This window comes from Agelaius phoeniceus, chromosome 4 (assembly GCF_051311805.1).
Source record: "Agelaius phoeniceus isolate bAgePho1 chromosome 4, bAgePho1.hap1, whole genome shotgun sequence".
Lineage (NCBI taxonomy): Eukaryota > Metazoa > Chordata > Aves > Passeriformes > Icteridae > Agelaius > Agelaius phoeniceus.
In genome coordinates this window covers 50304099-50365046 of record NC_135268.1, presented here as the reverse complement: position 1 = coordinate 50365046, position 60948 = coordinate 50304099, and the positions used below count along the sequence as shown (strand labels likewise).

The window sequence follows — 60948 nt, the reverse complement described above, 5'->3', positions numbered from 1 at the left end:
TGCATTCAGCAGTACACTACTACTTTTATGTAGAAGTTACAGTGGTCTTTAGCTGGGCATTGGTTTTCTGGGAATGTGGGCAGATCAGAGTCCTGAATTCACATGGCCTGTGTGCCAAAAGTAGATGGGGCTTGCAAACAGACCAGGAGCAAGTTCCTACCAAATTGCATATCAACATTCAGCATGTTAGCTACAGCTAAATTGTTTTGTCTTAGTTACTCTGCTTGCTCTTGATTGTATGGGAAAACTGAGAAGAAAGTATTTTTATTACTTTTTCCACAAATGTTTTCTTAGACAATGTTATTGCTTCTGCATTTCTGATTAGTTTGACTATTTCTGTTTGAGGCTTTAGAGGACTGAAAGCATTTCCTTAAGAAAGTGTTTATTGTTGCCACAGTCCAGTACTCTCCAACCAGTTTTTTTAGGTATTCCATATGTAGACAGTGTAATGTATAATATCAAATTTACTTATTTGAAAATAGGTGAATTACATGAGATTTCTGAATTAGCGAAGTGATACAAAATAGACTGAAAACACAATACAAATCTAAGTCACACCTAGCAAAATATACATGTACTGGGCATCCCCAGTTACCAGAAAGGAATATATGGATGGAAGCCAGCTCGAGCCTATTTCTCTCTTCAGAATACTTTTGCTATTTGTCTGGATTTATACTCTGTCTTGAATAAGTGTTGTTCCCCTATTCACTCCCCAGTCTGCATGGTGGTCTGGCTGAGAAAGGGAGAAATTTGCACTCTTTTAATAACTCAGGGAGAAACCCTTACACCAGCTGACCAACTCAGCTCTTGGTAGCTGTTTCTCTAAAACAAAGGCTGCCTTCCAGTCCCCTTTGTGTTGTGATAAAGTCAGCTTCTTTGCAGCAGCTGTGGGCAGTCACAGGGTTACTCCCTGACCTTCACAGGCACAGCCCTGTTGCCCATCTCCTCTGAGTTATCTTTTATTAAAAGGTTTTATTGGCCAGTATACAAAGCAATATTTTTTCTTTTTCTTCCAGATACTAAAATTACATGATTCATTAATGTAATAGGTGCAAAGATGAATGAAACTTAGTTGTGCAATTCTCCTGATTTTCAAAGAACCCTTAGCTTTCCTATACCCACCTCTTTTTAAAAGATGAACATGCGTACTGCTCTAACTGAATGTCTGAACAAATTCCTGCTCATAGTGATACAGAGTTCCCAGTAGCATAACTCTGGTTGTGTCCTCAAAGAAACACCTATTTAACAAAGGCATGTAGCAGCTCACTACTGTAATGATCCCTGAAGAGGAATTTAATTTTTAATTAAGTGAAGCAGTGTGTTTATTCTTGCTATAGAGCTGATTTATCAGGGCTTTCTTAGCTGTGTAGGGGAAAGAGGCTAAATTAAACTCACCTTTAATGAGATGATAGGGAGTTGACCTTTGCTGTCATCTGGAGGACAATTTATAAACACAAATATTGAGGGAATTGTTCCAGAGAGGTTATATAATAGCCATTAAGAGGCATCTTATGTAGTGGCAGATTAGTGGGAAGAAACCTAACCCATGTGACTAAATGAGTTTAGTGGAAATTGTTGAAGTTACATCTCAATTATTAATAATTACCTCTGATAAAGAATCTAGTGTAGCACAGTCTACCTCTTCAGAAAAGTTAAATGATCTTCAGGTCCCCTGATGCCAAAGTCCTTAGTAAATTACCTGGTTTGTCACAAGATCACTATTATTTTTCTGAATATCTTAATTAGGCAAAGAGTAGAAATAGCATGAAGATGCTTTTAGTAAAATTATGTTGCAGTGCAGTCAGTAGCAAACGTATCAATTATTTCTGCAGGACAGAAATTTCATACAAGATCTTCCTAGTCCATCCCTAGTGCAGTACAGTATAATCCTTGTGCTAGGGCTTCATTCAGACAGGAAGCAGCCATAATTTTGTCAGTGAAGTCCTTTTACTGGGATTAAAGGGATCTGAGCATGAATTTCTTGGCAAATGTAAGGCTGGGGAATGAATTGACTCCACTGATGTGCTGGTGACTCAAGGCAGAATGTATCATAGCAAATCATTCTTATAACAGCAACAAAATAATAACCTGACATGAAGTTTTTTATCCCCTTTGTCTCTGAAAAAATGTACTTTGTGGGAAAATTGTTACATATTATACTTTGGTGAGGGCATCATATTTTGTGCTGAGGTTATATTGCTAAAAATATTTAAAAATATTCAGGGGCTTAGAGATAAAAAAAATATGAAATTTACTTATGGGGTTATTTCGTGGTTTTCTTTCTTAAAAATTTTTTGCATAAAACGTATATTGATAAATTACTCCTCTACCATTCAATCACCAGAAAGAATAACAATTCAATCTTTGTATTCTCTTTTTTCTCCTCTAGCCATCTGAATTAAGCTGGTATGTGGTCTCTGTTCTCAGGACACCAAGGGGAATTAACCTCAGTGATTTTTTCTGTTGTCTCTGTCCTCATTTATGCCTTAGGCACCACTCCAGGGATACAGCTAGAAGGTAATTATCTAGACACTAGGGAAAGGAAGTTAGTGAATTGGAAAGCAGTATTGAAAGGTAGCCTTTGCTAACTAACATGCACATTTTCTGGCTCTGTGAAATTATGTCCTTGGAAAGGCAGCTGCAAAAAGGGAAGCCCTTTAGATATCTCCTTAGGGCTTTTGTATATGCAGCTGCATATTGACTTACAGATATGGACTCATGAAACCATACAAAGTGATATTTCAGAGCAACCTTCCAGTACTGCTTGTAGGGCTGAAAGTCAAATTTGTTTTAGGGTGGATCATATTTAGTTTATGAAAGAGTTATGTATTTGATAACTAGTGATTGGACTGGATCTGTTTTGTTTTGCTTGGACTCTCTACAATTTCTTGGGTGTGATCACCAAGCCTTTCAGGTTTTTTTTAGCAAATTGCTCATGACTATTTAATGATCATTTTTTTCTGCTTGGGGAAACTGAATCAAGGACCTTTTAAAACTGCAACAGATACTTGGAAGGAACAGAGGGGAATATGATATAGCTTTCTGCTTGATGCCTGCAGCAAAGTTCCTCTGCTCTTTTATCTGCTGAGAAATGCATCTGGCATGTTGGAGAGATGTGGAGATGAGTGACTCACACTTTGCATATATGGTGTATGAAGTAGTTGTAATTCTCCTTAGAGTATCAAAACATGCACATCATACAAGCATGCAGCTTCAGGAGCTGAGCCTGAGTAGAGGTACCTCTGTAGCCTTGTATCACCATTGCCTACATAAAAAGAAGAGGAGGAAGCTTCTCTGTTTCTTCCTCTTCCTGACAATACATGCCCAGAGGCTGAGAATGCCCTGAGCTAATGAAGCCTCTCTGGTCTGTGCCTACTCTCAGAAATGAGCAGCTTATTCTTTCTTGCTAGAAGAAAAGGAAGACCTAATTCCTAAGTAAGATGTCTCCCTTTCCTCTTGTTGGAGGAAGCTGCACTTTGCTCTCCCTTGGTATCAACACATATGTCTGCCATGTGTGCTGTTACCAGTGTGCTCTTGTAGCTCCCGATTTGTGAGCTGGTAGCTTGAGATGTCAGGGTCAGGCTGTTTGCCAAGTTCCATTTGAGGTCTCTTTCCCACATGGCTTCTTACAGCAGGTGTTTTCATCATCCCTTGGGCAGGAGATTTGACTCACACTGTTGTGGCTTCAGGAGGTTCCAGCATAGGTGGTGAGATAAAAGGTTTTGCCATGAGGGCTCAGAGCTGCTTTTCTTTTCTGGACCCATTCACGTGAAGGTGTTAACACACCTGGAGTATCTTTGCTTAACTCTTTATGTTATGTTTTTACATGTCTTTTTATGTCCCTGACCACTTTGATGCATGAGTTTTACTCCAGTAGTAAAAGCACTCCATGAGACCTTGTGACTTGTTCTGCATTGGTCTGGGATCATAAGGTCAGTATGCTATGGAAGCAGACATCATCTTTCTTTCTATTCAATAAAAAAAGTTGGCTAATGTTGTTGATTTTTCTTTTATGGTAACTCTGGGAATGTAAGCCTCTGGGCAAAGAGGGGATTTTCTTTGTGCTTTATTTCTGCATCTTTCATCCTCAACAAGCACAAGCATAATTTGATCTAAAGAAAAGTCACATAGTGAACTAATGCACATTTTTGAGTCATTGTTGCTCTATTGTAATAGGTGCACTTCATAGATAAGCAGAATTTCCGAGTATTACTTTAGTGACTGCATTCTGCCAGAAGATTTGTTCATATTCTGGGAGACGTTTTTCCACCTCAGTTCCTTATATTCATAAAGTTTCAAAAATTACAACTTACAGTGTGATTTATTGCTCCTAAGTATTTCGTCTACCACATAAATTAAACCACAGAATGGAAGGGACCATAATGGGTCATCTGCTCCAACTTCCCTGCTCAAGAAGGGTCATCCCAGACCACAAGGCATAGGATTGTGTCCAGATGGTTCTTGAATATCTCCAGTGAGGGAGACTCCACAGCCTGTGGGCAATCTGTTCCAGTGTGTGATCACCCATACAGTAAATTCCATTCAGGTGGAATTTCTTGTGCATCAGTTTCTGCTCATTGCCTCTTGTGCTATTGCTTGGCACTACTGACAAGAGCCTAGCTCCATCTTCTTGACACTGAACCTTCAAATACTTACAGATATTGTTGAGATGCCCTCTCACTTGGTTATTTTTTTGAGTCTGAACAGCCCCAGCTCCCTCAGTCTTCCCTTGTAATAGAGATTCTCCAGTACCTTAATCACTGTTGCCCTTCTTCTGGACCTGCTCCAGATGTGTCCTCACCATGGCTGAGTAGGAGGACAGGATCACCTCCCTCCACCTGCTGGCAATGCTCTTCCTAATGAGCTCCAGGACACCATTGGCCTTCTTGGCCACAAGGTTAATGGACAGCTGATTGTCCACCAGGACCCCCAGGTCCTTCTCCACAGAGCTGCTCCCCAGCAGGTTGGCCCCCAGCCTGTGCTGGAGCCTGGAGTTATTCCTGCCCAGGTAGAGGAATAAGGACCCTGCACTTGCCCTTGTTACATTTCAGAAGGTTTTTCTCTGCCCATCTCTCCAGCCCTTCTGAAGGGCTGCACAGCACTCTGGGGTATTGGCTGCTCCTCCCAGCTTTGGGCCCTCAGTGAACCCACTGAGGAGGCCTCTGCCCCTTCACCCAAGTCATTGATGCAGAAGTTAAACAATGCCCAGTAAGGAACCTCAGGGGGCTCCAATAGTGACAGGCTTCCAACAAGACCCTGTGCCACTGAGTACAATCCTCTGGGATCTGCCATCCAGCCAGTTCTCAAATCACCTCATTCTCCACTCAGTGAAAAATATGAATAAATACATTAAGCATAATGATAATGGTCTGACGTTTCTCAAGCTTCACACCCCGGCCTTCTGTTCTATGCAGTTCACAGAATTCATATGTGTAGATTATGATGGTGAATGATCAGGGTTGTAGAAGAAATATATTTTACTTACTATCAAAAATTTTCAGCCTCTATTACTGAAAGTGTTTTGCTGCACTGACAATCAGAATGTTCATAAACCACGTGTACTGTAGTGGGGATTGGATTTAGCATTTGAAATAGTGAGCTGAGTAACTACTGTCAAGAACTTAAAGTATTCTGCCTTTAATGGACATATTTTCCAGTAAATAACAATAAAGACACTATGTTATTCCCAACCAGGAGGTATTTATTTCACCTCTTTTTTTTTTTTTCATAAGACAAAGAATACAAAAAAATGAAATAAGAATTTCACATGCTTGTCAAAGAATCTCTGTGCAGAGTGATGCACAAAATGCATGACATGCATTTTTTCACATGTCTCATTATCAGGGAAAAATAGCAGGAATTTCTATTAGTCTTATGAAATAATCTATGTTTTAAAAATTTCTAATTAAAGTACTATAATATTTTGAGAAATTACTCCTAACAAGGCTGGGAGGGGACAATTAAAATTATTGTTTTCATTTTATTTCCTGGTCTCTCAATGAATTCTGTATAAATCATATCAAGAAAATGAATTCTTAAAATATCCACCTATGTAAATTTAATCATCAATGGAAGTCAACAGGGGAATATTTTACAATTTTCAACACATCATCCTTAGTATTTTTAAATGATATTTTGTGAATAAATACATTAATGCTGCGTGAGCCAGAAAACATGTTTTGCATGTATTGTACTACTTTTATTTTATGTGCTGTGATTCAAAAGGCAAAAACTATCTTTTTTTTAATAGGAATTCATAGAGGCTAAAAGTACAGCTCACAAATGCACTAACATGTGCTTTACAGCAAGCAAATTTGGTGTTTGACAGGCTGTACCTTTGTGGGCCTGTTCAGGTATAGATGCTTGTCTTTTTGCAATGAGTGACAATGTTGACTCACGCTTCCCTTGCAATCCATTATAAAGTGCATATCTTTTCTGTAGAACTGCTGTCTAGGCAATCATTCCTGATCCTGGGTCATGCAATTTATTATTCTTGTCTCTATGTGTGTACCCTTCCTGCTTGACTGTATTACTTTTTTCAACCTGTTTCCCTATATATCAGGATGCTATTGAATTTTAATGCTGCTCTCTATCATAGTAGTGGTGTGTTCTGGAGTGATATCATGTACTGAATTGGTGAGAATAATCTCTCTTTTACCCTTCAGGTCTTCAATATATGTAAGAATTAACACAAATATATTAATTAAGGCCAAAGAAGGAACCCTGCAAAACTACAAAATATTTTTCCGTTTTGATCACAAACTGATGACATTCAATCTCTGGCTAACTATTTTCAGAGTTTTGCAATCTATAATAGTTTTTCTGTAATGTTTTTGTCCAGCCCAGGCTTCCCTGGCCTGTTTGTAGGAATGTCAAGGGAGAAAGTGCCAAAATATTACTAATCTTGGGAAAGAGAGGAGACTGGCTACTTAAATACATTCCTGGGAAATCTTACCAGGTTATTGGGAAAACTGATTTGACATGTTTTATCTCTGACAAACCCATCTGCATTCCTCTTTGTCATTGTCCTCTTCATGAATCTTTCAGCTGGTTTGGCTGCCATTCCTGGACTGAGGTTATGCTGCTTGATGGTTCCTCAGCTCCCACCCCACAACTCTGTAGAGATAAGTCCGTGCCATCTGGTACCTCACTGATCCTTTTCTGAAAAATAACTGTTAATGTAGTCATTGCCTGACTCCATTTCTGGAATTTATGTGGTGAAATTCTTTAGGTTTAGTCATTCAAAACCAACTTAGCTGTATAAATATGCTGTAGCCTAGAGTGGCCTACTTTTATTTTTCTCCCTGCTTCCTGCTTCCTTAAGGAAAAGAAAGTACCTCACAACAACAGTAAAACCCCAAAACATGGAAATGCATATGTATTTTTAAGAAAGAGAAGACTAGACACTCCATATGTTCAATTTCTACTGCTCTTTGAAAGCCAGAGCCTTTATTATTGCTAGGCTATATTAGACATTTAAGGTACTTTTCAGATATAGAACATGAGGCAAAATACCTGTGAAACAATGAGTTCTCCCGTGAAATTGTTCCATTTCACACTCCAGAATGAATTCATTTTTCTTGTAGATAGAAGGTATTGCACAGAAGCCTCAAAGGTGGACAAAAAGCGAAATTATTGCCCCTTACTTGCCAAGGAAAGAGCTGCAAAATGGTTTGAATGTGTAAGGGACAGTAGAAATTTTAAAGGTTATCACTGTAACATAAGGATAGGCTCTGTGTAAACTGACAGAGATCAAGGAGCTAATAGGATACAGTCTTTCATGATTCCTGAGAGTTTAGTATGTAACTTTCATCTTGTTTGAAAGACAGTTTCAGGTTCAGGACTTGTACTGGGACCTTCAAGATCAGCATCATTTCTGGAAAACCTTGGGTATTCTTCTAGCACCACATTCCCATCCCAGAAACTTTTTACACAGTGTCAGAGACGACATTATCAAGGCTGATATAGAGTAACTACTACAAGAATTATGTGAAGATATCATCAAGATTTTTATTAAAAGCATTATTATTTTATTATTTATTTTTATTTATTAAAAGCATTATTAAAAGCATATTATTTACCTATTTAGCATTGCCATTGCCATGGTCAGTGTACCTGTGTGTGTCCTTACCACCTGTGGTTTATGCTGGGTGATGCTGCAGGAGACGGGGAGGCGGCTGGCAGGGCCCCTACACTCCTGGGCTATGTGGGCTTTTTGCCCAGCCAGGCGTGAGACAGACATGAGATGTGGGGAGATCTGAGAATGGCAGTGGTGTAAAGCTGATGACACTGAGGTTCATCCACCAATGGATCACAGAGGTGTAGGTTTTGCTAGCTTTCCTATTCACAGGGCTATTATCCTTTATTAGGGATACAGAATTATATTAGAGGATTAAACTGTTGGGGTTTGCCTTATCGGAAGTCTAATTTGCTAGTTATTGCATATATTCATTAAAACAGAGATGTTTGGGATGTTGCAAGTTTCTCTTAAGAGATAAAGCACTTTTTTTGTTTTGTTTTGTTTTAAGGAAAGAGTTTTAATATTGCTTTTTTTACCCTTTAACCCTCTTTTGGTCCCAGCTGTTTGTTAATCGAAAAGAATATAAGATTATCTTCTCCATAATACTGATGTGCCAATTCTGATGTGTCTAGAGGCAACATTTGAGTGACATAATTGAACTTGGTGCTGAGACTGTTTTAATTACATTAATTTTAATTATATACAGTACATTATAATTACAGAGACTGAGACAGAGGGGCTCACATCTATTAAGATTCTCTGCAATATATTTGCATAATGAGACCTATTTCCGTGTGCAGTGTTACACTTTTTGATGGCTTCATTATTGGTGGAAGGTAGATTTTCTTAAAAATTTCATTTACATTTGTGTTTCTAGTAACCACATTTAAAACCCACCTGACAGCCTTCATTCCCCTTCACAAAAAAAGATGCATTCTAAACAAAATATTTGAATTGGATAAAAAAGTAAAGAAGTAAAGAAGCTTCTTTGCTTGTTCCTCAGTTCCTGTGCAAGACAGAGCTTCCAAGGATTCAACTAGGAAACCAATGTAAGAGTTTTTATAATAGTTGGAGAGTGCTCATTTGTAATAAATGAATAATGCCCTACATTTCGGTTCACCACAAAATCTGCCTGGTTATGGTCAAATACATGTTGAGAAGGGGCATATATTTGCCAGTAAATATAGATTTCCCAAAGGGAGGGTTCATCTCTGCTACCTTTCTTGGATCCTACTTTTATGTCCCTGCTGTGGGACATGTGCCTTCTTGTGTTCAGTGTGGGAGCTTCCCTGGAGTCCAAGGAAAGGTCTCCATGGTCCATGGCCATGTCCTGTGCCATCCCTTGCCCTGGCACACAAACTGTGCAGGGAATAAATTTCCTTTTTTAGGAGCATGATGATAGAAGGCTGGCACAGGGCTGGCTCAGTTCCCCTTTCAACACTGAAGTTACTGGTGTTACCAAATCCTGGGTGGGCTCAAAGTCACGGGTCTCATTCCCAGGAGAGGAGCTGTGTAATCAGACATATTGTGACAATACTAGGCTATGGTGACCCTCCCCCTTGGCACTTTCTGGTGTGCTTTGGAGATAAATTGCACCTTTAATTCTGGAAAATGTGAACAGGCTCAGAGTCTGCTCTCTGCTACATTCACAGCTGTCATTTACTTCTGCTGTCTTTAAGTATTTCCTAAACACCTGTCACTCTGATACTACATTAATTCACTGAGCCTAACCTCAATACATTTTTCTCTCACAGAGAAATATTTCTTTGCTTGAAATTCCTTTCTTGTGGGATTTGGATGATTTTTTTTTCCCTACTGAAAACTTTCTCACTAAAGTGAGACACTTACAATAGCAAATACAGCAAGGAACAAATTATAATTTGTTTTGGAATAGCAATCTCGAAACTGAGTGAATGTACAGCTCTGGGGGTTTATTTTTGAGTGCCTCTAATTAGCAGTCTGGAATCTGGACCATAACATCTAAATATACCTGCCTGATTCAATACTTTATGTCTGATCTTTGAAAAAACATACAGCACTTCTTGAGGTTTGGAGCACAGTCAGATGAATTAACACATCTAATTTGATGAACTACTCCATAGATGCTGGTCTTTTCTATTTTCTCCTTCCAAGTGAATATTTCCCTCTCCCAGTTTGGATGACTGCTTTCTCCATCTATCCTTTACCTAAATAATTTTGTGTGGAACTGGTAAGGTGGTAGTAACACAAGTAGACAGGGATGTAGGGTGGGAAAGGAGGCACAATTCTCAGTATAGAGGTAGATGTACACAGCTGGAGATAATAATGGTTTACCTTGAAAAAGACAGGGTCATTTAGTCTGTAAATTCTCAGAATAATAAACTGCCTTCATTAGCTCACCAAATTATGAGAAACAGTCAGAAGTTTTCTAGTGATACTTTATTGACAGTAAACAATTAATGGAAAAATGAATTCTCTATCTGAAAAATCTTTCTAATATTTAATAATGAGTTGAAAATGTAATAAATGCAATACTTATTTAAATTAATTCAGTATTTTAATAAGAAAGTGTATGCTGGGTGTAGCCAAATCTGAAGCAAAATGAAGTTTTTCACAGAAACAAAATAAAAAATTTAAATTCAAATTAGGTTAAGAAAATATTCATAGGCAATTTTCTTTAGTTCATTGCTGATTTAGTTATAGTTTGTGTCCTTTTCTCCCTTATCAGCCACACTCCCTGAAGCACTATATTCTGCATTATGCGCTGTGTTTTTACTCTGCCCAAGCTTTGCATTGTGAATCATAAAAACCACATCACTGCTGATGCATTTCAGGAGACACAATTTCACCACATAGTCTGGCTCAGATAGAAAACAGGCCTTGTAGGACACTAGTAAAAGGGCATAGTTGTATCAGAAATATGGCTAATGCTGTCCTTGTTTAGGACTAACTTGCCTGTAGAAATCCTGAATTGAATTTAATTTTGGAACTTCCACCCTTTAAATGTATTTGTATTCTAAAATGTGGTCACACTTTGGGAGAGTCAAGTTGTTGATAGGGCTCAACTTTCTTTGCAATAGAGTCAGTTGTAACTAACCAGAATATACCATGAAAATTTTGTGTTTGTTAGTTATTCCTTCAGATTTAATACTGAGCAGCAGGAGTGAACAAGTCCAACATTAGGGCCTTTTTTTTTGGTCTCTTTTCTGTGATCATTAATTAATACTGCTAACACTAAATTTCATCTTTCATTTTTATCACTCAGCCATTCAACAACATGCTTTAATTTTGCATGACCTGAATACACTGCTGTGCTGGGTTGGCCCTGGGTAGAAACCAAACCCCCACGCAGTCACTCATTTACTCTGCCCCACTTACTGGGGAGGAGATGGTAAAGAGGGGAGAAAACAGTAAAAAAAACCAAGAAGCAAGACAAAGACCAATTAGCATAACAGGTTAAAGACCTGATTTGGGGAAAGTTAATTGCCAGTTAATATAAGTATTTGATTACTAATTTGAGCAGTGAGATAATAAAAAAGACCGACATGAAATCAATATCGTTTCACCTTTCCCAAGGTCGATTCCACTCCTTCGCTCCAAACCCCTCTCCTTTCCCCCCTCTGTCCCTGCAGGTCCCATTCAGCCCTTTCAGTGAGGTGAGGAGCAGCACTGGTTGGTGGTCTATCATGACATGGCTGTTCCTCTCTGATGCTACTCCCTTCTGCTGATGAACTTTCCTTCTGCTCCAGAGTGGGCTCTCCAAGGGCTGCAGAGCGTGCCTGCTCCACCACGCGAGGCACAACCCCATGCTCCCACTTCACATACTGTAAGGGTAACTCACACTTGGGTGTAGCTGGAAGTGAGCTCTTTTGTAGCCTTTACAGTACTGTCTCTCATGCATTCTGCATCAGAAAATTGTGTTGACTCAACTGACAAAATGTAGTACAATTTTTAAAAATACTATCAGTTTTTGTAAAATGAAACCATTGGACTGTCTTTTGAATTTGAAGCTAGAAGTATCACAGATATATAAGTACACGTAATATATTTGTTACAAGAAAATGTCCTTTAGGATCCTCGGGGGGTATTGAGACTGGTGCTGTTGAGTGTCTTGGTGGTGTCATGGACAGTGGGGCTGAGTGCCCCTTCAGCAAGACTGACTACAACAGCAAGCTGTGTGGTGTGGTTGTCATGCTGGAGGGAAGGACAGCAGCCAGAGGGACCTTGAAAGGAGGGTCTGTGAGAACCTCAGGACGTTCAACAGGGCCAGGTGCAAGGTCCTGTACCTGGTTTGGGGCAATCCCAAGCACAAATGTGTGGAGAATGGATGTAGCTCTGCCTAGAAGGACTTGGGGGTGTTGAATTGACATTTCAGCAATGCACACTCACAGCATAGAAAGCCAGCTGGGAGGCATCAAAAGAAGTGTGGGCAAGGAGGCAATTCTGTCCATCTTCTCTGCTCTTGTGAGACCTCATGTGGAGCACAGCATCCAGCTCTGGGGCCTACAACATAGGGAAGATGCAGACCTGTTGGAACGAGTCCAGACAGGGGCCACAAAGATGTTCAAAGGATTGAAACACCTCTCCAATATGGACAGGCAGAGGGAGTTGGGGCTGTTCAGCCTGGAGAAGAGAAGGCTTCAGGGAGACCTTAGAGCAGCCTTCCATTACCTGAAAGGGACCTTCAAGAAGTCTGGAAAGGGACTTTTTGCAAGGACATATAGTCATAGGACAAGGAGAAATGGTCTTAAGCTTAAGGAGGGTAGGATTAGATTAGATATTAGGAAGAAATTCTTACCTGTGGGGGTGGTGAGACATTGGTTGCCCAGAGAAGGTGTGGATGCCCCATCTGTGGGAGTGTTCAAGGCTAGGCTGGATGGGGCTTTGAGCAATGGTGGTCTAGTGGAAGATGTCCCACCACTGAGAGTCCTTAAAGACCAGATCATTAAGGTGTTGCAGTGTGATGCCATTTCCTGTTTCACCTATCCCAACCCCTCAGGTGTGCCAACCTCTCCTTTCCCCTTTGCCCTCCTGCTAAGAGCTGTCCATCAATCTTAACATTCCAGCAGGGTCATCGTGTGGTTGGCAGAAGTTCAAAAGATGCCCCTCAGGTCTGGGCTCATTGGCCTGTCCAAGTGTCTTTATCCCTTGAGCCTTCCCCTCCTCCCACCTGGTTGGCCCTCACCTGTCCCTTCCCCTCCCCGTCCCCGGGGCTTAAAAGGAGACGAGACCATGCGGTCTGGATTCTGCTGGGAGCTGTTACAACATCCAGAGGTCTGTCATCCTGGAATAAAACTCTGGATTACAACTCCACGATAGAATCCTCTCCTTTTCTCTTCACCGTTGCCTGAAACTTTTCCACCAGAGGTAAATTGAGTTCCTACTTTGCCTGGACTTGTTCCGAGTGCCCAGCTGCAGCATCCAGCCAGCCACAGGTATCTCTGAGGTGAAACACCACAGCTGCTGCCTTTGGTCCAGCAGCGAGGGTCAGATGAGACCAGGCACGTCCCACCAGGAAATATTTGGATTAATATTCCATATTAAGGTCTCTTTCAACCCAAACCATTCTATGATTCTGAGACCCTTCATGCATGCTACCTTTGAATACAGTGCTGCAGCTCTGTCTAAAATTCTACAGGGTGATTCTTGTCTCTGTACTTTTGAATGTGCTTCACAAATGATACGAAGCCAGAAGGAAGATCTCTTTCACCATCAACAGGTCCTCGTTAGCGGCCCACGGCTGAGTCTTGTTCATGCTGTGGAAAGTAGTTAACAGGAAAAATATGTGCAAAAAGTCTCACAGAGAAGAAAGGATACATAGGGACAGAGGAAAAAATAGCATTGAAGACTGGGAGGCCTGGATGGTCTGAGTCATGGAGCACAGAAAAAAATTAGAACTAGAATGAGTCATGGAAAAGAAGAACGAAACAATTTCATTAAAAAGGAGAAATTCTTTGTCCTTATCTGAGGAGATTCAAACCTGGAACAGAGCACGAAAAGAAATTTTTGTTTTTCAGTCGACATTATTTTAGAAAACTGAGCCTTCATTCCTTCAAGTCTTAATACAGGCCCTGACATGACAAAAATGGTGTGCCAGAGCAGGTGGTGTTACATATTGCCTTAAAAAATGGATGGTAAATTTTATTTTTACCTTATTTTCTTAATATTTGAATTGCTTCTACAATTATACAATTGGCTTGAATGGAGACAAAACTGTACATTTAGTTACTTTTGTCCCCAAGGGGGAGAGGGACTTTGAAACAACTCTTTATACCAGAACAAGGGCCATGGAATGCTAATGCTCCATGCTCTTTGCTTCTTGCAGAATACATATTTCCATAACATTTCCACCAAATTATATCCTCATATTTCTGTAAATGGAATCTGGAAATCAATTCTAATTTGATTTAAGCAAATTAGTAATGGGTTGTCCTGTGGCTGTATTTAATCTGCTGCACTCTTGGGGCTGATTTGCCACCTCAAAAATAAAATTGGAAAGGTTTTATTTTCAGCTTGACTTTGTTTTATTCTTCCAGAAATATTTTGCACTTGCCTGCGTTACAGCCCAAATAAGAAGTAAGCACATGAGTTGGCTCATTTTGCAGAACTGTGAATTTGAATTTTTCTTTGTTATTTTGCATTTGTTTATACAATTTGTAAGACTCAGCTCTGATCAAGGAAGTGTTCTGAACTCTGAGCAGACAATCAAATCTGTAACTTTAATTTTACAGTCTCAATTAGAACTCAGTATTGCAAATCAATTAAAGAATAAATAGAGATGTGCTGACTCATTTGGAAAATTAATGGTGTTGGCAGTGAAGGAGAGTGGACAGAGCAGGTGTTTGATGTCTGCCCTTGAGTAACTAAAATACTAAAGCTGGGACTGAATTCAAGACCAGGTATAATGTTTGAAACAAAAACATTTTCTGGTACACTGGCTCACATCAGTCATATTCCATCACTCACTTGGTTTTAAGCCACAGTACCATAACAATATTTTTCCGGATGGGGAATGCCTGAGCTGATTATTTTGGAAAACAACTTGCCTGGGGATATTTTCTCATTGCTTGCATGCAAGGAAGAACATTACATATGATTTATGTAATAAAAAAAAAAATTGCCCAGACATAAATAGATATTAAAAAAGGGAACAGTTCTCCTCAGCAATATTTTTCTCTTTTTCAAATATCAAAATAGTGATTTATTTCTGACAAAAGGCTAAATTCTCAGGCCAGGCTTTGATTAATCCTTCTGGAAGTCATCTCAGTAAGATTTGACAGGACCCAAGCAGGAAATTACTGTTCCATAAAACATAAGAAACCGAAATAACAAAATTCCCCAACAAAACAAACAACAAACATGCACCCTCCCCCCCAACAGTCCTGAATTGGGATGAGGTTATTTCTCCAAAAGAAGTAGTAACCAGAAATATTTCACAATGCTCCCGAAGAGCCTGAAGGTGAAGACAGTCTAGGAGAGCTGAAATAAAGGTCCGGATCCAGTGGTTATTTTAATTGTTTATACAAAGTAAAATGCCTGTAAGATTATATAATTGTTGCAGACCAGAGATAAGGATATTTGCCTCTCATGTCCTCAGAAATGTCCACAGCACCTCCCTCTCTGTGGCCCAGCAGCTCAGATGTGGGGGATTTGAAAGATCCCCTCTGTGCAGCCAAAGTGCTGCTGGATACTGGGCCATGAGAGAGGGATGCTCAAGTCCAGTCTCTAAATCAGGCAAACAGGCAGTGACCACATGCTCCCCACATTTTGGAGGTGCCTGGCCCCTAGGTTTCAAGGTGGTGCTTAGGTGCATGGTTTAGTGGTGGTCCTGGTAGTATCAGGTTAATGGCTGGACTCTGATTTAAGGGTTTTTTTGGCTGGACTCTGATTTTAAGGGGCTTTTCCAATCAAGATGATTCTATTATTCTGTTTTGGGGTGCCCCCTGTCAATGTATTGTGGAGGAGAACAAGCTGTCCTAAAAGAAGGGTTGTGAAAACTGATGCCACAAAAAGATAATTTTTTGAGATCACATTCTCTGATGAAATTCCACATGGTCAGAAAATTCACAAATGGGCATAGTTGCTGTCCTTGGAGTACAGAACTCAAAACCCAGTAGAATTAATGTAATTTAAATGTTTTTATAGCTTAAATCCATTCCTAGTCCAATACAAAATTTTGGAATTGGAAACATTTGTCAAAGTTTTTGGTGGGGATATTTGCTGAGACACCTCTTCAGGTACCTATTATATTGGTAAGTAGCAAGGACTCATTACACAGATACACTGGGTAGCAGCATCCTATAGAAGCACTGAGTGGGTGATAGTCTCCCAAAAAAATACTGGTGCTCCTGAGCAGTGACACTAAATTCCTGCATACTGAGTGATTCCCTTTAGGAAATGAGAAAGAAATCCTCATCTCTGCTGTGCTGAAACATCACTGCTGTTCTGCTAAACTTGGATTTTCTGCATGTGCTGAAGTGAGACAAGATTTGCCTTTTAGCAGCACATCCTGGTGGTTTGCACACAGGGCAATTAGAGAGACACAAGTGGCAAGAGGAGCAGAGAAGGTTCAAGGATGCACTTTAAAGAACTTGGGATTTGTTCACCACACTGTGAAATAATGATGGTTACTGTGGAAGGAAAACACATCTGCAAGGTGATAACAAAGAACCTAAGAAACTAAAAGATACAGTACAGGTGTACATGCTCAGTGCAACACATATTCCAAGTGCTCTTCAAATAACTCTTATAACCCCACCCAGTCATGCTTTTTAATAAAAGGATGTCTGTATCTTTTAGCAGCTAATAATAGAGATGTTGAGGAACACTAGTAGCTTGATTTTATTTTTATTTGTTAGGTTTGTGAAGCAAATGGTACTGGCACCTATCAGCAAATCTCTCAAGAGGGACTGCACACTTAATCCCATGCATCCTCACTACAAGATGGTTTTTAATGCCCCTAGATCTGATATGTGTGGCACAGGCATCCACACAGAGAGAATCCATTTCCCAGAGGAAATAGACATATTTTTTTCAAAAAATTGCCATTTAAAACTAGAACTATACTTTAAGATATAGCACTTCATGGCTCTTTCTCACTGCTTTTCCTCAGTTATACAGTGGGCTCCATCCTTGGTGAGCGATCAAAATACCTCATCAGAGCTCCACTTACAATGTTTCATGAGAAAAGTACTCTGATTGAGAGGTCTGATGAACACAAAGGAAGAGGAAATTTGAGTGTCTAAGCAGCATTTGTGATGAAATACTACATCAACATTTTCCAAATGTTGATGGTATGGATAATTTTTCTAGCCACTGGGAAACATATTTTCTTCAGTAATTACACATTTTCCTGTCAAATTCTAGTTACAAACAAATAAATTTTGCCAGCTCAAACTGCAGAACAGTTTGGCAGAACACCTTGCTTGTTGCCTGACACTTTGCATATCTGTATTACTTTCATTCCATAGAACTAAATGTTTCACTTGGGCAGAGACTTCCAACTAAAAAGGTTAATCAAATATGGGGAACAGATTGCAGGAAAACAGAATGGATGCATCAGCCATACACAACTAAATTCTGTGTTAAAATCTGCTAGGACTACTGACAGCAGTGTCCCCATCCTTATTCAGTGTAATTTAGCACACATTGGCTATGGTGACTCCAGTGATACAGATGCTTGTACAAAGACCTCATTAAATTTAGGATGTTTAAGGTAACTTTTTGCTGTATGGAAACACCTCCCATAATGGGTTCCAAAGGGATACTGAGTTTATTGTATTTTGAAAAAAGATACCTCAGAAGTGGAGGTTATGAACACATCATCTGAAAATTATGGGACTTTCTTGCTCTTAAAATAAAAAACCCCTCATTTTTACATACTGAGTTTAGAACAAGACATCCTTCTACAGTGCCTTGAGTCTAGTTTGCAAATAAAAGGAAATGATTTCCCTTGGTGTATATATTTAATAAACCAAAGTGTATAAACAGAATTGCTAATGGAGATCCCCAGGCCTGAAGAATTCACAAACAATGAGCTGAATAGAGAATAGTGTTTGAAAGTGACTTTATTTTCCCTTGAAAAAGGTTAGCTGAAGAACACTAACATCACTCTCCATTAATCAGTAGTTTTAAACACCACGGGGAAATGACAGTTGCCTTCCAAGCTCCTGACTTTACAGCTTTCCTGGCATCCTGGGGACTCCTGCTGCAACCATCACCCACACAGCTTTGCTCAGCTCATAGGAGTTCAGTGTTTTATTCTAGTTTATCATATTCACTTTTGTCCACTGTTAACATTGTAGAAATGAACTAGGTGGTCCCTCAGGAGACTGTGCATGCCAGGTTACAGAAAAACTTGTAATATATTTATACATTAATGCCCCAAATAATGTTTTGGTTTTGTTTTGTTATTAATTATATTTTGTTTTACTTTTACTTTATTTTGTTTTATTTTCAAGTGCAATTTTACTGTGCAACCCACTGTGTGATATCCTGGGGTAACATTGTATATTTTAACTCTCCAGCATCTCTTTTTTCCTTAACAAAGGCAGTCCTTCTGAATCAGGTAGGTTAGTTTATTTTCTTAGCCAATTGAAAATATCACCTAACTTTTCAGGCAAAAACTACTGCAACTTTGGACTGCAGAAGGTCATTTAATCTGACCTACCTCACAAAGAGCACAGATGCCAACTGATAGGAAAACATGCCATGGAGCTTCTGACAGCCTCTCCTTCACATAAGAACCTAAAGACTCCTTTTCTTTACTATTGTGTCTGCATTTACCCTGCCACATAAAACCAGAGGCAAGAGACACACTCTTTTTTTGGGTTTTTGGTTGGGGGTTTGTTTTTATTTGTTTGTTGGGCTGGTAATGATTTATTATTATTGATGATTTTGTAATGTAAATCTGTTTTTAGTTGGCCTTTACATACGGAAGGATGTGAGAAGTGATCACAAATGTGATTGCCTGTCACAGTGAAGTCAGTCCCTGTCATCAGTAAGGTCAGGAAATTACTGAGTTTCCACATGTCCAGGGCCATTTGGTAACAGAAAGAGTCCTCTGCCTGCTTATGAAACTCTGTTGCCTGATATTTTGATCTTAACAATTGACATCACATAATGCTGATCCTTCTCTTCCTTTCTGAAGGATCTATTCCCAAGCCCATACAGCCAGTGAGACAGTTATTTTAAGGATGTTGATAGGAATTGTACCTGGCTCTAAAGGATAGCAGACAGCCTTTGCTAGCTCAGCACTGTGAGCCATATGCCAAAACTATAAAATTAGACTTTTTTACAGATGTCCAACCCTTGCTCTGTGAGCAAAAAGAGGTTCAATGTTTATGATACAAGGACATCAAGGTTAAAACACAATTTTAAAGAAATTCTAAAGTTGTACACGAATTAGAAAAATAAAAATATTATAGAGGGGAGACTCACTAAGTTTTCCAAAACAAGCATATGGGAGAAATTACCATGACATAGTGTGGCTGCAGGCAGTTCAGAAAGTGCTGAGTGTGTTGAATGAGACAAGTTTTTCATAAATATAATTTTGAGGAGAATTATGTTTCATTTTCTTGGAAGAAAAGAGAAGCACCATTTACTACTGTTATTTTCCAATTAATTTCTGCCAAAAATGTGCCCTGGCTACTTACATGTCTCATTTGATGATCTGGATATCATCATGTTGTTGAACTCTTATGTCACTTTTTCCTGATTATGAGGTAGAAGACATCTTTTACAAAAGAAGCGGTTTTTTCTGATCAGGTGTAGAGAGATTTTAAAAACATTACTTTCTTCTAGGTCTGAGCTGCTGTTAAAGAGGTCTGTCAATAAAGCAATTTTCTAGTGATTCCTACTGGCTTACTGTTGCAGATGGTTTGTACTCTCGCAATATTTTCAGTCTGGTTTCATCTACTCAAACCCTTTGAAATGCCAAAATGAAACTCTTAGAGACCAGCTTTTCTATTCCTTACAACTTGAATGTGCTATTGATTCTTTTATAGTTGGGTATCTATTACAATTGTCTTAATAATGTGACATACTAAAAAAAAACCCATTGGTCAATCATTTTTTTCACCAATCATCTCCACCTACCGAAATTCTGAGGAGAAAGAGAAAAAAAAGAAATAAATTTCACGCAATCTGTGTGTAAAGACAAGAAGGGAAAAAAACAAACAAACCCTGTCATAGTTTAACCAACAAACTCCAACCCAAATATCATCATATTCCATTATTGTTTGATGGAAATAATATTGTCTACTAAACTGAACTAAATTGAGAGTTAATGAGAAGATAGATTTTTATCTAATAATCCAGAATATTTTCCATCAAGATGTGGCAGTCAGTTCTGAATAGATTATTAACCTATTAGAGAGAATGAATGCTATGGAAGGGAAAGAGAGAGGTCTCTGCATATTGTCACCTACCTGGAAAATATGCATCCATATATTATAGATTACCTGCAAAAATCTTTCCCACTTCTGTGTTGTGTGTAGGTCATACACAACCTCTCTAGGAATCCACAAAGAACAAAGCAGGAGGGACTTCAGCATCGTTTGTAAAATGGTTGAAGTTTGAATTCTTTGGACTGAGAGTTTTTGCAGGAGCCTCCATTTCTAAGCCTGCTGTAAATGAAGAAAAGCTTCCAACTAGCCAAAGCTGTATGTTCTTCAGGGACTGCAAGCAGAAAGTCCTGCTCCTGTGACTTTCATCCTCTATTTCAGCCTGTTTTTCCTGCAGTTTTACTTAGTCACAGAAAAAAAATACACAAAATTCCAGGAGATTTTGAGGATTCCCTTTGAAATAAAAACATTCTAAAAACTACAATTCCAACCTGAAAAAGATGTATTTTGTTATAGACACTTTAAATGTAGGTAATAAAGAAATGCTAATACTAATTTCCTGACTTCCGTTAAATGCCAGAGGTGAATGTTACATGGTGCCAGTTAACAGAACGTTTAAAACCAGTGTCATAAAACTGGTTGGAAAGGATCTCAGATATCATCTACTTCCAGGATGGGATGGGATGGGGCAAGGCTGGCTGCATGCATCGGACGTGCAGCCAAACTCCGGAACTCATCCACCTACAGCGGCTGCAACTGCTCTGACTCTGCAGGCTGCTGCACTGGGGCAGCTGCAGGACCTTTGCTTTTGTTCGTCTGATTCCCCACTTCTGGGGAGACCAGAGCTGCCGGAAGCGTGCCCAGCATCTAGGAGCTGCCTGACAGCGCTGCGGCCGCTGGGACGGTCGCGCTCCCGAGTCCCAGCCACTCCGCTGCCGCTGCTGCTTCTTTTGCTTTACGGCACACCCAAAGCTCACTGCTAGGCCACGGTGGTCTCTTGTCCTGCCCTCTTCCTGTCCCTGTGTAGGGATGGAGCATCGCTGTGCTTTCAGGAAGCTCTTGGTGGAAACTTCTGCCATTACAGGCTCCTTTGCCCTCGGTGGATGCCTGCACTGGAATCCTTCACGGCTGGGTTTGGAGTTGGCTCTTCTAAAAGCCAGGGTCCTTTTCCCCTTCAGCGTGCTCAGCACGTCCTTTAACTCCATGCTGCTGTGCAGCTGGAGCAGCGGGACAGGGACCTTTGCAGCCTGAGCTGCCCTTGTTCCTCTCTGCCCGTGCACGGAACACAGCGGGGAGGAGAACGGCAGCAGGGCCCTGCGTGTCCCCGGGCTCAGGTTTTGCGCCGCTTCAACTCCACGGAGACGTGAGTAAAGTGAAAAACACAAACAGTTTATTAAGGGAAAGCAAAGCGAAGGGGTGAGCTGGGAGGTAAAAAAGGGCATGGGCAGGGCCTGAGGGCTGCAGGGAAGGAGCTGCCAACAGGGAGAGAGATGGCAGGAGCTGCTGGAGCTTCGCACAGGCTCAGCTGAGAGCAGCCAGAGCCGTGCCTGGAGCTGCAGGCGGTCCCAACTGGAAATCATCGAAGGAGGCCGGTACAGGTACATCTGGTCCAGGAGACAAACGAAGTTCTGCAGATCTTCTTTCGAATTTCATCTGAATCCATGTGTTCATGGAGGATGGGCTCTCGTCTTCCCTGAGGGCTTGAAGAGCTGGAAGAGAGAGGAACAGAGCCACGGTCAGAAGCCAAATTGAGGGAATCCAAGGAAAGCCTCCTGCCAGGGCCATGCCGGCCGGCTCTCGCCATGGCCAGGAGGGAGCGGGAGACAAGGGCTTCGGGCAGAAGGTGCTGGCCACGGATCCGCCACGTGTCCCCGAAAGGTCTCCGGGCTGTGCCCCCGCCGCCCCCGGTCCGCACAGGGAGCAGAGCCCTCGGCAGCCCGGTCAGGGATTGTAGCTGCGGGGCCGGGATTTGCAGCTGCTGCCCCCCCTCCCCCGGGCGGTACTCGCTGCCACGCGGCTGCCCTGACTCACCCTGACTGAGGACCTTGAGCTCCTCCTTCTGCCCCATCATGAGCACTCCGGCCACCCCTGTTAAGACAGAGCATGTGGCGGCGCTGGGCGGCACAGCTGCCCGACACGGGCGCTGCCAGCCCTGCGGCCGCACGCCCTCCTGCCGGGCAGAGCTCGTGCCGGGCCCCTGCCGCACGCTGCCGGCCGAGGGCACGGCTGCGGGAGGGCGGCGGCAGCGCCCAGGGCGGGCGGGGCTGCAGCGGCCCGGGCGCGGCTCCCGCTGCCGGGGCAGCGGCCGGGCCGGGAGGCGGGGAGGGGCGCCGGGCTGCTGGCTCACCGAGGAACCTGACGGCCGCCTCTCGTAGGGGCCTCTGTGGGCTCCGCAGGTGCGGCAGGGCCCAGCGCAGGTGCTCGGCCGCTCGGCTCTCGTCCTGCAGCAGCTGCGGGGAGAGGCGGCAGGGAAGGCTCGGAGCGGGCTCTGCCCCTCGGCCGGGCGCTCCCTGTGCCCGGCACCGGCCGAGCCGGCGCGCACGGCCCAGGGCAGCGAGCAGCGTGGGGGATGCAGGCTGGCGGGCCCGGCGGCGGCGGCGGCGGCGGGCAGGGGCGCAGCTGCCAGCCCCCCGCACTGAGCACCGGGGGCAGGGGGGGCTTCTCCAGTCCAGCCTGCGGCTGGGGCTCCCGGGCTGTCCTTACCAGGCTCTCGGCGAACTTCATCCGCCGCTTCTTCCTCAGCGGCTCCTGGAGATCCCTCCTCCTCAGGAAGCGGGCGGCACAACGCAGGGCTTCGCGAGACGCCTGCAGAGCAGCAGAGAGCCGCAGGTGGCACCAGAGCCCAGGTGAGTCACACGGGAGCCGGCTCCCTGTGCCAAGGCCAGGGGAGGCTGGAGCCCGCGAGGCGCCGGGGCAGGAGGCGGCCGAGCCCCCGGCCAGGGATGCGGCAGCATCACACCAAACCTCACCTCGGCCACCTGCACGTCCTCGTGGTGCCAGCGCAAGAACAGAGGGAGCAGGCTCTGGCTCACAACTGTCGTGAGGGGATTTTCCCTCTCTCCCACTCCCAGCTCCAGCACCTTGCCGAAGAGCTGAATGGAGAGCAGCTGCACATGGCTGTTGTCCTGGAGGAAAGGAAAAGTCCTAAGCATCAACTACTCCAGGCCCACTGGGGCAAAGGCTCTAAAGTGCACAGGGCACAAAGTTTCCAGGCAGGCAGCGTCCAGTGCCCTTGGCTGGGGGCGCAGAGCCTTACCTTCTCAAAGTGTGGCAGCAGGGACTCAGCCAGCTTCAGGGCGGCGGTGCTGGGTATCTCGAGGTCTTTGTCCTGGAGCACATGCGTGAGCACAGAGAGGCTCATCCCGACCATCTCTGCATCTGGATGGGCCAGCAGCTCCACCAGGTGTTGATAGAGGCCTCGTATTCCTCCGGCCTGTGTGCAAGACCAGGCTGTGCTGTGAAGCCGTGACTGGCCGCAGCACCAACAGCTGCTTGGGGCACTCGGGCAGCTGAAGCGGGAGTCGGGAGAGCTGGCAGCAGCTGCCTCTGCTGCCAAAGCAGCCAGCCAAGCCCAAAGGTCTCCCTTCCCCAGCCCCACGCTGCCAGCGCGGCTTCAGCCACTGCCCCCTTCTCACCAGCGAGGGCTCCTTGCTGAGCACCACGAGGCCTCTGAGCTCCAGGCGCAGCCTGTCCCTGTGCTGGCTCGGCAGGTGCCGGGATAGCACCAACAGGGCACTGGGACCGTGTTTGCTCAGGTCCAGACACTCCAGGAGCTGAAAGGCACAGGGCAGTGGCAGGGGAGCGGGCCGGCTCCAGGCAGCAGCAGCAGCGGGCGCGGGCAGCCTCCCAGGCGGCTGCAGCTACCAGAGGCCAGAGAGCTGAGAGGCAGCTCAGCCAGGCAGCGCTGGCCATCAGGCTCACCTCCACAAAGAACGCCAGGACAGGCAGATGCCAGCGGGGCTGCTTCCCGATGAGCAGGCTGAGCAGGTGCGAGGCCATGTGGGGACACAAGGGGCTCAAGCCACAGCGCATCTCCCTGGCAGGGGAAAAAGGCACCAAGGCCCTGAGCCGGGCGGGCAGACCTCTCCCAGGAGTGACTCACAGAGGTCCCATCTTTCCCCAGCACTCCGCAAGGGGACATGGGCCCCTTGGGAGGCAGCTGCTGCTGGGCATCCTCCTCTCCCGGCCCTTTGCAGTCTGCTCGGCCCTCCCTCGGTGACGAGGCCCTCTCGCTTACAAGCCCCCGGGACTGTGTGGGGCACTCCGGGCACGGGGCACAAACGGTGGCGGTGGCGGCTGGGAGTAGGGGATCTCACCTTGCCAGCAGGCCCGCTGCATAGTGCTGGGTGTCGGCACAGAGCAGGGTGTCCCAGAGCTGCTTGTGCTCCAGAGCCAGCAGGTTCTTTCCAAAGCCCAGTCGCGAGAGCAGAGCCTTCATGGTCTGCACTGCAAACCTGTGTGCCAAGCCAAGGCCAGGTCACTCTGGGAGCACTGGCCCTGGCCGCAAGGGCGTGGGAAGGACAGGGCGACTGGCACCTGTTGGGCTCGCTGGGAAGGCCGTGTTCCTCCCGGCACGCTCTCCAGAAGCGCTGGGTCTCCACGTCCTCTGGCCTCTGCTCCGTGGTGGTGACAATTTGCAAGAGCAGAGCCACCAACAGGCGTGGAGAATGAAGGAGGATTGCGTAGTGCCACTCGGGCATGCTTGCAATCCTCCACAGCACCAGAGTTGCCTGCAAGAGACAAAGCGCCCCAAGGCAGCGCTCAGTGCCGAGGTGTCCGTGAGGCAGGGCCGGGGGTTAGAGGCAGGGGAGCACCCGGCCTGCTGGCCCTAGCCCAGCTTTCAGCCCAGGCAGGGAGCTGGAGGGTGGGGAGAGCATGGAGAGCTTCTGAGAAGGTGACCTGGAGGGCCAGCCTAGGCCAGCTCCAGAAACTCACAGCCAGGGCAAGGACGGCCTCGTTGTCCCCGCTGCAGAGGAAGCCGCCGTACGGTGGCTGCTCCTCTATCACAGAGAGCAGAGCTGGAAGCACCTCCTCCACGGCTACCTCTGAGGTGCCCATGGCTCTCCATAGCAGCGTGGTGGCTCTGTGGGAGCAGAGCTGTGTGTCAGTACCGTGCCCCGTGCAGCTGCGTGGGGCCGGGAGGGAGCATGGCAGCAGGCTCAGGAAACAGAGGGGCCCGAGGGTGCCGGTGCTCTCCGCCCGTCTGGCAGACCCCGCCGGACAGGCTGTACAGGGCGAGGGGCCGTACGGGCCGGTGAGCACCGAGCTCTCGAGGCACTTGTGCCCCGTACCCGTCACACGTTGGGGCACAGCGCAGGAGGCTCATCACAACGTGGGCAGGGTGTTCTTCAGTGAGGCTGACAATGGCCATTTGCAGCCCGGCGTCCACAGACTCACGGGATGTGAGTCTCTGCAGGATGGCACTCAGCACGGCTTGCACCTGGAGGAAGCGGCATGGGGAAGACTTGGAGTGCTGTCCAAGGGAGCAACTTGCCCAGCTTCCCCCAAGAAGTGCTCGCCTTCCCAGCCCACTGTGATGGGGCTGAGGGGGCCCAGCAGACATGGCTTGAGGGGCCACGTGATCCTGAGAGGCCTTCAGCCCTGGCCCCAGGCTGCTGCAGAGAATAAAAACCCTTCTGGAAAAACTCCAGAGTGGGTCCAGGACTCACAGTGAGCGTGGGCATGGCCTCAGTCTCTGGGATGCCCTGGGTGATGGTGTTGGTGGTGGCCATGCCCTCCGTGGGGGCCATGTCAGCCTCCTCCCAGCCCTCGTCGGTTTCCCAGTCAGAGCTGGCAGCCAGGTCAGAGGATGCAGTGCTGGAAGCAGCCTCTGCCCGCAGCTCGCTGGGCCTGGGGTCGGGCTCGGCCGTGCCCTCGGTCGCTGGACCGGGCTCGGCCGGGCCTTCGGGCGCGGTGCCGGGCTCGGCCGGGCCTTCGTGCTCGAGGCAGGGCTCGGCCAGGCCCTCGGGCGCAGGTCCGGGCTCAGCCGTGCCCTCGGTCGCGGGACCGGGCTCGGCTGGGCCTTCGGGCGCGGTGCCGGGCTCGGCCGGGCCTTCGTGCTCGAGGCAGGGCTCGGCCAGGCCCTCGGGCGCGGGGCCGGGCTCGGCCGTGCCCTCGGGCGCGGGGCCGCTGGTCTTTGTGCGCCGAAGGCGCAGGAACCTCCGCAGTGTCTGCAACAGAAGGGAAGGGCGGGAAGAAGAGAGGGACGTTCCATGGTCTGCTCCAACGTGGGGCCCGGCTGAGCAGTGCCAGCAGGCCCGGTCCAGGTGGGGATGGCCGCAGGTACCTGCGCTGCTCTCCGGAAGCGGCCACGGGTGGGCTCCTGCTCTTGAGTCCGGTCCCTGGCTGCATCTGCCAAAGAGCGAGCACAGCCAGAGCTGAGGGGCTGCGGGAGAGGCCGGAGAACACAGCCCAGCCCTGCGCTCCCCAGGCAGGTACAGCCCCCCGGGTGCCCAGGGCACGGAGCATGGCCAACGGGGAGGCAGCCCCAGCCCCTGTCCCATCCTGTCCATGGGCGTGTCAACAGGGATGGGATGGGATGGGATGGGATGGGATGGGATGGGATGGGATGGGATGGGATGGGATGGGATGGGATGGGATGGGGCCCAGGCCGGCTGCAGGCACCGGCCCTGCGGCCCGGCTCTGCCACTCACCGTCCTGCAGCGGCTGCAACTGCTCCGGCTGTGCAGGCTGCTGCGCTGGGGCAGCTGCAGGGCCTTTGCTGTTCTTGCCCCGAAGCCCCTTGAACCGGCTGAGCAGTCTGCCCGCCATCCCGCTGTCTGACCTTGAGGGCACTTTCAAATGCCTCGGCCAAGGCCAGAGTCAGCGAATGCTGCAGTTGTGCCTTGCGGGCACCTGCAACAGAGGAGCCTCAGGAAGGCTACAGGACAGCAAGTCCTGCACTCGAGGTCTCCTGTCACAATGACAGGAGACTCCTGGTGAACGATGGAGGTCACCAAGTCCCACGGCCTGGCCACGAGGGCACCGGCCGCAGGGATGGGAGATGACTCGGAAAAGCTCCGAGTCACCGAATCCCGAGGTCTGGCCGTGAGGCCAGCCACAGGAGGAACGCCTCGGAAATGCTCCGGGTCAGCAACCAACGAGCTGGCTGTGTGGGGACACCTCACAGCACCGCTCTGTCACCTCCTGTCCCGTCGCGTGCACCGAGCACTGTGGCGTGGCTGCACCGTGCCAGCCCCTATGTCAGCGTGTGTCACAAAGGGCTGCTCAGACACGCTGTCCCTTTCGGTTCCACGGTCACCCTGCTGCACCGTGTCACAAAGGGACATGCTTCCACGTGCCCCAGGGCCACCCCCTCCCCACCCTAGGTGCCCCCGCTTGGAAGAAATCCATTGCCCCGAGTGTCTAACACAGCCCTGGACACACCACGACCCGCCAAGTGCTCGGGGAAGGACTCTCCACGGTGCCCGCACAGCCCAGCTCGGTGCCGGCCCTGGAGCAGAGCAGCGTCCAGCAAGCAAGAGGCAAATGCCTCTTGCCAAGAGTTCAAACACAGCAGATAGGGAAGATGGCATCAATGTGTGCATAAAAGCCTTTGAATTCACAGCTCTCTGAGAGGCATTTGGGGCTCTTGGCTGGACAGAGATGATCCCTCTCTGTCCTGTGCTGAAAGGGGCGGGACACACCCTGCTGCTGGTGCTTGGCTTGGTCTCTGCAGGACCAGGCAGATGCCAAAGCTCCTCCTCACAGCCTTCTCCCTTCCCACGCCCCTCAGCCAAGTGCAAGGGGCCTCAAGGACAAAAGGGGGGCAGGGAGCCAAAGGGAGACAGCTGCACCTACCTCACTGGGGGCTCCTGGGGAAGCACTTTGCTTGAGAAGCAAGCCCCTCTCTTCCAAAGGCATTTCCCAAATGTGTCCATTTCCCCAAATATGTCCATTTCCCGGGCAACACCAACACACACTTAGGAAACCCTGGCAAGGCTGAATTACTTCTGCACCTTGTAGCAGAAGCACTGCAGCTCGAGCTCATCGTCCTTCTCCCGAGTCTCTTTCCTCGTGCCCCTTGTGGCGCGCAGCCCCTGGGCCCCCTAGAAACAAGAGGTGTCCGCTGCCTGTTCAAGTGCCTGAACTCCTGCCTGCGCTCACGGCAGCAAAACCAGGCTGTTCCCAGCCAGGGAGCGGAGCCCAGTTCCCGCAGGAGGCTCTTGTGAGCCCCTTCCCCACTGTGCACGCAGCACTTTTGCCTGCCTGCCCAGAACGCTCTTGGCACAGCAGAGCCCAAGCTGGCTGGCTCTGGGCTCAGCACAGCCCAGACACAGGCGCAGGAAGACACAGCGGCTGTTTTGCAGCCGTGCCCCAGAGGGACGGGAAGGGGCCCCTGCCTCTGGTCTCACTTGGTTGGGTTTCTGACTGGGTCTGAGGCAGGGGCTGCCTGATTCCCCACTTCTGGGGAGACCAGAGCTGCCGGAAGCGTGCCCAGCATCTAGGAGCTGCCTGACAGCGCTGCGGCCGCTGGGACGGTCGCGCTCCCGAGTCCCAGCCACTCCGCTGCCGCTGCTGCTTCTTTTGCTTTACGGCACACCCAAAGCTCACTGCTAGGCCACGGTGGTCTCTTGTCCTGCCCTCTTCCTGTCCCTGTGTAGGGATGGAGCATCGCTGTGCTTTCAGGAAGCTCTTGGTGGAAACTTCTGCCATTACAGGCTCCTTTGCCCTCGGTGGATGCCTGCACTGGAATCCTTCACGGCTGGGTTTGGAGTTGGCTCTTCTAAAAGCCAGGGTCCTTTTCCCCTTCAGCGTGCTCAGCACGTCCTTTAACTCCATGCTGCTGTGCAGCTGGAGCAGCGGGACAGGGACCTTTGCAGCCTGAGCTGCCCTTGTTCCTCTCTGCCCGTGCACGGAACACAGCGGGGAGGAGAACGGCAGCAGGGCCCTGCGTGTCCCCGGGCTCAGGTTTTGCGCCGCTTCAACTCCACGGAGACGTGAGTAAAGTGAAAAACACAAACAGTTTATTAAGGGAAAGCAAAGCGAAGGGGTGAGCTGGGAGGTAAAAAAGGGCATGGGCAGGGCCTGAGGGCTGCAGGGAAGGAGCTGCCAACAGGGAGAGAGATGGCAGGAGCTGCTGGAGCTTCGCACAGGCTCAGCTGAGAGCAGCCAGAGCCGTGCCTGGAGCTGCAGGCGGTCCCAACTGGAAATCATCGAAGGAGGCCGGTACAGGTACATCTGGTCCAGGAGACAAACGAAGTTCTGCAGATCTTCTTTCGAATTTCATCTGAATCCATGTGTTCATGGAGGATGGGCTCTCGTCTTCCCTGAGGGCTTGAAGAGCTGGAAGAGAGAGGAACAGAGCCACGGTCAGAAGCCAAATTGAGGGAATCCAAGGAAAGCCTCCTGCCAGGGCCATGCCGGCCGGCTCTCGCCATGGCCAGGAGGGAGCGGGAGACAAGGGCTTCGGGCAGAAGGTGCTGGCCACGGATCCGCCACGTGTCCCCGAAAGGTCTCCGGGCTGTGCCCCCGCCGCCCCCGGTCCGCACAGGGAGCAGAGCCCTCGGCAGCCCGGTCAGGGATTGTAGCTGCGGGGCCGGGATTTGCAGCTGCTGCCCCCCCTCCCCCGGGCGGTACTCGCTGCCACGCGGCTGCCCTGACTCACCCTGACTGAGGACCTTGAGCTCCTCCTTCTGCCCCATCATGAGCACTCCGGCCACCCCTGTTAAGACAGAGCATGTGGCGGCGCTGGGCGGCACAGCTGCCCGACACGGGCGCTGCCAGCCCTGCGGCCGCACGCCCTCCTGCCGGGCAGAGCTCGTGCCGGGCCCCTGCCGCACGCTGCCGGCCGAGGGCACGGCTGCGGGAGGGCGGCGGCAGCGCCCAGGGCGGGCGGGGCTGCAGCGGCCCGGGCGCGGCTCCCGCTGCCGGGGCAGCGGCCGGGCCGGGAGGCGGGGAGGGGCGCCGGGCTGCTGGCTCACCGAGGAACCTGACGGCCGCCTCTCGTAGGGGCCTCTGTGGGCTCCGCAGGTGCGGCAGGGCCCAGCGCAGGTGCTCGGCCGCTCGGCTCTCGTCCTGCAGCAGCTGCGGGGAGAGGCGGCAGGGAAGGCTCGGAGCGGGCTCTGCCCCTCGGCCGGGCGCTCCCTGTGCCCGGCACCGGCCGAGCCGGCGCGCACGGCCCAGGGCAGCGAGCAGCGTGGGGGATGCAGGCTGGCGGGCCCGGCGGCGGCGGCGGCGGCGGGCAGGGGCGCAGCTGCCAGCCCCCCGCACTGAGCACCGGGGGCAGGGGGGGCTTCTCCAGTCCAGCCTGCGGCTGGGGCTCCCGGGCTGTCCTTACCAGGCTCTCGGCGAACTTCATCCGCCGCTTCTTCCTCAGCGGCTCCTGGAGATCCCTCCTCCTCAGGAAGCGGGCGGCACAACGCAGGGCTTCGCGAGACGCCTGCAGAGCAGCAGAGAGCCGCAGGTGGCACCAGAGCCCAGGTGAGTCACACGGGAGCCGGCTCCCTGTGCCAAGGCCAGGGGAGGCTGGAGCCCGCGAGGCGCCGGGGCAGGAGGCGGCCGAGCCCCCGGCCAGGGATGCGGCAGCATCACACCAAACCTCACCTCGGCCACCTGCACGTCCTCGTGGTGCCAGCGCAAGAACAGAGGGAGCAGGCTCTGGCTCACAACTGTCGTGAGGGGATTTTCCCTCTCTCCCACTCCCAGCTCCAGCACCTTGCCGAAGAGCTGAATGGAGAGCAGCTGCACATGGCTGTTGTCCTGGAGGAAAGGAAAAGTCCTAAGCATCAACTACTCCAGGCCCACTGGGGCAAAGGCTCTAAAGTGCACAGGGCACAAAGTTTCCAGGCAGGCAGCGTCCAGTGCCCTTGGCTGGGGGCGCAGAGCCTTACCTTCTCAAAGTGTGGCAGCAGGGACTCAGCCAGCTTCAGGGCGGCGGTGCTGGGTATCTCGAGGTCTTTGTCCTGGAGCACATGCGTGAGCACAGAGAGGCTCATCCCGACCATCTCTGCATCTGGATGGGCCAGCAGCTCCACCAGGTGTTGATAGAGGCCTCGTATTCCTCCGGCCTGTGTGCAAGACCAGGCTGTGCTGTGAAGCCGTGACTGGCCGCAGCACCAACAGCTGCTTGGGGCACTCGGGCAGCTGAAGCGGGAGTCGGGAGAGCTGGCAGCAGCTGCCTCTGCTGCCAAAGCAGCCAGCCAAGCCCAAAGGTCTCCCTTCCCCAGCCCCACGCTGCCAGCGTGGCTTCAGCCACTGCCCCCTTCTCACCAGCGAGGGCTCCTTGCTGAGCACCACGAGGCCTCTGAGCTCCAGGCGCAGCCTGTCCCTGTGCTGGCTCGGCAGGTGCCGGGATAGCACCAACAGGGCACTGGGACCGTGTTTGCTCAGGTCCAGACACTCCAGGAGCTGAAAGGCACAGGGCAGTGGCAGGGGAGCGGGCCGGCTCCAGGCAGCAGCAGCAGCGGGCGCGGGCAGCCTCCCAGGCGGCTGCAGCTACCAGAGGCCAGAGAGCTGAGAGGCAGCTCAGCCAGGCAGCGCTGGCCATCAGGCTCACCTCCACAAAGAACGCCAGGGCAGGCAGATGCCAGCGGGGCTGCTTCCCGATGAGCAGGCTGAGCAGGTGCGAGGCCATGTGGGGACACAAGGGGCTCAAGCCACAGCGCATCTCCCTGGCAGGGGAAAAAGGCACCAAGGCCCTGAGCCGGGCGGGCAGACCTCTCCCAGGAGTGACTCACAGAGGTCCCATCTTTCCCCAGCACTCCGCAAGGGGACATGGGCCCCTTGGGAGGCAGCTGCTGCTGGGCATCCTCCTCTCCCGGCCCTTTGCAGTCTGCTCGGCCCTCCCTCGGTGACGAGGCCCTCTCGCTTACAAGCCCCCGGGACTGTGTGGGGCACTCCGGGCACGGGGCACAAACGGTGGCGGTGGCGGCTGGGAGTAGGGGATCTCACCTGGCCAGCAGGCCCGCTGCATAGTGCTGGGTGTCGGCACAGAGCAGGGTGTCCCAGAGCTGCTTGTGCTCCAGAGCCAGCAGGTTCTTTCCAAAGCCCAGTCGCGAGAGCAGAGCCTTCATGGTCTGCACTGCAAACCTGTGTGCCAAGCCAAGGCCAGGTCACTCTGGGAGCACTGGCCCTGGCCGCAAGGGCGTGGGAAGGACAGGGCGACTGGCACCTGTTGGGCTCGCTGGGAAGGCCGTGTTCCTCCCGGCACGCTCTCCAGAAGCGCTGGGTCTCCACGTCCTCTGGCCTCTGCTCCGTGGTGGTGACAATTTGCAAGAGCAGAGCCACCAACAGGCGTGGAGAATGAAGGAGGATTGCGTAGTGCCACTCGGGCATGCTTGCAATCCTCCACAGCACCAGAGTTGCCTGCAAGAGACAAAGCGCCCCAAGGCAGCGCTCAGTGCCGAGGTGTCCATGAGGCAGGGCCGGGGGTTAGAGGCAGGGGAGCACCCGGCCTGCTGGCCCTAGCCCAGCTTTCAGCCCAGGCAGGGAGCTGGAGGGTGGGGAGAGCATGGAGAGCTTCTGAGAAGGTGACCTGGAGGGCCAGCCTAGGCCAGCTCCAGAAACTCACAGCCAGGGCAAGGACGGCCTCGTTGTCCCCGCTGCAGAGGAAGCCGCCGTACGGTGGCTGCTCCTCTATCACAGAGAGCAGAGCTGGAAGCACCTCCTCCACGGCTACCTCTGAGGTGCCCATGGCTCTCCATAGCAGCGCGGCGGCTCTGTGGGAGCAGAGCTGTGTGTCAGTACCGTGCCCCGTGCAGCTGCGTGGGGCCGGGAGGGAGCATGGCAGCAGGCTCAGGAAACAGAGGGGCCCGAGGGTGCCGGTGCTCTCCGCCCGTCTGGCAGACCCCGCCGGACAGGCTGTACAGGGCGAGGGGCCGTACGGGCCGGTGAGCACCGAGCTCTCGAGGCACTTGTGCCCCGTACCCGTCACACGTTGGGGCACAGCGCAGGAGGCTCATCACAACGTGGGCAGGGTGTTCTTCAGTGAGGCTGACAATGGCCATTTGCAGCCCGGCGTCCACAGACTCACGGGATGTGAGTCTCTGCAGGATGGCACTCAGCACGGCTTGCACCTGGAGGAAGCGGCATGGGGAAGACTTGGAGTGCTGTCCAAGGGAGCAACTTGCCCAGCTTCCCCCAAGAAGTGCTCGCCTTCCCAGCCCACTGTGATGGGGCTGAGGGGGCCCAGCAGACATGGCTTGAGGGGCCACGTGATCCTGAGAGGCCTTCAGCCCTGGCCCCAGGCTGCTGCAGAGAATAAAAACCCTTCTGGAAAAACTCCAGAGTGGGTCCAGGACTCACAGTGAGCGTGGGCATGGCCTCAGTCTCTGGGATGCCCTGGGTGATGGTGTTGGTGGTGGCCATGCCCTCCGTGGGGGCCATGTCAGCCTCCTCCCAGCCCTCGTCGGTTTCCCAGTCAGAGCTGGCAGCCAGGTCAGAGGATGCAGTGCTGGAAGCAGCCTCTGCCCGCAGCTCGCTGGGCCTGGGGTCGGGCTCGGCCGTGCCCTCGGTCGCTGGACCGGGCTCGGCCGGGCCTTCGGGCGCGGGGCCGGGCTCGGCCGGGCCTTCGTGCTCGAGGCAGGGCTCGGCCAGGCCCTCGGGCGCAGGTCCGGGCTCAGCCGTGCCCTCGGTCGCGGGACCGGGCTCGGCTGGGCCTTCGGGCGCGGTGCCGGGCTCGGCCGGGCCTTCGTGCTCGAGGCAGGGCTCGGCCAGGCCCTCGGGCGCGGGGCCGGGCTCGGCCGTGCCCTCGGGCGCGGGGCCGCTGGTCTTTGTGCGCCGAAGGCGCAGGAACCTCCGCAGTGTCTGCAACAGAAGGGAAGGGCGGGAAGAAGAGAGGGACGTTCCATGGTCTGCTCCAACGTGGGGCCCGGCTGAGCAGTGCCAGCAGGCCCGGCCCAGGTGGGGATGGCCGCAGGTACCTGCGCTGCTCTCCGGAAGCGGCCACGGGTGGGCTCCTGCTCTTGAGTCCGGTCCCTGGCTGCATCTGCCAAAGAGCGAGCACAGCCAGAGCTGAGGGGCTGCGGGAGAGGCCGGAGAACACAGCCCAGCCCTGCGCTCCCCAGGCAGGTACAGCCCCCCGGGTGCCCAGGGCATGGAGCATGGCCAACGGGGAGGCAGCCCCAGCCCCTGTCCCATCCTGTCCATGGGCGTGTCAACAGGGATGGGATGGGATGGGATGGGATGGGATGGGATGGGATGGGATGGGATGGGATGGGATGGGATGGGATGGGATGGGATGGGATGGGATGGGGCCCAGGCCGGCTGCAGGCACCGACCCTGCGGCCCGGCTCTGCCACTCACCGTCCTGCAGCGGCTGCAACTGCTCCGGCTGTGCAGGCTGCTGCGCTGGGGCAGCTGCAGGGCCTTTGCTGTTCTTGCCCCGAAGCCCCTTGAACCGGCTGAGCAGTCTGCCCGCCATCCCGCTGTCTGACCTTGAGGGCACTTTCAAATGCCTCGGCCAAGGCCAGAGTCAGCGAATGCTGCAGTTGTGCCTTGCGGGCACCTGCAACAGAGGAGCCTCAGGAAGGCTACAGGACAGCAAGTCCTGCACTCGAGGTCTCCTGTCACAATGACAGGAGACTCCTGGTGAACGATGGAGGTCACCAAGTCCCACGGCCTGGCCACGAGGGCACCGGCCGCAGGGATGGGAGATGACTCGGAAAAGCTCCGAGTCACCGAATCCCGAGGTCTGGCCGTGAGGCCAGCCACAGGAGGAACGCCTCGGAAATGCTCCGGGTCAGCAACCAACGAGCTGGCTGTGTGGGGACACCTCACAGCACCGCTCTGTCACCTCCTGTCCCGTCGCATGCACCGAGCACTGTGGCGTGGCTGCACCGTGCCAGCCCCTATGTCAGCGTGTGTCACAAAGGGCTGCTCAGACACGCTGTCCCTTTCGGTTCCACGGTCACCCTGCTGCACCGTGTCACAAAGGGACATGCTTCCACGTGCCCCAGGGCCACCCCCTCCCCACCCTAGGTGCCCCCGCTTGGAAGAAATCCATTGCCCCGAGTGTCTAACACAGCCCTGGACACACCACGACCCGCCAAGTGCTCGGGGAAGGACTCTCCACGGTGCCCGCACAGCCCAGCTCGGTGCCGGCCCTGGAGCAGAGCAGCGTCCAGCAAGCAAGAGGCAAATGCCTCTTGCCAAGAGTTCAAACACAGCAGATAGGGAAGATGGCATCAATGTGTGCATAAAGGCCTTTGAATTCACAGCTCTCTGAGAGGCATTTGGGGCTCTCGGCTGGACAGAGATGATCCCTCTCTGTCCTGTGCTGAAAGGGGCGGGACACACCCTGCTGCTGGTGCTTGGCTTGGTCTCTGCAGGACCAGGCAGATGCCAAAGCTGCTCCTCACAGCCTTCTCCCTTCCCACGCCCCTCAGCCAAGTGCAAGGGGCCTCAAGGACAAAAGGGGGGCAGGGAGCCAAAGGGAGACAGCTGCACCTACCTCACTGGGGGCTCCTGGGGAAGCACTTTGCTTGAGAAGCAAGCCCCTCTCTTCCAAAGGCATTTCCCAAATGTGTCCATTTCCCCAAATATGTCCATTTCCCGGGCAACACCAACACACACTTAGGAAACCCTGGCAAGGCTGAATTACTTCTGCACCTTGTAGCAGAAGCACTGCAGCTCGAGCTCATCGTCCTTCTCCCGAGTCTCTTTCCTCGTGCCCCTTGTGGCGCGCAGCCCCTGGCCCCCTAGAAACAAGAGGTGTCCGCTGCCTGTTCAAGTGCCTGAACTCCTGCCTGCGCTCACGGCAGCAAAACCAGGCTGTTCCCAGCCAGGGAGCGGAGCCCAGTTCCCGCAGGAGGCTCTTGTGAGCCCCTTCCCCACTGTGCACGCAGCACTTTTGCCTGCCTGCCCAGAACGCTCTTGGCACAGCAGAGCCCAAGCTGGCTGGCTCTGGGCTCAGCACAGCCCAGACACAGGCGCAGGAAGACACAGCGGCTGTTTTGCAGCCGTGCCCCAGAGGGACGGGAAGGGGCCCCTGCCTCTGGTCTCACTTGGTTGGGTTTCTGACTGGGTCTGAGGCAGGGGCTGCCTGATTCCCCACTTCTGGGGAGACCAGAGCTGCCGGAAGCGTGCCCAGCATCTAGGCGCTGCCTGACAGCGCTGCGGCCGCTGGGACGGTCGCGCTCCCGAGTCCCAGCCACTCCGCTGCTGCTGCTGCTTCTTTTGCTTTACGGCACACCCAAAGCTCACTGCTAGGCCACGGTGGTCTCTTGTCCTGCCCTCTTCCTGTCCCTGTGTAGGGATGGAGCATCGCTGTGCTTTCAGGAAGCTCTTGGTGGAAACTTCTGCCATTACAGGCTCCTTTGCCCTCGGTGGATGCCTGCACTGGAATCCTTCACGGCTGGGTTTGGAGTTGGCTCTTCTAAAAGCCAGGGTCCTTTTCCCCTTCAGCGTGCTCAGCACGTCCTTTAACTCCATGCTGCTGTGCAGCTGGAGCAGCGGGACAGGGACCTTTGCAGCCTGAGCTGCCCTTGTTCCTCTCTGCCCGTGCACGGAACACAGCGGGGAGGAGAACGGCAGCAGGGCCCTGCGTGTCCCCGGGCTCAGGTTTTGCGCCGCTTCAACTCCACGGAGACGTGAGTAAAGTGAAAAACACAAACAGTTTATTAAGGGAAAGCAAAGCGAAGGGGTGAGCTGGGAGGTAAAAAAGGGCATGGGCAGGGCCTGAGGGCTGCAGGGAAGGAGCTGCCAACAGGGAGAGAGATGGCAGGAGCTGCTGGAGCTTCGCACAGGCTCAGCTGAGAGCAGCCAGAGCCGTGCCTGGAGCTGCAGGCGGTCCCAACTGGAAATCATCGAAGGAGGCCGGTACAGGTACATCTGGTCCAGGAGACAAACGAAGTTCTGCAGATCTTCTTTCGAATTTCATCTGAATCCATGTGTTCATGGAGGATGGGCTCTCGTCTTCCCTGAGGGCTTGAAGAGCTGGAAGAGAGAGGAACAGAGCCACGGTCAGAAGCCAAATTGAGGGAATCCAAGGAAAGCCTCCTGCCAGGGCCATGCCGGCCGGCTCTCGCCATGGCCAGGAGGGAGCGGGAGACAAGGGCTTCGGGCAGAAGGTGCTGGCCACGGATCCGCCACGTGTCCCCGAAAGGTCTCCGGGCTGTGCCCCCGCCGCCCCCGGTCCGCACAGGGAGCAGAGCCCTCGGCAGCCCGGTCAGGGATTGTAGCTGCGGGGCCGGGATTTGCAGCTGCTGCCCCCCCTCCCCCGGGCGGTACTCGCTGCCACGCGGCTGCCCTGACTCACCCTGACTGAGGACCTTGAGCTCCTCCTTCTGCCCCATCATGAGCACTCCGGCCACCCCTGTTAAGACAGAGCATGTGGCGGCGCCGGGCGGCACAGCTGCCCGACACGGGCGCTGCCAGCCCTGCGGCCGCACGCCCTCCTGCCGGGCAGAGCTCGTGCCGGGCCCCTGCCGCACGCTGCCGGCCGAGGGCACGGCTGCGGGAGGGCGGCGGCAGCGCCCAGGGCGGGCGGGGCTGCAGCGGCCCAGGCGCGGCTCCCGCTGCCGGGGCAGCGGCCGGGCCGGGAGGCGGGGAGGGGCGCCGGGCTGCTGGCTCACCGAGGAACCTGACGGCCGCCTCTCGTAGGGGCCTCTGTGGGCTCCGCAGGTGCGGCAGGGCCCAGCGCAGGTGCTCGGCCGCTCGGCTCTCGTCCTGCAGCAGCTGCGGGGAGAGGCGGCAGGGATGGCTCGGAGCGGGCTCTGCCCCTCGGCCGGGCGCTCCCTGCGCCCGGCACCGGCCGAGCCGGCGCGCACGGCCCAGGGCAGCGAGCAGCGTGGGGGATGCAGGCTGGCGGGCCCGGCGGCGGCGGCGGCGGCGGGCAGGGGCGCAGCTGCCAGCCCCCCGCACTGAGCACCGGGGGCAGGGGGGGCTTCTCCAGTCCAGCCTGCGGCTGGGGCTCCCGGGCTGTCCTTACCAGGCTCTCGGCGAACTTCATCCGCCGCTTCTTCCTCAGCGGCTCCTGGAGATCCCTCCTCCTCAGGAAGCGGGCGGCACAACGCAGGGCTTCGCGAGACGCCTGCAGAGCAGCAGAGAGCCGCAGGTGGCACCAGAGCCCAGGTGAGTCACACGGGAGCCGGCTCCCTGTGCCAAGGCCAGGGGAGGCTGGAGCCCGCGAGGCGCCGGGGCAGGAGGCGGCCGAGCCCCCGGCCAGGGATGCGGCAGCATCACACCAAACCTCACCTCGGCCACCTGCACGTCCTCGTGGTGCCAGCGCAAGAACAGAGGGAGCAGGCTCTGGCTCACAACTGTCGTGAGGGGATTTTCCCTCTCTTCCACTCCCAGCTCCAGCACCTTGCCGAAGAGCTGAATGGAGAGCAGCTGCACATGGCTGTTGTCCTGGAGGAAAGGAAAAGTCCTAAGCATCAACTACTCCAGGCCCACTGGGGCAAAGGCTCTAAAGTGCACAGGGCACAAAGTTTCCAGGCAGGCAGCGTCCAGTGCCCTTGGCTGGGGGCGCAGAGCCTTACCTTCTCAAAGTGTGGCAGCAGGGACTCAGCCAGCTTCAGGGCGGCGGTGCTGGGTATCTCGAGGTCTTTGTCCTGGAGCACATGCGTGAGCACAGAGAGGCTCATCCCGACCATCTCTGCATCTGGATGGGCCAGCAGCTCCACCAGGTGTTGATAGAGGCCTCGTATTCCTCCGGCCTGTGTGCAAGACCAGGCTGTGCTGTGAAGCCGTGACTGGCCGCAGCACCAACAGCTGCTTGGGGCACTCGGGCAGCTGAAGCGGGAGTCGGGAGAGCTGGCAGCAGCTGCCTCTGCTGCCAAAGCAGCCAGCCAAGCCCAAAGGTCTCCCTTCCCCGGCCCCACGCTGCCAGCGCGGCTTCAGCCACTGCCCCCTTCTCACCAGCGAGGGCTCCTTGCTGAGCACCACGAGGCCTCTGAGCTCCAGGCGCAGCCTGTCCCTGTGCTGGCTCGGCAGGTGCCGGGATAGCACCAACAGGGCACTGGGACCGTGTTTGCTCAGGTCCAGACACTCCAGGAGCTGAAAGGCACAGGGCAGTGGCAGGGGAGCGGGCCGGCTCCAGGCAGCAGCAGCAGCGGGCGCGGGCAGCCTCCCAGGCGGCTGCAGCTACCAGAGGCCAGAGAGCTGAGAGGCAGCTCAGCCAGGCAGCGCTGGCCATCAGGCTCACCTCCACAAAGAACGCCAGGGCAGGCAGATGCCAGCGGGGCTGCTTCCCGATGAGCAGGCTGAGCAGGTGCGAGGCCATGTGGGGACACAAGGGGCTCAAGCCACAGCGCATCTCCCTGGCAGGGGAAAAAGGCACCAAGGCCCTGAGCCGGGCGGGCAGACCTCTCCCAGGAGTGACTCACAGAGGTCCCATCTTTCCCCAGCACTCCGCAAGGGGACATGGGCCCCTTGGGAGGCAGCTGCTGCTGGGCATCCTCCTCTCCCGGCCCTTTGCAGTCTGCTCGGCCCTCCCTCGGTGACGAGGCCCTCTCGCTTACAAGCCCCCGGGACTGTGTGGGGCACTCCGGGCACGGGGCACAAACGGTGGCGGTGGCGGCTGGGAGTAGGGGATCTCACCTGGCCAGCAGGCCCGCTGCATAGTGCTGGGTGTCGGCACAGAGCAGGGTGTCCCAGAGCTGCTTGTGCTCCAGAGCCAGCAGGTTCTTTCCAAAGCCCAGTCGCGAGAGCAGAGCCTTCATGGTCTGCACTGCAAACCTGTGTGCCAAGCCAAGGCCAGGTCACTCTGGGAGCACTGGCCCTGGCCGCAAGGGCGTGGGAAGGACAGGGCGACTGGCACCTGTTGGGCTCGCTGGGAAGGCCGTGTTCCTCCCGGCACGCTCTCCAGAAGCGCTGGGTCTCCACGTCCTCTGGCCTCTGCTCCGTGGTGGTGACAATTTGCAAGAGCAGAGCCACCAACAGGCGTGGAGAATGAAGGAGGATTGCGTAGTGCCACTCGGGCATGCTTGCAATCCTCCACAGCACCAGAGTTGCCTGCAAGAGACAAAGCGCCCCAAGGCAGCGCTCAGTGCCGAGGTGTCCATGAGGCAGGGCCGGGGGTTAGAGGCAGGGGAGCACCCGGCCTGCTGGCCCTAGCCCAGCTTTCAGCCCAGGCAGGGAGCTGGAGGGTGGGGAGAGCATGGAGAGCTTCTGAGAAGGTGACCTGGAGGGCCAGCCTAGGCCAGCTCCAGAAACTCACAGCCAGGGCAAGGACGGCCTCGTTGTCCCCGCTGCAGAGGAAGCCGCCGTACGGTGGCTGCTCCTCTATCGCAGAGAGCAGAGCTGGAAGCACCTCCTCCACGGCTACCTCTGAGGTGCCCATGGCTCTCCATAGCAGCGCGGCGGCTCTGTGGGAGCAGAGCTGTGTGTCAGTACCGTGCCCCGTGCAGCTGCGTGGGGCCGGGAGGGAGCATGGCAGCAGGCTCAGGAAACAGAGGGGCCCGAGGGTGCCGGTGCTCTCCGCCCGTCTGGCAGACCCCGCCGGACAGGCTGTACAGGGCGAGGGGCCGTACGGGCCGGTGAGCACCGAGCTCTCGAGGCACTTGTGCCCCGTACCCGTCACACGTTGGGGCACAGTGCAGGAGGCTCATCACAACGTGGGCAGGGTGTTCTTCAGTGAGGCTGACAATGGCCATTTGCAGCCCGGCGTCCACAGACTCACGGGATGTGAGTCTCTGCAGGATGGCACTCAGCACGGCTTGCACCTGGAGGAAGCGGCATGGGGAAGACTTGGAGTGCTGTCCAAGGGAGCAACTTGCCCAGCTTCCCCCAAGAAGTGCTCGCCTTCCCAGCCCACTGTGATGGGGCTGAGGGGGCCCAGCAGACATGGCTTGAGGGGCCACGTGATCCTGAGAGGCCTTCAGCCCTGGCCCCAGGCTGCTGCAGAGAATAAAAACCCTTCTGGAAAAACTCCAGAGTGGGTCCAGGACTCACAGTGAGCGTGGGCATGGCCTCAGTCTCTGGGATGCCCTGGGTGATGGTGTTGGTGGTGGCCATGCCCTCCGTGGGGGCCATGTCAGCCTCCTCCCAGCCCTCGTCGGTTTCCCAGTCAGAGCTGGCAGCCAGGTCAGAGGATGCAGTGCTGGAAGCAGCCTCTGCCCGCAGCTCGCTGGGCCTGGGGTCGGGCTCGGCCGTGCCCTCGGTCGCTGGACCGGGCTCGGCCGGGCCTTCGGGCGCGGTGCCGGGCTCGGCCGGGCCTTCGTGCTCGAGGCAGGGCTCGGCCAGGCCCTCGGGCGCGGGGCCGGGCTCGGCCGTGCCCTCGGGCGCGGGGCCGCTGGTCTTTGTGCGCCGAAGGCGCAGGAACCTCCGCAGTGTCTGCAACAGAAGGGAAGGGCGGGAAGAAGAGAGGGACGTTCCATGGTCTGCTCCAACGTGGGGCCCGGCTGAGCAGTGCCAGCAGGCCCGGCCCAGGTGGGGATGGCCGCAGGTACCTGCGCTGCTCTCCGGAAGCGGCCACGGGTGGGCTCCTGCTCTTGAGTCCGGTCCCTGGCTGCATCTGCCAAAGAGCGAGCACAGCCAGAGCTGAGGGGCTGCGGGAGAGGCCGGAGAACACAGCCCAGCCCTGCGCTCCCCAGGCAGGTACAGCCCCCCGGGTGCCCAGGGCATGGAGCATGGCCAACGGGGAGGCAGCCCCAGCCCCTGTCCCATCCTGTCCATGGGCGTGTCAACAGGGATGGGATGGGATGGGATGGGATGGGATGGGATGGGATGGGATGGGATGGGATGGGATGGGATGGGGCCCAGGCCGGCTGCAGGCACCAGCCCTGCGGCCCGGCTCTGCCACTCACCGTCCTGCAGCGGCTGCAACTGCTCCGGCTGTGCAGGCTGCTGCGCTGGGGCAGCTGCAGGGCCTTTGCTGTTCTTGCCCCGAAGCCCCTTGAACCGGCTGAGCAGTCTGCCCGCCATCCCGCTGTCTGACCTTGAGGGCACTTTCAAATGCCTCGGCCAAGGCCAGAGTCAGCGAATGCTGCAGTTGTGCCTTGCGGGCACCTGCAACAGAGGAGCCTCAGGAAGGCTACAGGACAGCAAGTCCTGCACTCGAGGTCTCCTGTCACAATGACAGGAGACTCCTGGTGAACGATGGAGGTCACCAAGTCCCACGGCCTGGCCACGAGGGCACCGGCCGCAGGGATGGGAGATGACTCGGAAAAGCTCCGAGTCACCGAATCCCGAGGTCTGGCCGTGAGGCCAGCCACAGGAGGAACGCCTCGGAAATGCTCCGGGTCAGCAACCAACGAGCTGGCTGTGTGGGGACACCTCACAGCACCGCTCTGTCACCTCCTGTCCCGTCGCGTGCACCGAGCACTGTGGCGTGGCTGCACCGTGCCAGCCCCTATGTCAGCGTGTGTCACAAAGGGCTGCTCAGACACGCTGTCCCTTTCGGTTCCACGGTCACCCTGCTGCACCGTGTCACAAAGGGACATGCTTCCACGTGCCCCAGGGCCACCCCCTCCCCACCCTAGGTGCCCCCGCTTGGAAGAAATCCATTGCCCCGAGTGTCTAACACAGCCCTGGACACACCACGACCCGCCAAGTGCTCGGGGAAGGACTCTCCACGGTGCCCGCACAGCCCAGCTCGGTGCCGGCCCTGGAGCAGAGCAGCGTCCAGCAAGCAAGAGGCAAATGCCTCTTGCCAAGAGTTCAAACACAGCAGATAGGGAAGATGGCATCAATGTGTGCATAAAGGCCTTTGAATTCACAGCTCTCTGAGAGGCATTTGGGGCTCTCGGCTGGACAGAGATGATCCCTCTCTGTCCTGTGCTGAAAGGGGCGGGACACACCCTGCTGCTGGTGCTTGGCTTGGTCTCTGCAGGACCAGGCAGATGCCAAAGCTGCTCCTCACAGCCTTCTCCCTTCCCACGCCCCTCAGCCAAGTGCAAGGGGCCTCAAGGACAAAAGGGGGGCAGGGAGCCAAAGGGAGACAGCTGCACCTACCTCACTGGGGGCTCCTGGGGAAGCACTTTGCTTGAGAAGCAAGCCCCTCTCTTCCAAAGGCATTTCCCAAATGTGTCCATTTCCCCAAATATGTCCATTTCCCGGGCAACACCAACACACACTTAGGAAACCCTGGCAAGGCTGAATTACTTCTGCACCTTGTAGCAGAAGCACTGCAGCTCGAGCTCATCGTCCTTCTCCCGAGTCTCTTTCCTCGTGCCCCTTGTGGCGCGCAGCCCCTGGCCCCCTAGAAACAAGAGGTGTCCGCTGCCTGTTCAAGTGCCTGAACTCCTGCCTGCGCTCACGGCAGCAAAACCAGGCTGTTCCCAGCCAGGGAGCGGAGCCCAGTTCCCGCAGGAGGCTCTTGTGAGCCCCTTCCCCACTGTGCACGCAGCACTTTTGCCTGCCTGCCCAGAACGCTCTTGGCACAGCAGAGCCCAAGCTGGCTGGCTCTGGGCTCAGCACAGCCCAGACACAGGCGCAGGAAGACACAGCGGCTGTTTTGCAGCCGTGCCCCAGAGGGACGGGAAGGGGCCCCTGCCTCTGGTCTCACTTGGTTGGGTTTCTGACTGGGTCTGAGGCAGGGGCTGCCTGATTCCCCACTTCTGGGGAGACCAGAGCTGCCGGAAGCGTGCCCAGCATCTAGGCGCTGCCTGACAGCGCTGCGGCCGCTGGGACGGTCGCGCTCCCGAGTCCCAGCCACTCCGCTGCTGCTGCTGCTTCTTTTGCTTTACGGCACACCCAAAGCTCACTGCTAGGCCACGGTGGTCTCTTGTCCTGCCCTCTTCCTGTCCCTGTGTAGGGATGGAGCATCGCTGTGCTTTCAGGAAGCTCTTGGTGGAAACTTCTGCCATTACAGGCTCCTTTGCCCTCGGTGGATGCCTGCACTGGAATCCTTCACGGCTGGGTTTGGAGTTGGCTCTTCTAAAAGCCAGGGTCCTTTTCCCCTTCAGCGTGCTCAGCACGTCCTTTAACTCCATGCTGCTGTGCAGCTGGAGCAGCGGGACAGGGACCTTTGCAGCCTGAGCTGCCCTTGTTCCTCTCTGCCCGTGCACGGAACACAGCGGGGAGGAGAATGGCAGCAGGGCCCTGCGTGTCCCCGGGCTCAGGTTTTGCGCCGCTTCAACTCCACGGAGACGTGAGTAAAGTGAAAAACACAAACAGTTTATTAAGGGAAAGCAAAGCGAAGGGGTGAGCTGGGAGGTAAAAAAGGGCATGGGCAGGGCCTGAGGGCTGCAGGGAAGGAGCTGCCAACAGGGAGAGAGATGGCAGGAGCTGCTGGAGCTTCGCACAGGCTCAGCTGAGAGCAGCCAGAGCCGTGCCTGGAGCTGCAGGCGGTCCCAACTGGAAATCATCGAAGGAGGCCGGTACAGGTACATCTGGTCCAGGAGACAAACGAAGTTCTGCAGATCTTCTTTCGAATTTCATCTGAATCCATGTGTTCATGGAGGATGGGCTCTCGTCTTCCCTGAGGGCTTGAAGAGCTGGAAGAGAGAGGAACAGAGCCACGGTCAGAAGCCAAATTGAGGGAATCCAAGGAAAGCCTCCTGCCAGGGCCATGCCGGCCGGCTCTCGCCATGGCCAGGAGGGAGCGGGAGACAAGGGCTTCGGGCAGAAGGTGCTGGCCACGGATCCGCCACGTGTCCCCGAAAGGTCTCCGGGCTGTGCCCCCGCCGCCCCCGGTCCGCACAGGGAGCAGAGCCCTCGGCAGCCCGGTCAGGGATTGTAGCTGCGGGGCCGGGATTTGCAGCTGCTGCCCCCCCTCCCCCGGGCGGTACTCGCTGCCACGCGGCTGCCCTGACTCACCCTGACTGAGGACCTTGAGCTCCTCCTTCTGCCCCATCATGAGCACTCCGGCCACCCCTGTTAAGACAGAGCATGTGGCGGCGCCGGGCGGCACAGCTGCCCGACACGGGCGCTGCCAGCCCTGCGGCCGCACGCCCTCCTGCCGGGCAGAGCTCGTGCCGGGCCCCTGCCGCACGCTGCCGGCCGAGGGCACGGCTGCGGGAGGGCGGCGGCAGCGCCCAGGGCGGGCGGGGCTGCAGCGGCCCAGGCGCGGCTCCCGCTGCCGGGGCAGCGGCCGGGCCGGGAGGCGGGGAGGGGCGCCGGGCTGCTGGCTCACCGAGGAACCTGACGGCCGCCTCTCGTAGGGGCCTCTGTGGGCTCCGCAGGTGCGGCAGGGCCCAGCGCAGGTGCTCGGCCGCTCGGCTCTCGTCCTGCAGCAGCTGCGGGGAGAGGCGGCAGGGATGGCTCGGAGCGGGCTCTGCCCCTCGGCCGGGCGCTCCCTGCGCCCGGCACCGGCCGAGCCGGCGCGCACGGCCCAGGGCAGCGAGCAGCGTGGGGGATGCAGGCTGGCGGGCCCGGCGGCGGCGGCGGCGGCGGGCAGGGGCGCAGCTGCCAGCCCCCCGCACTGAGCACCGGGGGCAGGGGGGGCTTCTCCAGTCCAGCCTGCGGCTGGGGCTCCCGGGCTGTCCTTACCAGGCTCTCGGCGAACTTCATCCGCCGCTTCTTCCTCAGCGGCTCCTGGAGATCCCTCCTCCTCAGGAAGCGGGCGGCACAACGCAGGGCTTCGCGAGACGCCTGCAGAGCAGCAGAGAGCCGCAGGTGGCACCAGAGCCCAGGTGAGTCACACGGGAGCCGGCTCCCTGTGCCAAGGCCAGGGGAGGCTGGAGCCCGCGAGGCGCCGGGGCAGGAGGCGGCCGAGCCCCCGGCCAGGGATGCGGCAGCATCACACCAAACCTCACCTCGGCCACCTGCACGTCCTCGTGGTGCCAGCGCAAGAACAGAGGGAGCAGGCTCTGGCTCACAACTGTCGTGAGGGGATTTTCCCTCTCTTCCACTCCCAGCTCCAGCACCTTGCCGAAGAGCTGAATGGAGAGCAGCTGCACATGGCTGTTGTCCTGGAGGAAAGGAAAAGTCCTAAGCATCAACTACTCCAGGCCCACTGGGGCAAAGGCTCTAAAGTGCACAGGGCACAAAGTTTCCAGGCAGGCAGCGTCCAGTGCCCTTGGCTGGGGGCGCAGAGCCTTACCTTCTCAAAGTGTGGCAGCAGGGACTCAGCCAGCTTCAGGGCGGCGGTGCTGGGTATCTCGAGGTCTTTGTCCTGGAGCACATGCGTGAGCACAGAGAGGCTCATCCCGACCATCTCTGCATCTGGATGGGCCAGCAGCTCCACCAGGTGTTGATAGAGGCCTCGTATTCCTCCGGCCTGTGTGCAAGACCAGGCTGTGCTGTGAAGCCGTGACTGGCCGCAGCACCAACAGCTGCTTGGGGCACTCGGGCAGCTGAAGCGGGAGTCGGGAGAGCTGGCAGCAGCTGCCTCTGCTGCCAAAGCAGCCAGCCAAGCCCAAAGGTCTCCCTTCCCCGGCCCCACGCTGCCAGCGCGGCTTCAGCCACTGCCCCCTTCTCACCAGCGAGGGCTCCTTGCTGAGCACCACGAGGCCTCTGAGCTCCAGGCGCAGCCTGTCCCTGTGCTGGCTCGGCAGGTGCCGGGATAGCACCAACAGGGCACTGGGACCGTGTTTGCTCAGGTCCAGACACTCCAGGAGCTGAAAGGCACAGGGCAGTGGCAGGGGAGCGGGCCGGCTCCAGGCAGCAGCAGCAGCGGGCGCGGGCAGCCTCCCAGGCGGCTGCAGCTACCAGAGGCCAGAGAGCTGAGAGGCAGCTCAGCCAGGCAGCGCTGGCCATCAGGCTCACCTCCACAAAGAACGCCAGGGCAGGCAGATGCCAGCGGGGCTGCTTCCCGATGAGCAGGCTGAGCAGGTGCGAGGCCATGTGGGGACACAAGGGGCTCAAGCCACAGCGCATCTCCCTGGCAGGGGAAAAAGGCACCAAGGCCCTGAGCCGGGCGGGCAGACCTCTCCCAGGAGTGACTCACAGAGGTCCCATCTTTCCCCAGCACTCCGCAAGGGGACATGGGCCCCTTGGGAGGCAGCTGCTGCTGGGCATCCTCCTCTCCCGGCCCTTTGCAGTCTGCTCGGCCCTCCCTCGGTGACGAGGCCCTCTCGCTTACAAGCCCCCGGGACTGTGTGGGGCACTCCGGGCACGGGGCACAAACGGTGGCGGTGGCGGCTGGGAGTAGGGGATCTCACCTGGCCAGCAGGCCCGCTGCATAGTGCTGGGTGTCGGCACAGAGCAGGGTGTCCCAGAGCTGCTTGTGCTCCAGAGCCAGCAGGTTCTTTCCAAAGCCCAGTCGCGAGAGCAGAGCCTTCATGGTCTGCACTGCAAACCTGTGTGCCAAGCCAAGGCCAGGTCACTCTGGGAGCACTGGCCCTGGCCGCAAGGGCGTGGGAAGGACAGGGCGACTGGCACCTGTTGGGCTCGCTGGGAAGGCCGTGTTCCTCCCGGCACGCTCTCCAGAAGCGCTGGGTCTCCACGTCCTCTGGCCTCTGCTCCGTGGTGGTGACAATTTGCAAGAGCAGAGCCACCAACAGGCGTGGAGAATGAAGGAGGATTGCGTAGTGCCACTCGGGCATGCTTGCAATCCTCCACAGCACCAGAGTTGCCTGCAAGAGACAAAGCGCCCCAAGGCAGCGCTCAGTGCCGAGGTGTCCATGAGGCAGGGCCGGGGGTTAGAGGCAGGGGAGCACCCGGCCTGCTGGCCCTAGCCCAGCTTTCAGCCCAGGCAGGGAGCTGGAGGGTGGGGAGAGCATGGAGAGCTTCTGAGAAGGTGACCTGGAGGGCCAGCCTAGGCCAGCTCCAGAAACTCACAGCCAGGGCAAGGACGGCCTCGTTGTCCCCGCTGCAGAGGAAGCCGCCGTACGGTGGCTGCTCCTCTATCGCAGAGAGCAGAGCTGGAAGCACCTCCTCCACGGCTACCTCTGAGGTGCCCATGGCTCTCCATAGCAGCGCGGCGGCTCTGTGGGAGCAGAGCTGTGTGTCAGTACCGTGCCCCGTGCAGCTGCGTGGGGCCGGGAGGGAGCATGGCAGCAGGCTCAGGAAACAGAGGGGCCCGAGGGTGCCGGTGCTCTCCGCCCGTCTGGCAGACCCCGCCGGACAGGCTGTACAGGGCGAGGGGCCGTACGGGCCGGTGAGCACCGAGCTCTCGAGGCACTTGTGCCCCGTACCCGTCACACGTTGGGGCACAGTGCAGGAGGCTCATCACAACGTGGGCAGGGTGTTCTTCAGTGAGGCTGACAATGGCCATTTGCAGCCCGGCGTCCACAGACTCACGGGATGTGAGTCTCTGCAGGATGGCACTCAGCACGGCTTGCACCTGGAGGAAGCGGCATGGGGAAGACTTGGAGTGCTGTCCAAGGGAGCAACTTGCCCAGCTTCCCCCAAGAAGTGCTCGCCTTCCCAGCCCACTGTGATGGGGCTGAGGGGGCCCAGCAGACATGGCTTGAGGGGCCACGTGATCCTGAGAGGCCTTCAGCCCTGGCCCCAGGCTGCTGCAGAGAATAAAAACCCTTCTGGAAAAACTCCAGAGTGGGTCCAGGACTCACAGTGAGCGTGGGCATGGCCTCAGTCTCTGGGATGCCCTGGGTGATGGTGTTGGTGGTGGCCATGCCCTCCGTGGGGGCCATGTCAGCCTCCTCCCAGCCCTCGTCGGTTTCCCAGTCAGAGCTGGCAGCCAGGTCAGAGGATGCAGTGCTGGAAGCAGCCTCTGCCCGCAGCTCGCTGGGCCTGGGGTCGGGCTCGGCCGTGCCCTCGGTCGCTGGACCGGGCTCGGCCGGGCCTTCGGGCGCGGTGCCGGGCTCGGCCGGGCCTTCGTGCTCGAGGCAGGGCTCGGCCAGGCCCTCGGGCGCGGGGCCGGGCTCGGCCGTGCCCTCGGGCGCGGGGCCGCTGGTCTTTGTGCGCCGAAGGCGCAGGAACCTCCGCAGTGTCTGCAACAGAAGGGAAGGGCGGGAAGAAGAGAGGGACGTTCCATGGTCTGCTCCAACGTGGGGCCCGGCTGAGCAGTGCCAGCAGGCCCGGCCCAGGTGGGGATGGCCGCAGGTACCTGCGCTGCTCTCCGGAAGCGGCCACGGGTGGGCTCCTGCTCTTGAGTCCGGTCCCTGGCTGCATCTGCCAAAGAGCGAGCACAGCCAGAGCTGAGGGGCTGCGGGAGAGGCCGGAGAACACAGCCCAGCCCTGCGCTCCCCAGGCAGGTACAGCCCCCCGGGTGCCCAGGGCATGGAGCATGGCCAACGGGGAGGCAGCCCCAGCCCCTGTCCCATCCTGTCCATGGGCGTGTCAACAGGGATGGGATGGGATGGGATGGGATGGGATGGGATGGGATGGGATGGGATGGGATGGGGCCCAGGCCGGCTGCAGGCACCAGCCCTGCGGCCCGGCTCTGCCACTCACCGTCCTGCAGCGGCTGCAACTGCTCCGGCTGTGCAGGCTGCTGCGCTGGGGCAGCTGCAGGGCCTTTGCTGTTCTTGCCCCGAAGCCCCTTGAACCGGCTGAGCAGTCTGCCCGCCATCCCGCTGTCTGACCTTGAGGGCACTTTCAAATGCCTCGGCCAAGGCCAGAGTCAGCGAATGCTGCAGTTGTGCCTTGCGGGCACCTGCAACAGAGGAGCCTCAGGAAGGCTACAGGACAGCAAGTCCTGCACTCGAGGTCTCCTGTCACAATGACAGGAGACTCCTGGTGAACGATGGAGGTCACCAAGTCCCACGGCCTGGCCACGAGGGCACCGGCCGCAGGGATGGGAGATGACTCGGAAAAGCTCCGAGTCACCGAATCCCGAGGTCTGGCCGTGAGGCCAGCCACAGGAGGAACGCCTCGGAAATGCTCCGGGTCAGCAACCAACGAGCTGGCTGTGTGGGGACACCTCACAGCACCGCTCTGTCACCTCCTGTCCCGTCGCGTGCACCGAGCACTGTGGCGTGGCTGCACCGTGCCAGCCCCTATGTCAGCGTGTGTCACAAAGGGCTGCTCAGACACGCTGTCCCTTTCGGTTCCACGGTCACCCTGCTGCACCGTGTCACAAAGGGACATGCTTCCACGTGCCCCAGGGCCACCCCCTCCCCACCCTAGGTGCCCCCGCTTGGAAGAAATCCATTGCCCCGAGTGTCTAACACAGCCCTGGACACACCACGACCCGCCAAGTGCTCGGGGAAGGACTCTCCACGGTGCCCGCACAGCCCAGCTCGGTGCCGGCCCTGGAGCAGAGCAGCGTCCAGCAAGCAAGAGGCAAATGCCTCTTGCCAAGAGTTCAAACACAGCAGATAGGGAAGATGGCATCAATGTGTGCATAAAGGCCTTTGAATTCACAGCTCTCTGAGAGGCATTTGGGGCTCTTGGCTGGACAGAGATGATCCCTCTCTGTCCTGTGCTGAAAGGGGCGGGACACACCCTGCTGCTGGTGCTTGGCTTGGTCTCTGCAGGACCAGGCAGATGCCAAAGCTGCTCCTCACAGCCTTCTCCCTTCCCACGCCCCTCAGCCAAGTGCAAGGGGCCTCAAGGACAAAAGGGGGGCAGGGAGCCAAAGGGAGACAGCTGCACCTACCTCACTGGGGGCTCCTGGGGAAGCACTTTGCTTGAGAAGCAAGCCCCTCTCTTCCAAAGGCATTTCCCAAATGTGTCCATTTCCCCAAATATGTCCATTTCCCGGGCAACACCAACACACACTTAGGAAACCCTGGCAAGGCTGAATTACTTCTGCACCTTGTAGCAGAAGCACTGCAGCTCGAGCTCATCGTCCTTCTCCCGAGTCTCTTTCCTCGTGCCCCTTGTGGCGCGCAGCCCCTGGCCCCCTAGAAACAAGAGGTGTCCGCTGCCTGTTCAAGTGCCTGAACTCCTGCCTGCGCTCACGGCAGCAAAACCAGGCTGTTCCCAGCCAGGGAGCGGAGCCCAGTTCCCGCAGGAGGCTCTTGTGAGCCCCTTCCCCACTGTGCACGCAGCACTTTTGCCTGCCTGCCCAGAACGCTCTTGGCACAGCAGAGCCCAAGCTGGCTGGCTCTGGGCTCAGCACAGCCCAGACACAGGCGCAGGAAGACACAGCGGCTGTTTTGCAGCCGTGCCCCAGAGGGATGGGAAGGGGCCCCTGCCTCTGGTCTCACTTGGTTGGGTTTCTGACTGGGTCTGAGGCAGGGGCTGCCTGATTCCCCACTTCTGGGGAGACCAGAGCTGCCGCAAGCGCGCCCAGCATCTAGGCGCTGCCTGACAGCGCTGCGGCCGCTGGGACGGTCGCGCTCCCGAGTCCCAGCCACTCCGCTGCTGCTGCTGCTTCTTTTGCTTTACGGCACACCCAAAGCTCACTGCTAGGCCACGGTGGTCTCTTGTCCTGCCCTCTTCCTGTCCCTGTGTAGGGATGGAGCATCGCTGTGCTTTCAGGAAGCTCTTGGTGGAAACTTCTGCCATTACAGGCTCCTTTGCCCTCGGTGGATGCCTGCACTGGAATCCTTCACGGCTGGGTTTGGAGTTGGCTCTTCTAAAACCCAGGGTCCTTTTCCCCTTCAGCGTGCTCAGCACGTCCTTTAACTCCATGCTGCTGTGCAGCTGGAGCAGCGGGACAGGGACCTTTGCAGCCTGAGCTGCCCTTGTTCCTCTCTGCCCGTGCACGGAACACAGCGGGGAGGAGAACGGCAGCAGGGCCCTGCGTGTCCCCGGGCTCAGGTTTTGCGCCGCTTCAACTCCACGGAGACGTGAGTAAAGTGAAAAACACAAACAGTTTATTAAGGGAAAGCAAAGCGAAGGGGTGAGCTGGGAGGTAAAAAAGGGTATGGGCAGGGCCTGAGGGCTGCAGGGAAGGAGCTGCCAACAGGGAGAGAGATGGCAGGAGCTGCTGGAGCTTCGCACAGGCTCAGCTGAGAGCAGCCAGAGCCGTGCCTGGAGCTGCAGGCGGTCCCAACTGGAAATCATCGAAGGAGGCCGGTACAGGTACATCTGGTCCAGGAGACAAACGAAGTTCTGCAGATCTTCTTTCGAATTTCATCTGAATCCATGTGTTCATGGAGGATGGGCTCTCGTCTTCCCTGAGGGCTTGAAGAGCTGGAAGAGAGAGGAACAGAGCCACGGTCAGAAGCCAAACTGAGGGAATCCAAGGAAAGCCTCCTGCCAGGGCCATGCCGGCCGGCTCTCGCCATGGCCAGGAGGGAGCGGGAGACAAGGGCTTCGGGCAGAAGGTGCTGGCCACGGATCCGCCACGTGTCCCCGAAAGGTCTCCGGGCTGTGCCCCCGCCGCCCCCGGTCCGCACAGGGAGCAGAGCCCTCGGCAGCCCGGTCAGGGATTGTAGCTGCGGGGCCGGGATTTGCAGCTGCTGCCCCCCCTCCCCCGGGCGGTACTCGCTGCCACGCGGCTGCCCTGACTCACCCTGACTGAGGACCTTGAGCTCCTCCTTCTGCCCCATCATGAGCACTCCGGCCACCCCTGTTAAGACAGAGCATGTGGCGGCGCCGGGCGGCACAGCTGCCCGACACGGGCGCTGCCAGTCCTGCGGCCGCACGCCCTCCTGCCGGGCAGAGCTCGTGCCGGGCCCCTGCCGCACGCTGCCGGCCGAGGGCACGGCTGCGGGAGGGTGGCGGCAGCGCCCAGGGCGGGCGGGGCTGCAGCGGCCCAGGCGCGGCTCCCGCTGCCGGGGCAGCGGCCGGGCCGGGAGGCGGGGAGGGGCGCCGGGCTGCTGGCTCACCGAGGAACCTGACGGCCGCCTCTCGTAGGGGCCTCTGTGGGCTCCGCAGGTGCGGCAGGGCCCAGCGCAGGTGCTCGGCCGCTCGGCTCTCGTCCTGCAGCAGCTGCGGGGAGAGGCGGCAGGGAAGGCTCGGAGCGGGCTCTGCCCCTCGGCCGGGCGCTCCCTGCGCCCGGCACCGGCCGAGCCGGCGCGCACGGCCCAGGGCAGCGAGCAGCGTGGGGGATGCAGGCTGGCGGGTCCGGCGGCGGCGGCGGCGGCGGGCAGGGGCGCAGCTGCCAGCCCCCCGCACTGAGCACCGGGGGCAGGGGGGGCTTCTCCAGTCCAGCCTGCGGCTGGGGCTCCCGGGCTGTCCTTACCAGGCTCTCGGCGAACTTCATCCGCCGCTTCTTCCTCAGCGGCTCCTGGAGATCCCTCCTCCTCAGGAAGCGGGCGGCACAACGCAGGGCTTCGCGAGACGCCTGCAGAGCAGCAGAGAGCCGCAGGTGGCACCAGAGCCCAGGTGAGTCACACGGGAGCCGGCTCCCTGTGCCAAGGCCAGGGGAGGCTGGAGCCCGCGAGGCACCGGGGCAGGAGGCGGCCGAGCCCCCGGCCAGGGATGCGGCAGCATCACACCAAACCTCACCTCGGCCACCTGCACGTCCTCGTGGTGCCAGCGCAAGAACAGAGGGAGCAGGCTCTGGCTCACAACTGTCGTGAGGGGATTTTCCCTCTCTCCCACTCCCAGCTCCAGCACCTTGCCGAAGAGCTGAATGGAGAGCAGCTGCACATGGCTGTTGTCCTGGAGGAAAGGAAAAGTCCTAAGCATCAACTACTCCAGGCCCACTGGGGCAAAGGCTCTAAAGTGCACAGGGCACAAAGTTTCCAGGCAGGCAGCGTCCAGTGCCCTTGGCTGGGGGCGCAGAGCCTTACCTTCTCAAAGTGTGGCAGCAGGGACTCAGCCAGCTTCAGGGCGGCGGTGCTGGGTATCTCGAGGTCTTTGTCCTGGAGCACATGCGTGAGCACAGAGAGGCTCATCCCGACCATCTCTGCATCTGGATGGGCCAGCAGCTCCACCAGGTGTTGATAGAGGCCTCGTATTCCTCCGGCCTGTGTGCAAGACCAGGCTGTGCTGTGAAGCCGTGACTGGCCGCAGCACCAACAGCTGCTTGGGGCACTCGGGCAGCTGAAGCGGGAGTCGGGAGAGCTGGCAGCAGCTGCCTCTGCTGCCAAAGCAGCCAGCCAAGCCCAAAGGTCTCCCTTCCCCAGCCCCACGCTGCCAGCGCGGCTTCAGCCACTGCCCCCTTCTCACCAGCGAGGGCTCCTTGCTGAGCACCACGAGGCCTCTGAGCTCCAGGCGCAGCCTGTCCCTGTGCTGGCTCGGCAGGTGCCGGGATAGCACCAACAGGGCACTGGGACCGTGTTTGCTCAGGTCCAGACACTCCAGGAGCTGAAAGGCACAGGGCAGTGGCAGGGGAGCGGGCCGGCTCCAGGCAGCAGCAGCAGCGGGCGCGGGCAGCCTCCCAGGCGGCTGCAGCTACCAGAGGCCAGAGAGCTGAGAGGCAGCTCAGCCAGGCAGCGCTGGCCATCAGGCTCACCTCCACAAAGAACGCCAGGGCAGGCAGATGCCAGCGGGGCTGCTTCCCGATGAGCAGGCTGAGCAGGTGCGAGGCCATGTGGGGACACAAGGGGCTCAAGCCACAGCGCATCTCCCTGGCAGGGGAAAAAGGCACCAAGGCCCTGAGCCGGGCGGGCAGACCTCTCCCAGGAGTGACTCACAGAGGTCCCATCTTTCCCCAGCACTCCGCAAGGGGACATGGGCCCCTTGGGAGGCAGCTGCTGCTGGGCATCCTCCTCTCCCGGCCCTTTGCAGTCTGCTCGGCCCTCCCTCGGTGACGAGGCCCTCTCGCTTACAAGCCCCCGGGACTGTGTGGGGCACTCCGGGCACGGGGCACAAACGGTGGCGGTGGCGGCTGGGAGTAGGGGATCTCACCTGGCCAGCAGGCCCGCTGCATAGTGCTGGGTGTCGGCACAGAGCAGGGTGTCCCAGAGCTGCTTGTGCTCCAGAGCCAGCAGGTTCTTTCCAAAGCCCAGTCGCGAGAGCAGAGCCTTCATGGTCTGCACTGCAAACCTGTGTGCCAAGCCAAGGCCAGGTCACTCTGGGAGCACTGGCCCTGGCCGCAAGGGCGTGGGAAGGACAGGGCGACTGGCACCTGTTGGGCTCGCTGGGAAGGCCGTGTTCCTCCCGGCACGCTCTCCAGAAGCGCTGGGTCTCCACGTCCTCTGGCCTCTGCTCCGTGGTGGTGACAATTTGCAAGAGCAGAGCCACCAACAGGCGTGGAGAATGAAGGAGGATTGCGTAGTGCCACTCGGGCATGCTTGCAATCCTCCACAGCACCAGAGTTGCCTGCAAGAGACAAAGCGCCCCAAGGCAGCGCTCAGTGCCGAGGTGTCCATGAGGCAGGGCCGGGGGTGAGAGGCAGGGGAGCACCCGGCCTGCTGGCCCTAGCCCAGCTTTCAGCCCAGGCAGGGAGCTGGAGGGTGGGGAGAGCATGGAGAGCTTCTGAGAAGGTGACCTGGAGGGCCAGCCTAGGCCAGCTCCAGAAACTCACAGCCAGGGCAAGGACGGCCTCGTTGTCCCCGCTGCAGAGGAAGCCGCCGTACGGTGGCTGCTCCTCTATCACAGAGAGCAGAGCTGGAAGCACCTCCTCCACGGCTACCTCTGAGGTGCCCATGGCTCTCCATAGCAGCGCGGCGGCTCTGTGGGAGCAGAGCTGTGTGTCAGTACCGTGCCCCGTGCAGCTGCGTGGGGCCGGGAGGGAGCATGGCAGCAGGCTCAGGAAACAGAGGGGCCCGAGGGTGCCGGTGCTCTCCGCCCGTCTGGCAGACCCCGCCGGACAGGCTGTACAGGGCGAGGGGCCGTACGGGCCGGTGAGCACCGAGCTCTCGAGGCACTTGTGCCCCGTACCCGTCACACGTTGGGGCACAGCGCAGGAGGCTCATCACAACGTGGGCAGGGTGTTCTTCAGTGAGGCTGACAATGGCCATTTGCAGCCCGGCGTCCACAGACTCACGGGATGTGAGTCTCTGCAGGATGGCACTCACCACGGCTTGCACCTGGAGGAAGCGGCATGGGGAAGACTTGGAGTGCTGTCCAAGGGAGCAACTTGCCCAGCTTCCCCCAAGAAGTGCTCGCCTTCCCAGCCCACTGTGATGGGGCTGAGGGGGCCCAGCAGACATGGCTTGAGGGGCCACGTGATCCTGAGAGGCCTTCAGCCCTGGCCCCAGGCTGCTGCAGAGAATAAAAACCCTTCTGGAAAAACTCCAGAGTGGGTCCAGGACTCACAGTGAGCGTGGGCATGGCCTCAGTCTCTGGGATGCCCTGGGTGATGGTGTTGGTGGTGGCCATGCCCTCCGTGGGGGCCATGTCAGCCTCCTCCCAGCCCTCGTCGGTTTCCCAGTCAGAGCTGGCAGCCAGGTCAGAGGATGCAGTGCTGGAAGCAGCCTCTGCCCGCAGCTCGCTGGGCCTGGGGTCGGGCTCGGCCGTGCCCTCGGTCGCTGGACCGGGCTCGGCCGGGCCTTCGGGCGCGGTGCCGGGCTCGGCCGGGCCTTCGTGCTCGAGGCAGGGCTCGGCCAGGCCCTCGGGCGCAGGTCCGGGCTCAGCCGTGCCCACGGTCGCGGGACCGGGCTCGGCCGGGCCTTCGGGCGCGGTGCCGGGCTCGGCCGGGCCTTCGTGCTCGAGGCAGGGCTCGGCCAGGCCCTTGGGCGCGGGGCCGGGCTCGGCCGTGCCCTCGGGTGCGGGGCCGCTGGTCTTTGTGCGCCGAAGGCGCAGGAACCTCCGCAGTGTCTGCAACAGAAGGGAAGGGAGGGAAGAAGAGAGGGATGTTCCATGGTCTGCTCCAACGCGGGGCCTGGCTGAGCAGTGCCAGCAGGCCCGGCCCAGGTGGGGATGGCCGCAGGTACCTGCGCTGCTCTCCGGAAGCGGCCACGGGTGGGCTCCTGCTCTTGAGTCCGGTCCCTGGCTGCATCTGCCAAAGAGCGAGCACAGCCAGAGCTGAGGGGCTGCGGGAGAGGCTGGAGAACACAGCCCAGCCCTGCGCTCCCCAGGCAGGTACAGCCCCCCGGGTGCCCAGGGCATGGAGCATGGCCAACGGGGAGGCAGCCCCAGCCCCTGTCCCATCCTGTCCATGGGCGTGTCAACAGGGATGGGATGGGATGGGATGGGATGGGATGGGATGGGGCCCAGGCCGGCGGCAGGCACCGGCCCTGCGGCCCGGCTCTGCCACTCACCGTCCTGCAGCGGCTGCAACTGCTCCAGCTGTGCAGGCTGCTGCGCTGGGGCAGCTGCAGGGCCTTTGCTGTTCTTGCCCCGAAGCCCCTTGAACCGGCTGAGCAGTCTGCCCGCCATCCCGCTGTCTGACCTTGAGGGCACTTTCAAATGCCTCGGCCAAGGCCAGAGTCAGCGAATGCTGCAGTTGTGCCTTGCGGGCACCTGCAACAGAGGAGCCTCAGGAAGGCTAAAGGACAGCAAGTCCTGCACTCGAGGTCTCCTGTCACAATGACAGGAGACTCCTGGTGAACGATGGAGGTCACCAAGTCCCACGGCCTGGCCACGAGGGCACCGGCCGCAGGGATGGGAGATGACTCGGAAAAGCTCCGAGTCACCGAATCCCGAGGTCTGGCCGTGAGGCCAGCCACAGGAGGAACGCCTCGGAAATGCTCTGGGTCAGCAACCAACGAGCTGGCTGTGTGGGGACACCTCACAGCACCGCTCTGTCACCTCCTGTCCCGTCGCGTGCACCGAGCACTGTGGCGTGGCTGCACCGTGCCAGCCCCTATGTCAGCGTGTGTCACAAAGGGCTGCTCAGACACGCTGTCCCTTTCGGTTCCACGGTCACCCTGCTGCACCGTGTCACAAAGGGACATGCTTCCACGTGCCCCAGGGCCACCCCCTCCCCACCCTAGGTGCCCCCGCTTGGAAGAAATCCATTGCCCCGAGTGTCTAACACAGCCCTGGACACACCACGACCCGCCAAGTGCTCGGGGAAGGACTCTCCATGGTGCCCGCACAGCCCAGCTCGGTGCCGGCCCTGGAGCAGAGCAGCGTCCAGCAAGCAAGAGGCAAATGCCTCTTGCCAAGAGTTCAAACACAGCAGATAGGGAAGATGGCATCAATGTGTGCATAAAGGCCTTTGAATTCACAGCTCTCTGAGAGGCATTTGGGGCTCTTGGCTGGACAGAGATGATCCCTCTCTGTCCTGTGCTGAAAGGGGCGGGACACACCCTGCTGCTGGTGCTTGGCTTGGTCTCTGCAGGACCAGGCAGATGCCAAAGCTGCTCCTCACAGCCTTCTCCCTTCCCACGCCCCTCAGCCAAGTGCAAGGGGCCTCAAGGACAAAAGGGGGGCAGGGAGCCAAAGGGAGACAGCTGCACCTACCTCACTGGGGGCTCCTGGGGAAGCACTTTGCTTGAGAAGCAAGCCCCTCTCTTCCAAAGGCATTTCCCAAATGTGTCCATTTCCCCAAATATGTCCATTTCCCGGGCAACACCAACACACACTTAGGAAACCCTGGCAAGGCTGAATTACTTCTGCACCTTGTAGCAGAAGCACTGCAGCTCGAGCTCATCGTCCTTCTCCCGAGTCTCTTTCCTCGTGCCCCTTGTGGCGCGCAGCCCCTGGCCCCCTAGAAACAAGAGGTGTCCGCTGCCTGTTCAAGTGCCTGAACTCCTGCCTGCGCTCACGGCAGCAAAACCAGGCTGTTCCCAGCCAGGGAGCGGAGCCCAGTTCCCGCAGGAGGCTCTTGTGAGCCCCTTCCCCACTGTGCACGCAGCACTTTTGCCTGCCTGCCCAGAACGCTCTTGGCACAGCAGAGCCCAAGCTGGCTGGCTCTGGGCTCAGCACAGCCCAGACACAGGCGCAGGAAGACACAGCGGCTGTTTTGCAGCCGTGCCCCAGAGGGATGGGAAGGGGCCCCTGCCTCTGGTCTCACTTGGTTGGGTTTCTGACTGGGTCTGAGGCAGGGGCTGCCTGATTCCCCCCTTCTGGGGAGACCAGAGCTGCCGGAAGCGTGCCCAGCATCTAGGCGCTGCCTGACAGCGCTGCGGCCGCTGGGACGGTCGCGCTCCCGAGTCCCAGCCACTCCGCTGCCGCTGCTGCTTCTTTTGCTTTACGGCACACCCAAAGCTCACTGCTAGGCCACGGTGGTCTCTTGTCCTGCCCTCTTCCTGTCCCTGTGTAGGGATGGAGCATCGCTGTGCTTTCAGGAAGCTCTTGGTGGAAACTTCTGCCATTACAGGCTCCTTTGCCCTCGGTGGATGCCTGCACTGGAATCCTTCACGGCTGGGTTTGGAGTTGGCTCTTCTAAAACCCAGGGTCCTTTTCCCCTTCAGCGTGCTCAGCACGTCCTTTAACTCCATGCTGCTGTGCAGCTGGAGCAGCGGGACAGGGACCTTTGCAGCCTGAGCTGCCCTTGTTCCTCTCTGCCCGTGCACGGAACACAGCGGGGAGGAGAACGGCAGCAGGGCCCTGCGTGTCCCCGGGCTCAGGTTTTGCGCCGCTTCAACTCCACGGAGACGTGAGTAAAGTGAAAAACACAAGCAGTTTATTAAGGGAAAGCAAAGCGAAGGGGTGAGCTGGGAGGTAAAAAAGGGCATGGGCAGGGCCTGAGGGCTGCAGGGAAGGAGCTGCCAACAGGGAGAGAGATGGCAGGAGCTGCTGGAGCTTCGCACAGGCTCAGCTGAGAGCAGCCAGAGCTGTGCCTGGAGCTGCAGGCGGTCCCAACTGGAAATCATCGAAGGAGGCCGCTACAGGTACATCTGGTCCAGGAGACAAACGAAGTTCTGCAGATCTTCTTTCGAATTTCATCTGAATCCATGTGTTCATGGAGGATGGGCTCTCGTCTTCCCTGAGGGCTTGAAGAGCTGGAAGAGAGAGGAACAGAGCCACGGTCAGAAGCCAAATTGAGGGAATCCAAGGAAAGCCTCCTGCCAGGGCCATGCCGGCCGGCTCTCGCCATGGCCAGGAGGGAGCGGGAGACAAGGGCTTCGGGCAGAAGGTGCTGGCCACGGATCCGCCACGTGTCCCCGAAAGGTCTCCGGGCTGTGCCCCCGCCGCCCCCGGTCCGCACAGGGAGCAGAGCCCTCGGCAGCCCGGTCAGGGATTGTAGCTGCGGGGCCGGGATTTGCAGCTGCTGCCCCCCCTCCCCCGGGCGGTACTCGCTGCCACGCGGCTGCCCTGACTCACCCTGACTGAGGACCTTGAGCTCCTCCTTCTGCCCCATCATGAGCACTCCGGCCACCCCTGTTAAGACAGAGCATGTGGCGGCGCCGGGCGGCACAGCTGCCCGACACGGGCGCTGCCAGCCCTGCGGCTGCACGCCCTCCTGCCGGGCAGAGCTCGTGCCGGGCCCCTGCCGCACGCTGCCGGCCGAGGGCACGGCTGCGGGAGGGTGGCGGCAGCGCCCAGGGCGGGCGGGGCTGCAGCGGCCCGGACGCGGCTCCCGCTGCCGGGGCAGCGGCCGGGCCGGGAGGCGGGGAGGGGCGCCGGGCTGCTGGCTCACCGAGGAACCTGACGGCCGCCTCTCGTAGGGGCCTCTGTGGGCTCCGCAGGTGCGGCAGGGCCCAGCGCAGGTGCTCGGCCGCTCGGCTCTCGTCCTGCAGCAGCTGCGGGGAGAGGCGGCAGGGAAGGCTCGGAGCGGGCTCTGCCCCTCGGCCGGGCGCTCCCTGCGCCCGGCACCGGCCGAGCCGGCGCGCACGGCCCAGGGCAGCGAGCAGCGTGGGGGATGCAGGCTGGCGGGCCCGGCGGCGGCGGCGGCGGCGGGCAGGGGCGCAGCTGCCAGCCCCCCGCACTGAGCACCGGGGGCAGGGGGGGCTTCTCCAGTCCAGCCTGCGGCTGGGGCTCCCGGGCTGTCCTTACCAGGCTCTCGGCGAACTTCATCCGCCGCTTCTTCCTCAGCGGCTCCTGGAGATCCCTCCTCCTCAGGAAGCGGGCGGCACAACGCAGGGCTTCGCGAGACGCCTGCAGAGCAGCAGAGAGCCGCAGGTGGCACCAGAGCCCAGGTGAGTCACACGGGAGCCGGCTCCCTGTGCCAAGGCCAGGGGAGGCTGGAGCCCGCGAGGCGCCGGGGCAGGAGGCGGCCGAGCCCCCGGCCAGGGATGCGGCAGCATCACACCAAACCTCACCTCGGCCACCTGCACGTCCTCGTGGTGCCAGCGCAAGAACAGAGGGAGCAGGCTC

General features: G+C 56.6%; 5 protein-coding genes across 5 annotated transcripts in view; all 5 read right to left on the bottom strand.

Moving 5' to 3' along the window:
- Positions 1 to 13332: 13332 nt before the first annotated feature.
- LOC143693875 (uncharacterized) lies at positions 13333 to 25401 on the bottom strand. Its single transcript, XM_077176635.1, has 9 exons — positions 25279 to 25401; positions 24880 to 25073; positions 24265 to 24379; positions 23600 to 23776; positions 23429 to 23435; positions 23047 to 23330; positions 22691 to 22793; positions 22375 to 22431; positions 13333 to 22052 (listed from the first exon to the last, which is right to left on the bottom strand). Exons 1-9 carry the CDS (start codon positions 25399 to 25401, stop codon positions 21865 to 21867), a joined length of 1248 nt encoding a protein of 415 aa, XP_077032750.1. The 3' UTR covers positions 13333 to 21864.
- A 3306-nt stretch (positions 25402 to 28707) lies between these two features.
- On the bottom strand, positions 28708 to 32977 carry LOC143693874 (uncharacterized). Its single transcript, XM_077176633.1, has 8 exons — positions 32855 to 32977; positions 32401 to 32649; positions 31176 to 31352; positions 31005 to 31011; positions 30623 to 30906; positions 30267 to 30369; positions 29951 to 30007; positions 28708 to 29628 (listed from the first exon to the last, which is right to left on the bottom strand). The coding sequence occupies exons 1-8, from the start codon at positions 32975 to 32977 to the stop codon at positions 29441 to 29443; spliced, it is 1188 nt and encodes a 395-aa protein (XP_077032748.1). The 3' UTR covers positions 28708 to 29440.
- A 3320-nt stretch (positions 32978 to 36297) lies between these two features.
- LOC143693873 (uncharacterized) lies at positions 36298 to 40567 on the bottom strand. Its single transcript, XM_077176632.1, has 8 exons — positions 40445 to 40567; positions 39991 to 40239; positions 38766 to 38942; positions 38595 to 38601; positions 38213 to 38496; positions 37857 to 37959; positions 37541 to 37597; positions 36298 to 37218 (listed from the first exon to the last, which is right to left on the bottom strand). Exons 1-8 carry the CDS (start codon positions 40565 to 40567, stop codon positions 37031 to 37033), a joined length of 1188 nt encoding a protein of 395 aa, XP_077032747.1. The 3' UTR covers positions 36298 to 37030.
- A 3738-nt stretch (positions 40568 to 44305) lies between these two features.
- Positions 44306 to 48012, bottom strand: LOC143693872 (uncharacterized). Its single transcript, XM_077176631.1, has 8 exons — positions 47890 to 48012; positions 47436 to 47684; positions 46211 to 46387; positions 46040 to 46046; positions 45658 to 45941; positions 45302 to 45404; positions 44986 to 45042; positions 44306 to 44663 (listed from the first exon to the last, which is right to left on the bottom strand). Exons 1-8 carry the CDS (start codon positions 48010 to 48012, stop codon positions 44476 to 44478), a joined length of 1188 nt encoding a protein of 395 aa, XP_077032746.1. The 3' UTR covers positions 44306 to 44475.
- An 11425-nt stretch (positions 48013 to 59437) lies between these two features.
- LOC143693871 (uncharacterized) overlaps positions 59438 to 60948 on the bottom strand; it is a 3545-nt gene continuing 2034 nt past the window's right edge. Inside the window, exons 5-8 of the mRNA XM_077176630.1 lie at positions 60628 to 60911; positions 60272 to 60374; positions 59956 to 60012; positions 59438 to 59633 (exon numbers count right to left, since the gene is read on the bottom strand). Coding sequence (XP_077032745.1) covers positions 59446 to 59633; positions 59956 to 60012; positions 60272 to 60374; positions 60628 to 60911 — 632 coding nt within the window. The 3' untranslated portion in view covers positions 59438 to 59445. The remainder of the gene's footprint in view (positions 59634 to 59955; positions 60013 to 60271; positions 60375 to 60627; positions 60912 to 60948) is intronic.

Excerpts from the sequence above, each read along its gene's own strand:
- LOC143693875 (XM_077176635.1), bottom strand. The coding sequence starts at position 25,401 with ATGGGCACCTCAGAGGTAGCCGTGGAGGAGGTGCTTCCAGCTCTGCTC. Across the intron at positions 25,074-25,278 it reads AGGCCGTCCTTGCCCTGGCT|GCAACTCTGGTGCTGTGGAG; the intron begins GTGAGTTTCTGG and ends TGTCTCTTGCAG. Across the intron at positions 24,380-24,879 it reads CTTCCCAGCGAGCCCAACAG|GGAGATGCGCTGTGGCTTGA; the intron begins GTGCCAGTCGCC and ends TTCCCCTGCCAG.
- LOC143693874 (XM_077176633.1), bottom strand. The coding sequence starts at position 32,977 with ATGGGCACCTCAGAGGTAGCCGTGGAGGAGGTGCTTCCAGCTCTGCTC. Across the intron at positions 32,650-32,854 it reads AGGCCGTCCTTGCCCTGGCT|GCAACTCTGGTGCTGTGGAG; the intron begins GTGAGTTTCTGG and ends TGTCTCTTGCAG. Across the intron at positions 30,370-30,622 it reads TGAAGTTCGCCGAGAGCCTG|CTGCTGCAGGACGAGAGCCG; the intron begins GTAAGGACAGCC and ends CTCTCCCCGCAG.
- LOC143693873 (XM_077176632.1), bottom strand. The coding sequence starts at position 40,567 with ATGGGCACCTCAGAGGTAGCCGTGGAGGAGGTGCTTCCAGCTCTGCTC. Across the intron at positions 38,943-39,990 it reads CCAGGGCCAGTGCTCCCAGA|GCCGGAGGAATACGAGGCCT; the intron begins GTGACCTGGCCT and ends TCTTGCACACAG. Across the intron at positions 37,219-37,540 it reads GCTCAAGGTCCTCAGTCAGG|CTCTTCAAGCCCTCAGGGAA; the intron begins GTGAGTCAGGGC and ends TCTCTCTTCCAG.
- LOC143693872 (XM_077176631.1), bottom strand. The coding sequence starts at position 48,012 with ATGGGCACCTCAGAGGTAGCCGTGGAGGAGGTGCTTCCAGCTCTGCTC. Across the intron at positions 46,388-47,435 it reads CCAGGGCCAGTGCTCCCAGA|GCCGGAGGAATACGAGGCCT; the intron begins GTGACCTGGCCT and ends TCTTGCACACAG. Across the intron at positions 44,664-44,985 it reads GCTCAAGGTCCTCAGTCAGG|CTCTTCAAGCCCTCAGGGAA; the intron begins GTGAGTCAGGGC and ends TCTCTCTTCCAG.